Source organism: Suncus etruscus, chromosome 10 (assembly GCF_024139225.1).
Source record: "Suncus etruscus isolate mSunEtr1 chromosome 10, mSunEtr1.pri.cur, whole genome shotgun sequence".
Classification (NCBI taxonomy): Eukaryota; Metazoa; Chordata; class Mammalia; order Eulipotyphla; family Soricidae; genus Suncus; species Suncus etruscus.
This window is the reverse complement of record NC_064857.1, coordinates 12,482,219-12,554,307: the sequence shown is the minus strand read 5'-3', so window position 1 is coordinate 12,554,307 and position 72,089 is coordinate 12,482,219. Positions and strand designations below refer to the sequence as shown.

At 36.3% G+C, this 72,089-nt stretch overlaps 2 protein-coding genes and 1 non-coding gene across 3 annotated transcripts in view; all 3 read left to right on the top strand.

The window, feature by feature from the left end:
• Positions 1-6,487, top strand: part of CA3 (carbonic anhydrase 3) — a 9,334-nt gene extending 2,847 nt beyond the window's left edge. Inside the window, exons 3-7 of the mRNA XM_049782150.1 lie at positions 787-905; positions 2,038-2,130; positions 3,220-3,282; positions 4,030-4,185; positions 5,915-6,487. Coding sequence (XP_049638107.1) covers positions 787-905; positions 2,038-2,130; positions 3,220-3,282; positions 4,030-4,185; positions 5,915-6,034 — 551 coding nt within the window. The 3' untranslated portion in view covers positions 6,035-6,487. The remainder of the gene's footprint in view (positions 1-786; positions 906-2,037; positions 2,131-3,219; positions 3,283-4,029; positions 4,186-5,914) is intronic.
• Positions 6,488-23,715: 17,228 nt separating this feature from the next.
• CA2 (carbonic anhydrase 2) lies at positions 23,716-43,573 on the top strand. The gene is made up of 7 exons (XM_049782149.1): positions 23,716-24,375; positions 25,672-25,869; positions 37,324-37,442; positions 37,923-38,015; positions 38,960-39,022; positions 41,037-41,192; positions 42,775-43,573. The coding sequence occupies exons 1-7, from the start codon at positions 24,342-24,344 to the stop codon at positions 42,892-42,894; spliced, it is 783 nt and encodes a 260-aa protein (XP_049638106.1). The 5' UTR covers positions 23,716-24,341; the 3' UTR covers positions 42,895-43,573.
• LOC126021564 (U6 spliceosomal RNA) lies at positions 34,195-34,301 on the top strand. The gene has a single exon (XR_007500069.1). It is a non-coding gene; the product is annotated as a U6 spliceosomal RNA (small nuclear RNA).
• Positions 43,574-72,089: the final 28,516 nt, after the last annotated feature.

Below are 72,089 nucleotides of genomic sequence, written 5' to 3'. Positions count from 1 at the left end.
AGTGTGTTTGGAATCAAGATATGGAGAATGAATGCATATTTTCTCAACTATTGCCTGTTGACATATTAATTTTGAAATGAAAAATTTTATGGTGTTTTGGGGGACCCACACCTGAATGTGCTTATACCCAGTGGTGCCCAGAGCTTATATATGGCTCTGGCTCCAGGATTACCCCTGGTGAAGCTCAAGGGACCAAATGCAGTGAATGGATCAAACCTAGATTAGCTGTGTCGAAGGCCTTACCATACCTGATAGGAACCATCTTCTCCTACTCCTTATTGAAAATTGAGATGCCATTATTTCATTTAATATTCGCAGCAGCTTGGGAAGATTGATATTAACACCTTCTTCAGAGAAGTATAAAAATGAATTCAGAGAATTTTAAAAATTTTCCTGAGAATATACACTAGCATTAGGACAGGAGAGGAATGGAGGAGCAAGAATTGGAACTTGAATCTGTCCATTTTTCAAAGATGAACGCACTTCCCATTGGGTCACCACAATGAGCAATCTTTGGTTGTCTACATATATGGTTTAATTTCATTTTCATAAATGTTAAAATGTTATTTAAAATAATGAAACAAACAAACCAAGGCAGAGATGAGACATTTACTTCCTTATAGTTCTATTCTTTATATTGTGAGAAAGACGACTTTAGTCTTTTAGTTGCCTAGCACTCTGCCCACTTTCTGCATATAAGTCCTGGCTTCTCAGAGCATATATTTATAGCAGGGTTCTGTACAAAAAATTGAGAGTTCCCTTTTGACCTTATTTTCCGAATCATAGTGCTGAGAGGTGGTCCTCTCACTGGACCCTATCGTCTTCGCCAGTTTCATCTTCATTGGGGATCTTCGGATGATCATGGTTCTGAGCACACTGTGGATGGAGTCAAATATGCAGCAGAGGTAGGAAGTACTGTCATGATTCTCTCTGGGTCACACACAGTGAAAATTAAAAGCTGAAAAGTAATAATACAGGGCTGGAGAAATAGCACAACAGTAGGGTGTTTGCCTTGCACGTGGCCAACCCAGGGTAGACGATGGTTCCAATCCCAGCATCCCATACGGTCCCTGAGCCTGCCAAGGGCGATTTCTGAGCACAGAGTCAAGGAATAACCCAAGAGCACCACTGGGTGTGACAAAAAAATAAAATAAAGAAAAGTAATAATACAGTGTCCACTGCTATTGCCTCAAGCCTGTTATTGGAAAAAGAGCTGAAGTAGCTTCAGTAAAGGAGGGATTTGTTAAACGAGACAGTTAAGAGAATATAAAATTGGTGTGTTAGCATTATGCATAAGGACTTCATATAAATTAAAAAAAATTAGAAGACAACTGAATAGAAAAACGTCAGGCCTTAGATAGAATGAAAAGATAACAATAGCTAACATTTAATAAGTGCTTACAAATGTTAACACACTTCAACTTTTCCATCAGCAACTTTGTAAGATAAGTTACACAGAATGAAAATGAGATATAGAAAATTAAGACAACAGAGCTGGAGTAATAATACAGGGGTAGGGCATTTGCTTTGTATATGGCTGGTCTGGTTTCGATCTGGCATCCCATATAGTAGGTACCCTGAGCTCTATCGATAGTAATTCCTGAATGTAGAGCCAGAGTAAGCTCTGAGTACTGCTTAGTGTGTGCTCCACTCAAGAGAGAGAGAGAGAGAAAGAGAGAGAGAGAGAAAAGAAAATTAAGATAATAAAGTGACATCTAACTGACATGTGCTAGACCTGATGTTCTATTTTAAGATTTTTTTTAAAGTTTTATTTACATAAACTTTAGTTTTTATTGATTGTTTATTCAAAGTCTCAACTATTCAGAATAACTTTAATTTTACTTGAGCCATTAGAACTTCAAAGTCATATTTAAAATGTTGTCAGTCTTTATGAGAGTATTCAATAAACTTTGTCCTATTATTGGGTTCATTGTGAATAATACGCTTTATTACTCATTCTAGGAATTTACCCTGCAATCTGTATTTGATCTTATAACTTTATATTTAAATTTATTATGATTTTGTTTTTGACTTCAGCTTCATTTGGTTCACTGGAATCCAAAGTATAACACTTTTGGAGAAGCTCTAAAGCAACCTGATGGAATAGCTGTGGTTGGCATTTTTCTGAAGGTGAGGCAAAGATTAACCATATCGTTACCTTTAAAAGAAAAAAGGGGAAAAAAGGAAAAAGATTTAAAGAGGAAAAAATTAAGAAAAGAAAGAAGAATGGCTCCTTATCACAAAGGATAGTGTGAATTTTACTTCATTGTTTGAATTATAGAGAAGAATTTCAGTAGTGATGCAAATAATCAAAGTATTTCTACAAAGAAGAGCTCAAAATGTTTTGCTTTCACTTAAACATGTGCCTTTATCACATTCTGATCACTAGTGCTTCTAAATTTTCACAAGACCTGTATGTATTTTCATGTATTTGCACGTGTGTGTGTGTGTGTGTGTGTGTGTGTGTGTGTGTGTTGCAATGGAGATCTGTGTCGCAGTGGTAGTGAGGGCCACAGTAGCATTGTTCAAGATCTTTCCCTCTACTTCATTTCAATTGCATTGAAAACCAGAATAGCCAAAGCTGGGAACCACTTGGCTGAACATCTTCTCGGCTTAGGGCAGCCACCACTCATATGATCCAAGGCTAAGATAGCACATGGAATGTGTGTGTTGTTGAGCCAACCATGGTTTAAAGAGGACTTTGTGTGATTACACATGATTTTAGTGGTAACATAATCTCTCTTTAAGCCAGAGGTGGAATTCTAACATCTTTGTTTTGAATGACCTAATTTGTTTTATATTCTGCATTGTCTGTGTCATGTTTAGCATTTAAATACAACACAAGAAGTTGTGTAGAATCTATGTAGAAAGACAATTAGCTTCAATTTAACTACATCAAGACCATCCAACGCTCATTTTATTAAAATAGTAGAATAACTTGACAGAGAAGGCTAAAGACAAAGTACTAGACCAACATATATAATTTTGTGGCTTTCTACTCCAAAGTTTGGTAGTCCAAGTTTAGCTGAGGAAATATATACTCTAAAATTCTTGCAGGGGAAGAGGATAAAATTATGTTTTTGCTTAGGACAAGATGTTATGGTACATGTATAAATACTAGTTGTGATGGATGAATCAAAATCAGTTTTTGAGACATTCCTAAATTATTGAGTAGAGATAAATATAATTACTGGTTTTTTGTTTTCTATTTTCTTACAGATAGGACGTGAGAAAGGCGAGTTCCAGCTGGTTCTTGATGCACTAGACAAAATTAAAACAAAGGTAAACAAGTAAACCCACTTTCTCTTCTTGGGAATAAATTAGGGTATGCCAAATTTCCTTGTTATATTTGAGGTTTATTTCAGTTAAAATTTGTTACTAAGTTTGATGACTATGTTCAGCATACATTTAAATTAAATGCCACTATATTTGTATTGTCAGATTTCTAGTTTTTAGAGTAATCTCACATACATGGTATATTCAGCCTATCTAGTAATTCCTTTCTTATCATATGTACACACTTATTAAGTAAACAATTGTTTAGATTCCAATGTTTTCCTTTCTCTACTGGGAAGCACCTATATATTTTAAATCTTAACAGTTGAGCTTTCTGGTTAACAAAATCATTTTAATAATCTTTGAGCCATTCTAAAATGCCAGCATGTTTTAACCACCAGAAAAAATAGTCAATATTAAAAAAAATGAAACCTTTACAAAAATTATTGTGAACCAAAGCATTAAGTTCCTAAGAGATATTTCTGTTGTGGTTTACTATTTACTTTTCCTTTCCTTTGAGAAATAAAAGACTAAGTTCTCCTAACAACTGGTAAGGAAATCAATGATGCCAGTGAAAGCCATAATATACACACCAACTTGATCCTTTGTTTCCGAACATCAAATTCTTTGCTAGAAAGTTCTATTTTTTCTATATCATTTAAAATCCGTTGTCACAAAATGGAAGCCCCATGTCCTGGGTCAAGTGGAGAGACACATGCGCTAGTTCACTGTCCCTCGAATGCTCTCTCTCAGGGCAAGGAGGCTCCTTTCACCAACTTTGATCCATCCTGCCTGTTTCCCGCTTGCCGTGACTACTGGTCTTATCATGGCTCCTTCACCACACCTCCCTGTGAAGAATGTATTGTGTGGATCTTGCTCAAAGAGCCCATGACTGTGAGCTCTGATCAGGTAGGTTGCTGGGGGAAACTTGTGAACATACCAACTTACATTGCTGGCTCGCATCTACCTTTCTACTTAGATGTTAAGCTGAAATCTATTTATGTATGTAGTCACATATTTATATACAGTTGCTAAAGGATGCATATTGAACATCTATCTAGAAGCCTCATATTTCACTCATCTTAATTATAGTCAGTCTGTTAAATTTCTAAAATGTGACAACCAAGGAGAACCAGCATCAAACAAATATTTTTTTCCAGAAGTGTTTCTGATGTTCAATCATGATCGAGTCCATACTCTAGAAGCATGAACATGAGTGAGATTTTGTGCATTGAGAGGAAATTCAAACTCTTTAGCTAGATAGAGTCCTGGTCAAATGCTAGTGAAACTGCTAATAAAAAATTAGCATCAATATATAGTGTGTGCATTTGTCCAATTTTCCAGCTAAGTAAACCCAGATTCAGCCAGGTAAATGGTAAAATTTCAACCTTTGTATGTCTTCTGACTCCTCTCTTTAAGCCTCCCTTCATACAGTTCACATAAAAACATTACAACATTTATTAGAGAGATGTTTAAGGAAAGAACGTTCTAAAAAGACAAGTCAGGAATATGGAAAAGAATAGGTTAAGGGCAAACACAGGGACTAGCAAGCTAGTTCATGACTATCTAATAGTGAAATCAGTTTAACCTGCCTACCCAATCAATATGCCTTCTGTAACTAACAGGACAATTTTCCTGTTTCTGGCCATGTGGCCTCAATTGTACATAAGCAGTTTCATAAAAAGTTCCATTTTAATGGTTGATTCTGGAAATAAATAAAGGTTATTCTTAATTGAAATTATTTTAATATGAGTATTTTGAAAAATGTAGTTTTTTAAAAAGAGCAAAACATTTTAATTAGTTATTTTTTTCTTTTGGAACACATTTAAATGTACTCAAACCTTTTTCTTGGTTATGGCTCTGTATTTTGGAATCACTCCTGGTAGTTTTGGGGGAACCCCATGTAGTACCAGGGATCTAAGCAAGCATCTTACCTGCTACTCTATCTCTGGCACAGGCACAATAAAAGGAGTATATATATATATTGATTTTTGGGCCACACCCAGTAACGCTCAGGGGTCACTCCTGGCTATGTGCTCATAAGTTGCTCCTGGCTTGGGGGACCATATGGGACACCGGGGATCGAACCGCGGTCCATCCAAGGCTAGCGCAGGCAAGGCAGGCACCTTACCTGTAGCGCCACCACCCGGCCCAGAGTATAAATATTTTGAAATAAATATTTTGAAAAGGGAATGGATTTTTAAAGTAGTAAAATTAAAATAATCTTTGCTATAAAAATATAATGCTTTTGAGAATAATATTTTAAAATGATCAGTCAGTTTTTTCATATCATTTCTTAACATTTAAAATATAGTATGACATTAATCTTTATTTTAAAAGAAAGAATGAAGACAGGAATGGCCAATGTGGCTTTCCATTTGCAGAGATCCCTTAATATTGTCCTCTGCTCCTACATGGGGTGAGTATTTTATACGGATCCCTCAAAAAGGGCACTTTTCCTAGAGGACATTGTGATCCTGTGGAAAAAGAAGAAAGGGGCTTTAACAAATAGAAGGTGCCTAAAGTCAGGCTGAAAATTGGTCACAGATGTTGTGGTCTGCCTTGCTTCTTGCTCTCAGATTTCTAGGTCTTGGTAGCCTAGTGGTCACCTAGCTAACAATACTTTTATTCCCTGCAGATGGCCAAACTGAGGAGTATCTTCTCCAGTGCCGAGAATGAACCCCCGGTGCCTCTGGTGGGGAACTGGCGCCCCCCTCAGCCCATCAAAGGCAGAGTGGTGAGAGCATCCTTCAAGTGAGACCCAGGCTCTCCTCCCTCTTCAGGAAAGGAAATTTGTCCTGGGAGAGTCAGCTTCCTTGCTCCTTTCTGTGCTCCTGACTCTAAGCAATTCTCAGCTTTCTACACTGAGCAAAAAAAGGGGAGAGATGCAATAACCAAGAAGCCAGATTTTCTTTTAGCCAAGGCTAGTATCAAAATATTTGGATTTTTCAATCTCATCTTTCCCCTAAAAGTAGGATTTTTTTTTCTAGTAAGGATTCAAAGAAGAAATAAGCAGAAAAGTCAAGATACTGGAGAAATGGCCTGTGGGTACCATTTATTCTGTCATCTAAAATTTCACAGAGCTTGCATTTTTCTATTTTCATAGTCCAAGCTCTTCATCTCAAGGAAATAATACATAACTCTATATCTAGTGTAGAGATATATGAAGATCAAAACTGCAAACAAGTATACAAAAAGATATTCAAATAAATATAAACATTAGAAATTGAAGTGCCAAAGTATTTTAACTCTTAAAACTAGAAAGATGACAGTTTTAGTCACTAGAAAAATTACCTGATTTTTATTTTTTAATTAGTAATGCAAGGAAACACAATGAGACCAGGATCTTTTTTTTAAATCACCCTGTATTTGAACTTCTTTATAGGATGATTAACTTTATCCTAATATTTTCTTTACCTGAATGAATGTCATTTATTTTACATTTTTACTACTTTTTATCATTGCATGCTATTAAAATAAAAACTGCTTCTTATATCATTTGGATTTGAGGGTGACATTAATGATCCCTACAACACGCAGAAGTAAATTGCACTTCAAGTCAAAGCTGTTCAATAAAACTAATAAAGATATGAATGCAAAAAGTTGAGTGTGTTTTTTAATAAAAAGGTATGTAAATGACAGAAATACTGTTAAACTATGAAAGCAAAGTAGGATTATTTTTACAGCTTCAAAGTGATATTGGATATAAATTAGAGTTTGGTGTACTTTATATTCATCAATAAGAGAGGAATATATGAGAGATTTCTGTGGAATTGTTAGACAAAAAGAAATGTGTGTGGGTCAGAGCAATAGCACAGTGGTGAGGCATCTACCTTGCAAGTGGCCGACTAGGTTCCATCCCTGGCCACCCATATGGTCCCCTGAGCCTGCCAGGAGTGATTTCTGAGCCAAGAATAACACCAGGTATGGCCCAAAAATCACCCTCCTCCCCCAAAAAAGGAGAGAAAAAAAGAAATGTGTGGACATATATTTGAAATTATGTTTCTAGAAATTTCAGTTTAGTTTAGGAGTTGGATGTTGGTCATAGTTCTATGGGAATTCCTTAGGGTATAAAATCAAGTCAAATAATAGCTTTCTTTTTAAAAACTGATTAAATTTTCATTATTTTAATGTATTTGAATCACCATGAAATACAGTTACAAACTTGTTCATGAATACGTTTCAGTCATACTCACCAGTGAACATTTCCTGTCACTAATGCCCCCAGTTTACTTCTTGCCCTCTGACATTTACCCCCCCTCTTTCCTCGCTCTCTCGCTCACCCCCATTCCCCCGCCTTTATACATTGGGTTTCAATATGGTTACTGAAGGGGTATCCTGCTTATCAGTACTTGATCTCCTTTCAGCCCCCTAGTTCTTGTCCACAGTAATCAGTTGTTCGTAGAGGCTTTCCATTGGTTCTCATATTGCCTTCTACTTAGATGTCTCTCTATTGGTTCCTTGGTGTACATGTTAAAAAGATATTTCCCCATTGACTCCTCATCTGGCTTTTTATAGCCACCTCGGAGGTGGGCTTTGTTTTTCCCAATAAACGTTGCTTTGGAGGTCTGAAGGAGAGCTGCCATCTTGGCTCATGTTTCCACTTAGTGGAGCGTTTGGCTTGTAGGTGAACAGCTTGCAGTGTAAGTCTTTGGTCTGCTATTCCTTCCCAACTTGTGTGGTCTATTTCCTGCTTCGGAATTGCTGCTGGACCTGTGTCTCTTATCCTATCCGAACTTGGGGAATAGAGATCCTGCTCCCTCTCTGGGAATTGTGAAACACACAACCTACCATTTCACAACCATTCTCAAATATTATTGTCATAGTGGTCTCTTCTTTGTCCTAATTTTTATTTTTTTCCAGACTTGTCTTTTTTATTTGTTTCTGAACTACACCTGGAAATGACCAGGCCTTACCCCTGGCTCTACTAAGGGATTACTCTTAGCAGTGATTGCAAGTAGTGCCAGGGATCAAGCTAGGGTTGGCCATGTACCAAGGAAGCACTTTATCTCCTATACAATCTCACTGGTGCCATACGTCTGTACTTCTTACCATTATATAGTGAGATTATACAATCTAACACTGCAAATGTCCTTATTGAGATCTTCCAAATACTTAGTACTTATGAGACTTTTATCACATCAATGACAAGGGTTTGACTTAATTTTTTTTTATCAAAGGGCAGTCTTACATACATTATGCTACAGAATAAAAATGGTATTTGATTAGGAAAATCGGAAGTCAAGTCATGTGAGGGAGTCCTGAGTCCTGAGAGGCTCAAGTTATTTAATAGATTACCACTTGGGTGAAGTAAAACCAGGTTGGTCAGTGCGAACTGGAGGTGTTAATTAAATCCCTTGAAATTAGGAGGTGTGGAACTTTCATCATTAGTGGTAATACACAAGCTGATTCTCTCAGGGTGTTTCATATGCTTCGTGCATTAAACATGTATCTGATATACACTACAAATAGGGAAAGACTAGACGAACATGAGGTGATCTTTTATAAGGGGAAATATCCAATCAGAAGAACCACTCTTCTAAATCATGAGTTCCATAAGGGCCCAGATATAAATCTTGGACACTTTTCTTATCATCCAGTATTGTGTCTGACACTTAAGTATTTAGTAATCAATATTTGTCATATGATCAATGTGAGGGCCATGAAGGACTCTATATTCAAGCACGATACTCATCTTTTAAAGAATGCATTATACAATTAAGAATAAGATTGGTTTTCTCATATTTAGTTTTTTTTTTTTTTGTTTTTTTTTTTTTTGTTTTGTTTTGTTTTTGGGTCACACCCAGCAGTGCTCAGGGGTTATTCCTGGCTCCAGGCTCAGAAATTGCTCCTGGCAGGCACAGGGGACCATATGGGGCGCCGGGATTCGAACCGATGACCTCCTGCATGAAAGGCAAACGCCTTACCTCCATGCTATCTCTCCGGCCCCTCATATTTAGTTTTTATCTCCTTGTAAAATGATTTCTTTACTTCAAATAATAGCTTTCCTGTAGATTATATTTGTTTCCACTATAGGTTACAGCCCAAACTCACAATTATATTTAATAATAGACGATACGTATTCTAGCTTCTTCTTGTACTCTGATTGCTGAGTTACTATAATAGTCCATTCGAATATCAAAATAAAACTTTCTCATATTAGAAGGGCCATTTTTTTTATGTACAGATTTTCAAACCCATGCATTTTAATCAAATAAATTGGTGTGGCTAAGAGTCAATATAGTCAAAAAGTTGAAATAATCATCAACTTTTGTTCTTTAGGGTATACTTATAGCAGATATTTTAAAATATTAACAGAGAATAAATTTGAATAAGTTTCATAATATTCAGATAATGTATTCTTAAAAGTCTCTGAATAGGACTTCAGCAAAAAATTAGATTTTGACAATAGGAATATATTATAATACTTTATATTCTAACAAGGAAACAGAAAAAATTGTTAAAAGCAAGGAACTAGTTTGGACTGATGGCCTAAAATTCTTTCGGAACAATCACTAACTATTTTGTAGATTGAGTAACATTGCAGATAAATTATAGTGTCTACCTGTAATCATTAATATAATTATATATGGTTGAAATTGGTTGAAAATAAATAAGCTTGAATACATGTGTGCAATGATTATGTAATATTGGGTTCAGAAAAATAGTACAAGAGGTAACACATTTGCCTTTCACACAGCAGCTAACCCTGGTTTAATCACCAGCATGCTATATGTTCCCTAAACACTAACAGTGATTTCTGAGCACAGAGCTAGGAGTAAGCTCTGAGCACTGGAAGTGGCCCAAAGTGAGCCCTCTCCAATTTAGAATTGTCAAAAATAAAATGAATCTTGAAGAAATACGTGTGGTTCAAAACTGCACCCGAAACAACCCATAAATTAAATTAATGCTAGTTTCTCCTCTAGTATTTTATTTTGATGAGAAATCCTAAACATGAGCTTTATTTCTCTCTATATAATACACTTTAAAAGAAGAATAAATGACATGAAGGTTTTACAAAATAATATGTAGAGTATGCAAATTTAAATGAATTTTTACAAACTGTGCCTACACAGAATTTAAACAAGCAGGGGCCTTGCTTTGCATGAGGCCAACCTGGTGTTCAGTCTCCAGCACCCCATATGGTCCCCATATGATCCCTGGCATGAGTGATTACTGAGTTCAGAACCAGGAGTAAACTCTGAGCAGCCCCAGGTGTAAACTCAAAACAAACCAAAAAGCAAACAAGAAGGGAAAAGTATATTTGCATGTAATTTCCACTTTAGTCGCTAGATGGCAGCAAATAACTCTTAAAAACACTTTCAGTTGCTTTTAGAGCAGTGAATTGTCTCATTTATTTATTTACTTTTATTTATTTATTTATTTTTGCAGTCTCAGGGCTCATTCCAGACAAGTGCTCTACCATTGAACTGTGGCCCTGAAGTTTATTTTTAAATTCTAAATACTTTTTTATATGCTTAATATTAACCACTAATATCTATTTACAAAATAAAAGAGGTTGAGAGGGTGTTACATTTTTTCATCATTGTTGTCTTTTAAGCCTCATAGGATGGTGACCAGAGCTATGCTTATCTCTATAATGGCCTATTCTTCTTCCTAATGGTGAGCAGAAGATTTTGCAGAGCTGCTGATCAGCTCAGACCTCCTACACACAAAGCTTGTATTCAGGCCCTTGAGCTATCTCTCCAAACTTTTTGCATACATTTTTTAAAATTTCAGGGGCCAGAGTGATAGCGCAGCTGTAAGGCATTTGTCTTGCACGTGACTTACCCAGGACGGACCTGGGTTTGATCCCCAGCATCCCATATGGTCCCCCAAGACAGAAGAGATTTCTGAGAGCAGAGCCAGGATGAACCCTTGAGTGTCATCGATGTGGCCCCAAAATAAACAGAAGAATTTTAATTGTCAAAAGTGAGGTCTAATAGATGAAAGGAAGGTAGTTTGGACTCAAAACTGAAACGAGAAGTAAACACTTAATAGTGTTTCAGCAAATAGGAGCCCTGAGCTCCAGTTACATCATAAATGCTAGGATAGGTAAACTCTCATAGATTAATTATTTTGCCTTTGTATCTTCACCTACGAACAGGAATAACAGTGCCTGTCTGAAGGTTGCATATTAATAATACTAAACTTACAATTATTTCTCTAGTTTGTCAAGGAATGACTGTTATCTGCTGCAAGTTCAGTTTAATTCCACCAAGAAAAATTTAAATGGCTTATTCAAAACATAAAATCAGTTTTTTTGATTTAGCAATAACGTAAATAATTAATGTCTTATCAATTCAGATAATACTATTGCACTTATTCGAATATGTTCAATTTTATTTGGCTTCCCATTGGAGGAAATAGTGTTTGTAAATGAAGAATAATTTTTGCTGGTACTAGGCAGCAAGAAAAATAAGATAGGGTCCTTTAGAAAACAGCACACAGGGGCTGGAGAGATAGCACAGCGGTAAGGAGTTTGCCTTAGACGCAGAAGTGCAGTGGTTCGAATCCCGGCATCCCATATGGTCTCCCGAGCCTGCCAGGAGCAATTTCTGAGCATAGAGCCAGGAGTAACTCCTGAGTGCTGCTGGATGTGACCCCAAAAAAGAATAGAAAAGAAAAGAAAACAGCACAAAGATAGAAAGGGTAAATTGGGGCCAGAGTGACAGTGGATAGGGTGTTTGCCTTGGATGCAGCCTACCAGGGTTGAATCCTCAACATCCCATACAGCTCCTGAGCTAGGAATAATTTCTACGTACGGAGCCAGGAGTAAGCCCTGAGTACAAACGGATGTGGCCCCAAAACAAAACAAAACAAAAGCAAACAAAAAAATGTTGAATTGAGAGAAACCAGAGAACTTTTCTCATAGGTGGTTCTGTTTCAGAACTGCACCTAGCCTGAGGAAATACTATTAAAAATATGGAAAATAGGGACTAGAGCGATAGTACAGTGATAATACATGCCTTGGATGCTGTTGACCCAGGTGGGTTCCTCCAAAACAGACAGAAGGAATATCTGAGTGCAGAGCCAAGGAGCAAATCATGAACATCTCTGGATATGCACCCCCACAAAGAAAAGGGAGCAAAGAAGTTGAGGGACTCACAGGGCTTATTCTGTTTCACTTACTTTCAAAGGGTGGCAGGATAGAGTCACTGAAATTTTGCACAAAGAAGCAACATATTATCACCCTAAATGCTAAAGGTCTCTCTTGCCATAAAATTAATTTGAGGCTTGTCTGGGCATGCCATAAAGTCAAAATCCTAAAAGAGATGCTAAGGACACCTGTTTAAAAAGCTTATCCCTTTGTAGACAATTTCACTCCAATTGTCCAAATAGGACTCAAACAGTCGAAGCATAAAATCTGGGTCTTAGAGAATTAATGAACTACTTTAGCTTTGGAGGTGTTTAACAGCAGTCACCTAACAACTTGACTAGGTAGATAATCACAGGTAATCAGCAGGAGAAAAAGCATGTGGAATAGTGCAGTCACTGGGGACCAAGTACATGGCAGCGGCATAAAACCCAATGATTTAAAAGCTAATTTTAGCCAGGTGAGAATTGATGCTGCAGTAAACAGGGAATCTAATTCTCCTTTGTGCTTCAAGTATTCTCAGGTTAAGGAGTCTACAACGGGGCAAATAGTTTGGTCATGACATAGACATATTCTCTGTTCCAACATGCTCATAAATTTCTATCATTCATTTTTAAATAAAAAAACTTTATTGATTGATTGGTTTGGGGGCCACACCCGGCAGCACTCAGAGGCTACTCATTGCTCTGCACTCAGAAATTGCTCCTGGCAAGCTGGGGGGACCATATAGGATGCCAGGAATCAAACCTGGTCCCTCCCAGGTTGGACGCATGCAAGGCAAATGCCCTACCACTGTGATATCTCTCCGGCCCAATTTCTATCATTCTTATTCAATTCATTGGCAGTTTGAATGGTTCCAAACACTTTTATTCAAGAGAAATCACTTCCCCAAAGGCACCAACCACATTCTCAAGAAAGTATTTTACGAGTGGAAGTGTTTGAAAATACTATGAATTGTCATTATATAACATAATTACTATATTGTAATATATCAAATATTATATACAAAATATATAATATTTAATATAATATAATATAATATAAAATATACTATATGTATTAATTATTATAATTACCATCTATGCTTAGAGAATTGCACTTTTGCTTTGGTGTGTGCCTAGAAGATTCCAAGCAGTCCTCACGACTCATGGATAGATCAGGGTTCCTCAGAGAGGGTCTGAGGAACTGAAAAGGATCAAAAGTTTATGCTATCAAGCAGGACAGGAATAAGGCAGGGCCCAGGTTTGAGGAGAACTGAGAATGAAGCAGGAAAAGGTACAATTAGAAATAAAAGGAGGTTGCTGTCTAGTGTAGACAGAAAGATTGAGTCATACTGGAAACCTATATCAGAAATAACAAATATAGTTTTAAGTTCTGCTCATATGCATGTGTGTGTGTTTCAGAGTGTGAGAGAGAGACATAGAGACAGAATGAGAGAGAAAGAAAAGAGAAATAAGTAGCATGGAAAAGTAGGTTTTAAGAGGATAAGGACTTTATCTCATTTTTTATAGTACCCATGCAGCCCTTCTCAAATATAATATGCTATCTTGAGCAAACCTGGTGAATGCAAATAATATTTAAAAAATTACTTTTTGATGTGATGATGCCAGGGGATTGAACTTGGGGCCTTATCTATGCAAAACATGTGTTCTGGCACTGAATTATATCCCTAGTCTTCAGAAAGTATTTTTCTTAGTGGCGGGGAAAAGTATTTGGAATGAAAAACACAATAATGAATGAATAAAGGGGTAGATGGATAGGTGGATGGATGGATGGGTGGATGGTCAAAGAAGATAATAACATACTGAAGTACTAAATCTCAGTTTGAATAATGAGTTGGTGAGAGTTTTGTCCCTATCAAAAGAGTTTCTTGGGTTCTTGGAAGAATGAATGAAAAAGTGTTTATTGCTGTCACCCTGGCTTTTTTTGTAAAAAGAAAAAAACTTTACATATAATTAAACCTTGCCATTTGGAAGTTTTTATATTCACAATACTTAGTAAAGGGAGATATATTTGAAGGGACCTAAAAGGAGACTGCCTCAATATTATCTCTTCTACCACTCTGCTTCAGATATGCAAATTGTTGCTGCTACTTGGCAATGGGCCTGTGAGACTGGACTCCGGTGATATCAAGCCACAAGATTCATGCTAGGGCCTGAATATTTGTAAGTTTGTGTTTATTTTCTTATTAGTCACTGACTTTAGTTCTCTATTTCATTTAAGTTGCTTCCAAGTTGCTTTCTGCATAGCAATCTATGTGTCAAAAGTGGTGAATTCTTCCTAACCCAAATGTTTGTGTTGTGGCGAAGAAGGATACTTTTGAAAATCGAATTTGGAGCTGACACTTTGAATTTCTTAGTAAATATACACTTCAAGTAACTTTTCTATCTTCCACAAACAAGACAGAAATATATATTGTGAAGCATTTTATAGTTATTGCCCGGAATTCATTTTATAATACAATTAATTTTGTTTTTTTGTTTATTTTTTTGAAAATACTTTTTCTCTCACAGTCAATTTGTCAGTAATAAAAGCCAGAATCTATAATTGTGATTGTAGCATCAGGAATAGTTCTTTGCAACTTTGATCATTTTAAAGAAAAATGTTAATTCATTATAAGTATTTTTTAATTTAGAGGAATATTTTAAATATATTTCATCAGGAGAGGTCTAATTTCTTCCCTTTAATTTGTTTTCTCTAACAAAGATCCTGTTGTTAAGATTGTGAGGCCTCCTAAGTCTCCTGTCCCTTGTAGCTTAATGGATATAAAACATTGATTAGGCCTCAAGAGGAGTGAAGACTTTCAGAGGAATTATGAAATTACCATTAAGCATGAGAAGAAAAGTTTTCAACTTGCTATGATGGTATGATGTCCATTTGGCAAAAGTGATATATTTAAGGTTAAAATATTTTATGTATCCTTATTTCAAGTATAATTAAATATTTTTCCAGAAATGACCAAATACAGACTTTTAAATAGAAGTATGTGTTTCTGTTTCAAGTATGAAAGACATAGGTCAAGAATCTCCCTAAAATTACAAAGAAAGAAACATTTAAGTGAAGGGTGATTTCTGTAAGACTGAAGGGAAACTGCCTTAGAAATGACTATGACTCCTGGAGGGAAGGGCTTATCAGACATGACTCTGGTGCCTAACACACTGAGCATGAGAAATATGTTAAAGAGTGATATCAGCACCATTTGAAAGCAGGAACAGATAGCAGGGCCAAGAGTACATACAGGCCTCATGCAAAACATGGCTCTGGGTCCTCTGCACCTTAAAGCCAGCAATAAAATCCAGGCTCATTTTGAGTGAGGCAGACAACCAGGCACATTATTAGAGAATAGACTACCAGTCCAGATTTTCTGAAAGTGGACTGTATAGGCAATGCTAAACTTTTGATTATTCTTAAATATAAGAAAGGCAAATATATGTGGATGAGGAACCTGGGACAATGGTAGAAGGAAGTAAATTTTTGGGTGGAGGGTGGAGTGCTGGAACAGTCCACATATAAAATTCTACTAATGGAGGTTTGGAAAATACAGTGCCCCAAATTAAAATAAAATTTAAAGAAAATTAACTACAAATAGAGATCTCACATTTTCTACATTTTATGGAACAGATCAATGGATATACCTGCAAAGTATATGCAGAACAATGGGGAGACAGGTGGTTAGTTGAACGAAAATTTAAGATCAGGGTTTTAGAATCTTTCTTTTTTTTTTTTTTTTTTGGTTTTTGGGCCACACCCGGAGGTGCTCAGGGGTTACTCCTGGCTGTCTGCTCAGAAATAGCTCCTGGCAGGCACGGGGGACCATATGGGACACCGGGATTCGAACCAACCACCTTTGGTCCTGGATCAGCTGCTTGCAAGGCAAACGCCGCTGTGCTATCTCTCCGGGCCCTAGAATCTTTCTATTTTATGTTTGTTTTGAGGTCACACTGGGTTCAGGTCTGACTTCTAGTTCTGTGTTCAGAGATTACTCCTTGTGGTGCTCAAGGGACCAAATGCCATTGATCAAATTGCAAGTCTGTTGTATGCAAGACAAGTGGCCTATCATTGGTACTATTGCTCTGTCCCCTCTAAGTCCTTCTAGAGATCACTTTATTCTATGTTACAGTTCCTCACTCACCCACTGGGAAATAGTTGAAAGTCCAAGGACAAGAGGAGCATTTTATCATAAATGCTAGAAAAATAGATCAAAAAGTCCTGAGGTAAATCACAATTTAATCAATCGTGTACTAAAATGCTAAACTTTCAAGATATCTTCTATCATGCGAAATAGAATTACTTTTTCCTTCAATGAGTTTTGATACATAAAAATGTGCAAAATGTAGAATTAAAAAATTCATCTATCTTTTGTTTCCTATATTCTATTCATATATGTATATGTTAGGCTTAGGGTATGATGTGTTTCTCAGCTGTATGCAATTAAATTAGTGTTCAGAAATCAAAATTTAGTTGATCTTACCCTCAAGCATAATGATTATGATAATTAATTATATTTAATCCTTAAAAAGAACGTCGAAGAGTAAAAATCATTGCTACATAGAGTCATTTGAGACACCTAAATCATAAGCAAAATCAAATAATCATGACAGTGAAATAATAATAATAATAATACACATATATTCAAATTTAAAATTTTAGGAGGAAAAATTTTTTATAATATGGTGGATCTAGAAAGCCTTCCTCACCAATTTACCAATAAAGCAAGAAAAGTTTAGGGGATTGCTTACCTTGCTCAAGATATTTCAGCAAGTCTTAGAAATCACATTGAACTTCAACATTATCTTTATATATGGATTTTGGGTCATATTCAGGGATTAATTCAGGCTCTGTACTTGGGGTACTCTGTACCCTTAGAAGCTAAGGGACCATATGGGATGCCTGGGATTGAACCTGGATCAGCCACATGGTAGGCCACAGTCTTACCTGCTATACTATCTATTGGGCCCTTAGCACTATCTTCTTTCCTTCTTTCCAAGCTAATCTCCATCACATTCTAGGCCTTCTGCTACATGTAACAAGAGCCCTAACAATGCCAGCCATAATGCTACTTCATAGGAGTTAAGTCACTCTTAGTGCATTTGAACTTTCTCAGCAATCCTATTATATCTTGGGTGAGAAAACTGGGACTGAGGTAAGGATTATGAAATAAATCATCCAAGATTATGTAAGCGCTAGGAGCTGAATTCTAACTCAAGAACCCTAGACTCAGGACTTCTGCCACAGTAACTACATCCAAATAGGCCTATGGGGTTATGGACCTTACAGGACAGTGGAAAATCAGAGCCAGAATTAAATGATGTTTTATGTTTCTGACATTTTCTTCTTTACAACCCTCTGTGTTTTCCCTGTACAGTTTCACTATCCAAGATCCACAAGGTTCTACAGGCCAAAACCTCATTCAGCCTGACTTCATTATATTGACCTCTCACCATCAATTTTGATGCTATGCTCAAAAGATTTCTGATATATAATTATGCTTCATGAGGGCTTTTACATTTTCTACTTTCTCTGCTTGAACTGTCTTTTCCCAGATTATTTTTGGTGGTTCCTCAAATATGACTTCCTTCATACATAACCACTGCATCTATAGAAAGAAATTTCTCTTAGTTTTCTCTGCATAATTAAACTGGGTTTTTGTTATACTAATGATGGCTGTTATACATTCACTTATTCTATTATATATATTTCCATCCAGGTCTCAGCTCCATGAAGTCCTATTGATCTGCTTCTTGGCTGTGATTTCTGTACTGATGCTGTATGTTGACAGGCATATAATAATACTTTATAGATTTGTAGAACTAAAGAATGACTACTGCTTTTATAGACACTGTTTCTCAAAGTAACTATTAGAATGATGGAAGGATGCAATGATAACTTTGGTGCAATTGGAACATGGTGGGGTTGGGACCAATTTCTGTGTGCTGGCTTAAAGAAGGTAGATTTTCAGGGGGAAATTTTTCCCAAATTCTATGGGTGTTAGAATAAATGTGTTTGGGTATCTCAAGCCTATAAAAATGTAAGCACATAATGAGAGCTGAAAAACACTAGTAACAACAACTAACATTGTTAAGATCTAATTATTGACTGTGTGCTAAAATCTTTCATGAAATTGTTTCTCAACTGGGTGTGAAATGTGGTCTTGTGGGTGCATAGAATAATCCATGAAGGCCACAGGTAAAATATCATGTAAGTGGGATGTGTGTTGTTTACAACATGAAAATAAGAAGCTAGTAAGATAAGGAGACCAGAGGAAGAAAACAAGATTGGAAGGGGGCACAATTGGGAAAGATTGAGGCAAGGTTTTATATAATTCAGAAAAGTCTGTTTACAAATTGTATTTTTTTAGACTTCATCTAAACTAATACAGATATGTTTATTATTATTTGTGGTGGTAGTAGTGGTGGTTTTGGGGGCCACACCTGGTGAATACTTGGATTACTCTTGGCTCTGCACTCAGATATTACTCCTGGCAGGCTCTGGACAAATGAGCTATCTGGGATCAAATCCGGGTCAGTTGTGTGAAATGCCCTACCTACTTGCTATTGCTCTGCCTCCAATAAACTTTGGGGTTTTATTTTTTGGCATACCTGGATGGCCTCAGAATTTACTCCTGGTTCTTTTCTCAGGGGTTACTCCTGTAAGATTATATATGGTACCAGGGATTGAAACTGAGTTGTCCACATACAAGAAATCCCCTACTGTCTGTACTATCACTTCAGACCTAACAAGTATTATTTTATTATTATTCTTTTTGTTTTTTGTTTTTTTGTTTTTGTTTTTGGGCCACACCCAGTAACGCTCAGGAGTTACTCCTGGCTATGTGCTCAGAAGTTGCTCCTGGCTTGGGGGACCATATGGGACACCGGGGGATCGAACCGCGGTCCGTCCAAGGCTAGCGCAGGCAAGGCAGGCACCTTACCTTTAGCGCCACCGCCCGGCCCCGTATTATTTTATTATTATCCTAACTTTGTTTATAAGAAAAAAAATATCTTTGAAAGGCCAAAAAAAAAAAAATCTACCCAAGGTCTTAGAGCTAGAAAATAAATATTTCTTGATTCAAAAAACAGTAAAATTTTAACATATTATTTGTTTATTGACTGCCTTTTGTAAAGAGATATTATCATACCTCCATTTATTTGGATGAGTGAGTTCATAACTTTCAAAAGCATAATTTTATTAGCATATATGTCCTGGGGCTTTATTTAAACAATGGTAAAGGCTACCTAGGATATAGATATGAATGATATTCCATTGTCTGAAGCCTCTACTGAGCAAGAAAATAAATATGCAAGATTAGATGTCACTATGCCTGCACCCCATCTCTTTCCCCTACAAACTTCAGTTGCTAGTGGCTAATTCCTCCTTGTTGGTTCCCTGAACTCTTCCAAGATATTTAAGTTTTTATTCATTACATTATATTCTAACTCCTTGGCTATAAAGAAATATTATATTATTATTTGGCCCATTAATTATTTTATATAAGACAGGAAACATATATTCTTTTTTTTTTTTTTTTTTTTTTTGGTTTTTGGGCCACACCTGGCTGTGCTCAGGGGTTACTCCTGGCTGTCTGCTCAGAAATAGCTCCTAGCAGGCACGGGGGACCATATGGGACACCGGGATTTGAACCAACCACCTTTGGTCCTGGATCGGCTGCTTGCAAGGCAAATGCCGCTGTGCTATCTCTCCGGGCCCGGAACATATATTCTTATTAATGGAATTTTGAGGTGAGAATCATTATTCGTACTTCACAAATGAGCAGTCAACAGCTTATTGGGTGTACACATTATAACCAACTCCATGCTTATAGGGTTATAATAAAGTATTACAAACACCAGACTGGAGGGATTTGTTTTCAAAACCAATAGGGACACTAAAAATAAGAAACTCTTAGCCTCTGTAGATATTTAACATTAAAACTGCAATAAGCATGAGCTATAAAGTAGTTCTTGTCTTATTCAAGTTTTAAACATTTAATAAGCTTATGTACCTCATTTTGTAAAAATATATCCATGATAACATTAATTTGGGGGGAGAAAATTCAAATACTTTGTATTTCCGTTTCATATTTTTACCAAGATTAATCGATATTTGTAATATGAGATTATTATAATTAGATATTATAGTAATTAAAATAATAGTAATTAGAACATAGACTTCAATACTTTGATTTATCATCTTTTCATTGAATAAGTTTGTTATTTCCTTTCTGTGCAAATAAAAGTACCTTTCTTTAGCTACTGTAGTTCCTTTATATGATTATTTATATGAAGCAGACCTTCCATTTAGTAAAATTTGAAACAATCACATCGTAATCACTATTTTATTTTTAAAAACACAATGTTAGAATATTCTCTTGCCCCTAACTGAATCACGTTGCCTACAGAGAATGGACTTAGTTCAACTGAGTCCTTTCTGTAGCACCTATGTATATGCACCTCATAGTTGAAAGTTGAAAGTTCAGCTGCATCTCTAGGGCCTTACCTTATGCAATACCTCAGTTTTGCAATATTAAAAATAAGAAATTGGGTTATGTATTAATGAAGCCTTCTCATCAAAATAAAAAAAGAATGCACTTAGTAAAATAGGGTTAGTTTCTGACTGATCTACATAAAGACGTAAAGCCATTTGTATCATTTATTGAACAAACAACAACACGGAATACCTGACTTTCTGTGGCATGTCTAAAGAGTGTCTGCCAGCAGCAAGAACCTGTCCCTCCCCCAGGCACCTTTGTGAGGACAGCCATCTTCACTGAGATCCAACGTATTTTCTAAATGAAAGAAGGGGCAAAATTTGCCAAGCAAGAAATCATTTGTTATGCTGATGTTTGGCGGTATTTGAAGTCTTACTAGACACAACAATCAAAACATCCTCCTATTTCACACTCATATTAAAGTCACAGTTTAACTTGAAGGAGTTGAGAGGCAAAGATTCCAGGATTCCAGAAGATCTAACAGTTTACTTTTATTTTTTAACAGACTATTTAGAGCCCACTTTACATTCATGTGCTTTGAACTCAACTCTTAGCACTTATCAACTTTCTATCCCTCGGGCACTGAGTATGATCTCATAGCAACAAGGCCCTCTCCTTTTGGGTTAAGTAAATATTTAAAAATTATGCAAAGAATCAAAATTATTTCATAGACTCCCTAAAACTGTGCAGCTACAGAAGCACAAATAAAAGATTCTTAATGATGAACTTTGCTTAATGAAGGGCCCCAAATTTTTTTCCATGTTGTTCTTTTACTTAAGAATATATTTTGACAGCAATCTAGAGATCCACAGTTTTCTAGATTCTTGGATTAACAAAGAGTCAATCATATTCTTTCATGCGTGATTAGTTGAAAATAGCTTATAATGATTTTGAGGTTAAATTTTATAATAATGTCATTCTTTTATTTATGTATATAAGAAATTTAAGGCCAGGTTTTATTATAATGTGCTTCTCCAACTTGAATACTAATACTAGGATCCTAAAAGATCACAGAAACTACAGGACAGAAAGTTTTCATTCCCTTTTAGTGGCAAACACCTGTGAGGAAATGAATTATTTTTCCACCTCAAAACGACTTCAATTACTTGTTTATTAGACTTAGTAAGAACAGTGTCTCTGTACTTCCTGCACATCATGTGCACATGCTTACACACACACACACACACACACACACACACTTCTCCTTTTCTTGACTTCGTTGTTGCATTGATCAGGGGTCATACATGCTTGATTGAAGTGTTTTCATGCTTTTGATTGTGATGCTCTGTGGAGGTTCCACGTGACTGTTGTGGCACATAGAGTCAGAATAGTTAGTGCTACAGAGATAGTGCTAGCATGTGGGACTGATCACCTTCCCCAACCAATGTTAGAAGATTGGCCATTGAGCTATAGCCTGGGCATCCATTTTGTCTTTCAAATGGCACCAAAAGAAAAAAAAAATGAACTCTCTTCCCAAATTGGAATATATATATATATATTCATATATATGTATATATATTGGAATTTGGGCCACACCCAGTGATGCTCAGAAGTTACTCCTGGCTATGTACTCAGAAATCGCTCCTGGCTTGGGGGACCATATAGGATGCCTGGGATCGAACTGAGGTTCGTCCTGGATTGGCCTTGTGCAAGGCAAAGCACTTGCCTACCACTGTGCTATCACTCTCTCCCCTGCAGTATATATTATTATTATTATTATTATTATTGGTTTTTGGGTCCACCTGGCAGCACTCAGGGGTTACTCCTGGCTCTATGCTCAGAAATCGCTCCTGGCAGGTGCAGGGCACCATATGGAATGCCAGGATTTGAACCACCGAACTTCTGCATGCAAGGCAAATACCTTATCTTCATACAATCTCTTTGGCCCCTGCAGTATATATTATTATGATATGAATCATCATCATGCCATTCAGAGCACAAATGTATGTGTTCAATATTTATTAAATGTTGGCTTATAAAACTATACATATAGGGTACTAAACCCTCGGCTATTGTATTAATGACTTTATTGGTATACAATAATTTTTACACATATAACTTCTAATGAACTCTTCCCCTACTTTTTCCATTTTATTAAATTCTCTATTTATTATTTCTTAATAACTTTGCTTTCTGTCATTCTGAAACAAATGTATTATGTGATCAGTTATGTCAACTATGTGATACATTTTCTTTAAATAAATTAAAAAGTAGTAAAATTATACATATAGCAAGAAGGGGACTCAAAGTCAAAACGCTGAGCACTAATAATGAAAGTCATGTTACTGCCAGGGCATCAGTACTGTCGTCTGGAATTGTTCTGAATTATTTCTCAGGCAACACTAAGTGCCAGGTTTCCTCCTTGAGCCGGGCAAAGCACAACCCACTTTGCAAGAGATTTCAAGAGATTTCTTTTTTCTTGTTTCTGCAAGATCACTGTGAGAAAGTGAGTCCTTACAAGTGTTGGATGTTTTCAATGCAAAAAGACTCTGAAAGTCTTTTCCTCAAAGTTTATTTCTTTTTCCAAAGAGCAAAGGTAGGAGATGAGTTTTCCATGACATGACACCTTGCTCTGGAAGTTTTTTCCTCAATGTTTATTTACTTTTTTTCCCAAAGAGCAAAGGTAGGAGATGAGTTTCTCATGACATGTCACCCTTCCAGCCAGCTAGCACGAGAAGAAATGCAAATCTCCAGGGGCCCAGAGCTCATCACGGTGCGCCTCGAGCAGAAAACGGGTCGCCTCTTCTGTAGCATCATTCCGACAATGTTCAGCAGAGGGCGCGTGGCTCCCAGCTCGTCCCCAGCTCCTCCAGGACCGTACCCCGACTTAGCCCAAGGTCACAGCTTCCAAGAGAGCTTGGCAGCCCGGGGCTGGGATCCCCAGGAGGCAAGCCAGCAAGCCAGAAGCAAGCAATCAAGCCTTCGGGACTGCAGACCGAAAATGATGGGGTGGCAATCGGAGGCACGGAGGCCTGGGATGCTAGCAGCTTGGGGACCCAGGAGGACAGGCAAGAGGGGCCCGGGGCCACAGCAGCTGGTACCTCTGCCCAGGAGGGGGATGGGGTGCAAATAGACTCCTCACTGCCTTGCACCAACCCAGGGACCTAGGAGCCGCTGCTGTCACCGTGCGCTAAATCTCCAAGTCTCCCAAGTTGGGGGATCCCCCCAGGACCTGGCTCTGGATCTGGACCAACCTAGGGGGGACCGGGCAGCAAGGGAAGAGCTGCCCAGCCCAGCGGAAAGCGCACCCAAGGGCGTTCTCCCCGCCCCCGGGCCCGCCCCAAGAGCCGCTATCACCTCCACCCGGCCGCCACCTCCTCCCGCCGGCTCCTGGGTCCACCCCGGGGTCCCCTCCCTCGAGCACCAGAGCACCAAGTTGGCCGGAACCTATAAAAGCCGGGGAATTTGCACCCCGCGCACACCCCACTGTACCAGCTGCACACCCTCCTGTCTTGAGCTCCAGGACCCTGCGGTGCGATCATGTCACATCACTGGGGATACGGCAAGGACAACGGTGAGTGAGTGGGTGAGGGAGGGAGGGAGGGAGTGCTTGGGGGTCCTGAGAGCCCTTCCCACCTCTTACCTGGTGTTTATTTACCCCAGCGGCACCAGGAACCTAAGGCTCAGGTGCGCCCCTGGTGCCTGCCCTGCTCTTCCAGTGACTCCAAGCTTGGGGATGCCCTCTGCACCCCAGCCAAAGGCGGCCACTGTCTAGGAATCCCCGCACCCCGTAGTTTGGAGACCAGAGTGTTGGCCAGGCACCATCCTATTCCGACTTATCCATATCCTATCTGTATCAATGAGTACTTGAAGGAATGCTACCCAAATTGGAAGCAAGCAGATGGTTTCTAAGATCTTTTTTTATTTTGGGGGGTGGGAGTAGGGAAAGATCTCTATTCCCGCACTAGGGAACTCAACTGTTTATTTTTCAACCCCAGGACCTGAGCACGGGCATAATTAAGAATTTACCCACCCCATGGCTGAGATCCAAGCAGAGGCTAGCTTTGGGAAATTTGAATTTACGCGTGGCATAGAAATTAGGAGCCACCAATGCCAACCCCATCCCACCCCAAATATTTGGTGTGCAGGGTCCACCTGTGGCTAAGGCTTTCTGTTTTCGCTGTGTTTCACTGGGTCTTGCATTGGGAGTTTCTTCTCCCTTCCTGTCGCTTTCTGCTTCTAAGATGGGGTTTGGGGGTCTTCAATTTTCGCATTTTCCCCCTTCCTCTCACTTTCTGCATCTACGATTGAAGTTGTAGGTCCTCAAAAAGTGGACTTTATTATAGTCACGGACTGGATTTGTTTAGTGTCAGCAGGCACATGGAGAGGGAAGCAGTGATGACTTGGTGTATCAGTCTTTGCTGGGGTTGGGAGTATTGGGGAAGGATCAGTCTTTGGGGATCCTGGCTAAGGAAGGGTGGCCCAGAGTTTGAGCTCAGATCCTGACCCCACTGTCTTGCTAGACATTGGACCATTGGACTGAGTTAGCACAACCCTAACTAAGCCCAAGATTAGTCCCTGCTCAGTTCCAATAGCATACTTCCAAGAGTGAAAAATAGCTAATAATTTATATGACGCTATCTGTGCCTTCATAACACATTGATTCTAATATTTAATAATCAACTTAATAGCCTCGGAATACAAGGAAACTTAGACACCACTGATGACATGTTTTCTCAGAGTCGATTGATACTTGAAGGGATGCCATCCAAATTGCAAGCAAGCAGGTGGTTCTAAGATATTTTTTTGGTGGGGGGGGGTGATCTCTTCTCCCACATTAGGGAACTCAACTATTTCTTTTCAACCCTAGGACCTGATCACTGGCATAAGGATTTCCCCATTGCAAAAGGAGAGCGCCAATCCCCGGTGGATATCAACACCAAGACAGCTATTCATGACCCTTCCCTGAAGCCCCTGACCGTGAGCTATGAACAAGCCACATCCCGGAGAATCGTGAACAATGGTCACTCTTTCAATGTGGAGTTTGATGACTCCCAGGACAAAGCAGGTAGGTGTAGAAAAAGTTCCATGTATCTGTTTTACCCCCAACTTGATGGGAGCAATCAGAAAAGTGTCAGGAAGTCCCATCTTACTACACTGTGTCACAGTCCTCTAAGGTGTCATGCTGGTAATCTTCATTAAATTCCAGAAGTAGGCTAATTACTTTGAAGTGCCCCTAGGCTCGTTGGAGGCCTAAAGGATTGCTGTGTTCTATATATGGCACCGCATGCCTGTGGATGTCAGAGCAGTTAAGGTTCCCTCAGCCTCCGGGGCCCACTCTCACCCTCAAAATCATTCACGTGGAGTTTACAAACAATTGGAAATTTAAGATTCTCTCTAAAAAACTTTGCTTTCAAAAATTGTTGGCTACATTAGTAAAACGTGTGTTTGAGTATGAATTTAGCAGTCACAGAATGAAAATTTGATTATCAGAAATTATAAAAATCAGGCACCCGAGCTACAGGTAGGGCACTTGTCTTGTACGCTGCCAACCCAGGTTCCATCTCTGAAACCCTGTATGGTCCCCCAAAACTGCTGGGATTAGTTCTTGAGAACAGAACCAAGGGTAAGCCCTGAGCATCATTGAGTATTTGGCCCAAAGCCAAAAAAGATTAAAATTCTTCAATCTATAAAAGAATTATCTAGTAGATTTCTATTATCTAGATAGGAATATTTTATTATCATTATTGTGATAAAGAGGGTGAGCTTATCATGCTGTAAATCCAGAAAATCATGCGTAAAAAAGACATATTTGAACGATTACAGACAAAACTAATCATCTAAATTATTTGTAATAGACCTATTTTCCAAATGTCCATTCAATGTTTCTTTCTTCTTTTTAATTTACACAATAGCAACCTTCTTTGTCCACTGGTTGATTGAATTGCCAGTGCCCTATTTTTCCAAATGCTTCCTCTGAAGGTCAATGAAGAAATGGGGCTATAAACAAATTATATGGCATGGTGTGGGAGTAGGGCAGAATGAGGAAAGAGAAAACATTCTAGAATGTTGTTAAAAATCTATCAACGTGATGACAATTAATTAGGACAGTTGATTATTCTTTATTCATTAGCCATCCATTGTACGCAGTATAGTTTTGCAAAAATTCTTCCTCCTCATGCTTCTCTACTTAAACAATATTTGACCCTTGCTTTTCTAAAATAGTAATTAGGAAGGTAGTTCTTTGGAAGATAAGAATAGAGATTACTTGAAATAACTTTTTAGTCTATCTTTGATCTGTGTAAAACTTGCTTCAGAAAATACACCACAATTTAGCATAGCATCATATGTGGTACTGCTATACGTGGCATCAGGGAGATAATCAAAGACTCCTTCATGTGAAGGGTATGTTCCAATTACCATTAGGTTTCATTAGACTTCAATTATTAGATTAAGCAGATGATGTCTATTGAAGATACTCATTCAATAATAATTTTGTACCACTGTCTTCCCAAGTATGCACTCCACACTAAAGAATCTATCAATACACAAAGAACTAAATAGGAAGACAATATTCTATCTCAGGTAAAGAATATTATATTTTCAGGTTATCAAATGACAAGGCCAAAGTGTTGGCAGTATTATTCTGACAACAAGAAAATTAAATACCCTTGTAGAGCTAGTATAGTGTAAGATTGTCAGTGGCTTTCAAAAAGTGAGATGGAATGAATATTTGTTTCTGCTCTACACATAAAACAATTGATTTCTGTGGATGACAAGTTCACCAACTTTATGGATACTACAGAAGAATTGGAGGTGTTTTTTAACTGAGTAAATGAATGTCTAATAAATGTAACCAAAATTGTATAACCTTTCTTCTTTATTGATTTGATTGTGAAATAAGTTTTTCCAGTATATATTACTAGAAAGTTGGTATCAACTATGGAATCTGATGACTGATCATAGATAAATCTGAGTTTAAGTTCCACCATCTAGCTCAGTGGCTTAGGAGATCATTGTAACGCAATCTTGTTGAGCTTTAGTTTTGTTTTGCTATAAAATTAGAGTGACTGTACTGTAAAAAGAGGATTATCTGAGACAGTATACATAGAATACCTAACTCAGTGGCTAGCATTATAATGCTTTAGCTTCCATTATGATTATTGCATCTGCATGCTGCGTTTATTTGGCAATTGCTAATAAAACGTTGAAGCACAAATAAGGTTTTAAAAGAAAAGCCCTCATTAGTTTCAAAGATTATTTTTACTGATAATATTTTCATGCTCCTAAATTTTCCTTTGTCCTTTAAAATTCTCTGTTTATTTCACATAGGACTATGATAGGGTTACATGTTTTAGCATGAATAAATAGGGCTTTGTTGAATTTCTGCATAAATAGCAACTGATTAGAACTAGGTAAACCTTCTTTGCTGCTTCTGGTGAATAACATATACATTACTTAAGCTACTTCCCATCTATACTTTGTGTAAACAGATAAAGTAGTTTAGGACACCTATCTGTTTTAGATATAGGTTATTATTCACCTGGTTCTTACCCCAAAAAATAAGATCCTTTCCAACATCAAATAAGTACAAGAGAAATAAGATATTGTGAGGGCAGGAAAGAGTTTTGGTTCCTTTCCAGTATTCCCAGTCTGTTTGCTGGAGATGCCTATGGTAGAAAGAAAGGAGTTACAGACACTGACAATCACTTTGAAAAGGGCAACAAAGAAGTATCTGAAAGAATAAATGAATCACAGTGGAGGCTTAGGAATTAGGCTGAGCCAGTCAGGAAGGACTCCCAGGGTAAATAAGGTTTTCAATAAGGCTTGAAGGAATTTGGTTTATGGAAGGAAACATCCTGAACCTAAGAGCCCAGCGGGTGCTCCAGACAGGCAGGAGGTGCTGTAAAAACATGGGGAGGAAAGAATTTTAGAAAAGGCTTCTTATCAAGAACTCCTTGGTCATTTTATCCATACTTCTTTAAATATTTTCAGGTATTAAACAAGGAAGCATTTTTTCCCTAGAATGCAGATTATGTTAAAATCCAGGGAAGGAAAGCACTTCAAGCAATAAACAAAACTTTAAAGCCTTGTTATATGGCATGCTGAAAAGTATCATTTACTTTAAAAATGTTTTAATTTGGCTGGGGTATATCTAACAGTGCTCAGGGCATATTCTTGAGTCTTTGCTTAAGAGGGGCCAGAGAGATAGCATAGAGGTAAGGCATTTGCCTTGCATGCAGAAGTTGGTGGTTCAAACCCCAGCATCCCATATGGTACCCTGAGCCTGCCAGGAGCGATTACTGAGCATAGAGCCAGGAGTAACCCCTGAGTGCTGCTGGGTGTGACCAAAAAACAAAAACAAAAACAAAAACAAAAAAAAATAAAGAAAAGTGTTCACTCCTAGCATGGTGCTGGGATTGAACTCTGGTTAGCAAGGTGCAAAGCAGGCCTCTTAGCTGCTGTTCTATTTAGTCCCTACACTTAAAAAAAATAGATTCTAGACTTTTAAATTAGAATAAATGGCAAAGATATGGTAGGCCTAGTGAAACATGAAATAAAAAGCAAACAAAATGCATGATACTTTAAAATCATTTGCTTTCATTTTTTTTCTAGTTTGTTGCAGTGAAACTAAATGAGTCACTTATGAATAGAAATTGAGGGTCCTGAGAGACTTGTGAATTCTACATTGGGTAGGATAGAGAGCTTGCCTTGTATGCAGTTGATCCATGTTTGATTTCTGGGCACCAGAAAGGTCCCCGAATCAGTAGTGATTTTTGAGCACTGATCTAGAAGTAAGCCCAGAGTGTGTCCAGGTACAGCATAAAAATCAAAACCAAAACCAAAAAAAATATTAAAAGAAGAACAAATCCAAAGTAGAAGTTGAATAAGAATCTTTACAAGCCATAGTTAACAATTTGTGAGTACATACCGTGTTCAAAATATATTTCCTTTGCATGTGTGTTTATGAGTAATTGGTCATTCAATTTTCAAAACTAATTTATCATCTTTTTGTTTGGAATTATTTTTATGATTTTTATCTTTTTAACTATTATCACTACTTTTTACAATCAAATGCCTCAATTCATTTGTTTCCCCTCAGTAAGAATTTAATATTCTAGAACTTTTAGCAAAACAAACTTTCAAACATATCCTAAATGTTATCTTTAATGCAAACTTGAATAGTTGGGTATCAGAAACTCAATTGGCTGAGATAATTGCTATGTTTAAGCTTGAGGGATTCCTTTTATATGTGGAGTTAATAGGCTTTACTAGAAATAGGCTCAAAACACTCATCAATCTTCTAAATTTCTTAAAAAATGACTCCCTAAAATTAATAACAATTTGATAATCCTGTTAGGTTTTCAATGATTAAAATGACTCTAGCTACTTGAGACCTTTTATTATTAACTTTATCTGGGAGAAAAGAATAATAGTCAAATGATTAACTCTTGCTAACTTATTAACTTTACCAGCGAGCTTAGTGCTTTCCGACTTTATTGCAAAATTCGAATAAATATTAAGATTACTGAACCAGCAAATACACTATAATTAGAAATTGGAGATTTTTGCCTATTATTTAGAGAAACAGAGAATAAAAACTGAAACTATTTAAATTCACTTAAAGTAGAACATTTTTGCAAACATAAGTAGATCATCCTTGATTTTTCAGGGGCTTGCTTCAAAGTTTAAAATTTTTCTTTCCAATGTCATAAGTTAAAAGAAAACATACTAATAATAAATTTAAGGACTTGCCATACAGGTGTGAGCAGAACCTTTCCTATCCACAAAACTGACCCCAGCATTCAAAACAACACTGAATTGAATTATAGTTTTATTTTTTAACTTACACATAATTCCATTTATCTGGAAATAAAAAAAAGTCCATTCTCTCAAAATTCAATTGTGTTTACTTTGGTGAAAATGACTGCAATACTGTCATTAAAATCTCTTAAAGAAAAGGAATGTAAATGTCTTTTCCTGTCTTTTCCTCAGCTTTATCTACGTTGTGTATTTTCTTTTTTTAACGTTAATATGTAGGTAGCCCTACAATGATTGCGTATTGCCCAAAATAGTAAAACAGTGCTGCATTATTTAATAATTTTCAGATTATTCACAGGGGAGATTGGTTAGCTGTTGGAAATGCTGTTTCTTTTTTCTTTTTTAAATTTAAACACCATGATTACAAGGTGTTCAGAATACAGTTTTATTTCCCACAGGTATAGTTCTTCATGATTGAGTTACAGTCATACAATGGAAAACAACCTTCACTGGCATACATTTCCCACCATCAATGTCCTCAGTTTCTCTCTCATCCTCCCCAAAGCTCCTCCCCTTTCTATCTCTGGGACATTCATTTTTGCTTCTTTCTCTATGTTTCTCTTCCCTCTCTTTTTTATCTACTTTGATTTGCAGTACAGTGCACGTATCCCACCACCAATGTCCCTGTATTTTCTAGTAGATTTAGTAATTTACTTCATTTCCAAGATAGACCTTAAATTTTAGATGCAAGATAAGCTATTGTCAGACTATTGATATTCATTAAGGCCTTTGGTTTGTTACTTGGAAATATTTTACATTAAGAATTATCAAAAACTCAAAACGATATAAAAAAGATATCTCACAACGTGCGACTCCCGAAGGGGGACCCCCGACCTGCGGGAGTGGTTGGTTAAGGGTTGCTAGTTATTTGCAGGTTTTTTGAGCAGATTTGGTTTTATGCTGTAATAGAACTGTGAGAGGTTAATAGAAACAGGCTTAAGACAACTGATGCTGTTTAAAAGCAATTTTATTGGGATATACACTGTTTATATAGAAAATGCATAAAGGGAGGCATGCTTAGCTTGTTAATTAGGTTTGAGGCAAGGGTTATATTTAAATAAGGCATAGGGCTAGCAATACATGTTAAAAATTTTATCGCTTTATTTTAACTATATTTTTTATGTATTAATAGCATAAAATGGGGAGGGGAAAAACTAGAAGTAACTAGGTTAAGCATTTTACCATAAAATGTTTTAACTTGCATGTAAGCTGAGGGCCCACCAAGGTGTTAAAATTTAACAGGATGTGTTTTTAAAGCTGATTGGTTTTGGCTATAGTTGCTAGGGTTCTATAGATGGTATTTTGCTTTTTTAAGCTATTTGGTTGAAAACTTTTAAGTTTTTTTTTAATTTTTTGTGGTGGCTGTTTTTTTTTGAGCTTTGGCTTATGTTAAACCGCATACAGGCAAGAGAGAAAAAAGTCTCAGAAACTTTAATTTTGCTCTAAATCCATACAGCTTTTCACAACAACGCAGAGATTAGTACACATTATAAAGAATAAAATAACCAGGGCTAGTGTGGATACAGGGAGAAAGGGACTCTTATTCACTGCTGGTGGGAATGCAGACTGGTTCAGCCTTTTTGATGATATTCTTAAACAAAACCTAGACATTAAGTTTCCATATGATCCAGCAATACCACTGCTAGGACTATATCTTCAAACTCAAAAACACCACACAGAAAAACCCTGTGTTCGCCAATGAACTCCTGTTTTCTGTTCTATGTTCATTGCAGCACCATTTACAATAGGCAGAATCTGGATACAACCCAAGTGTCCAAGAACATGTGAATGGATAAAGAAACTGGTACATCTACATAGAGTACTATGCAGTTATTAAGAAAAATAAAACCATGAAATTTGCTTAGATATGGATGGATATGGAGAGTATGATACTGAGTGAAATAAGTTAGGGGAAGGGATAGATATAGAATAATCTCACTCATTTGTGAAATATAAGAAAAAGAAATGGTGGTAGGGTAATGATATCCAGAAATGAAGGTTATGAAGACTAGTCCATGGTAGAAAACTTGCCACAAGCTATGCAGCAATGCAGTTAGGGTAGAGAAGGGAGCACTATAACAAGGATAATTGGAACTGATCACTCAGTGTGTATTTTTTTTTGGGGGGGGGGGATGCCTTGGGTCACACCCGGCAGAGCTCAGGGGTTTCTTCTGGCTCTATGCTCAGAAATTGCTCCTGGCAGGCTAGGGGGACTATATGGGATGCCGGAATTTGAACCACCGTCCTTCTACATGTAAGGCAAATGCCCTACCTCTATGCTATCTCTCCGGCCCCCGGAACTGATCACTCTGGACCTGAACTGGGTGCTGAAAGGAGATAAAGTAAAAGACATGGTACCCTTCATTAACAATAGTGCAAGCCACAGTGCCTAAAAAGGAAAATAAAGGGGAGAGAAAGAGAGAGCAAGAGAGAGTGACAGAAGGTGAGATGGAAGGAAAGAGAGGGAGAGGGAGAAAGGACAGAAAGAGAGGGAGAGAGAAGCTCTTCAGAAGCCAGCAGTAGGGGAGGTAGGAGGGAGGAAAATTGAGAATTTGGTGGTGGTGTATGTGCACAGGGGAAGGGTGGTATACAATTTTAAGACCGGTATCCAATCGTAAAGAACTTTGTTACCATGGTTTTTAAATAAAAGGGAAAATAAAAGAAGTATCTAAGTCTCAAAAAAAAAAAAAAAAAGTAAGAGTAAAAAATTTTTAATGATGGGTAAGGAGAATAATTGTAAAACATTTAGTTTTCAATTAACAGAGATCTTCTTTGCTTTAAAATGACATGAGTGAGCCTCTTGATTTTTGTAAGTAACAAAATTTACATAATATCAAATACCCATTTAAATATAGATTACAATATTATATTTGGTTGTTATATTACGGTTTATACACATTCAAACATACAGTACTGATAGTAATAGTACTGATAGATTGGTGGTTTTTGATATTTAGAGTTAAATTAATTTCTGAACTGGATGCTGAAAGGAGATAAAGTGATATACATGATATGTTGCAGAGAGAGAGAGAGAGAAGAGAGAGAGAGAGAATAAAATGTTCTGCCACGGGGGCCGGGCGGTGGCGCTCGAGGTAAGGTGCCTGCCTTACCTGCGCTAGCCTAGGAGACGGACCGCGGTTCGATCCCCCGGCGTCCCATATGGTCCCCCAAGCCAGGAGCGACTTCTGAGCGCATAGCCAGGAGTAACCCCTGAGCGTCACCGGGTGTGGCCCAAAAACCAAAAAAAAAAAAAAAAAAAAAAAAAAATGTTCTGCCACGGAGGTTGGAGAGAAACTCGAAGATATTAGTGGCAGGAAATGGGTAGTGGTCAAGGATGTTGTACATTGTATGATTGAGGGGCATAGCTCAGGGGTAGAACATTTAACTGCATTGTATGATTGAAACTCAATCATAAACAACTTTGGAACTGTGTATCTCACAGTGATCTAATTAAAAAAGCTATTTATTTAATAAAAAACAATCAGAGACCTTTTCAAAATAGTTGATCAAGACTTAACAGCACAAAGGACAAAAATCAAGTTCTGAAAATCTTTGAAGAAAAGTCATTTGAGTGCTTGCTTTGGCAGCATATACACTAAAATTGAAATGATACAGAGAAGATTAGCATAGCCCCTGCACAAGGACAACATGCAAATTCGTGAAGCATTCCATATTTTTAAACTATAAAAAAGAAAAGTTATTTAAGTAGAAAATCCATCTATGTATTATGTATGTATGTATATCCATCTCTTATGAGATAAATTTCTGTGGTACAATAAATCATTGGCTCTTCAGACTCCCCCATCATGGCTGAATTTGATAAAAGAAAAAAAGCATGAAATTTTCAATTTATGTTATCTTATAAAATTATTTTTCCACAAAAAATACTGTTTTGAAAGTTTCTGTATTGTTTGGATTAAACTGGCCTAGTATAAAAAATGCAATCAAATGAAAGTAGTTATATTGGAATACAGTATAAGATTCCCCTACCCAATGAAAGATCATCTCTCATTTCTCATATAAGGAGATGCACACTATATTTATTAGAATTCTAGGAATTATTTTTTTTAATTGAGGAACATCTATCAGAAATGGTCAGTCAACTGAGCATGATGGTTCAGTGTATAGGGGCTCAAGGGTGGCACCAGTAGTTCTGGGGACACTATGAAGAAACAGAGGTCAAAGGCAAGGCTTGTGCATGTAAGGCATTTATCTCATCTATTTTCTTGGCTCTATAAAAATATTTTTAGAGCTTTTATTGACTAAATTCCAAGCTCAGATTTTTTGCTCAGAACTTCCAACTAATTGAACAAGACCAGAAGCTTTAATTTTGATAGTAAAATGAGCTGTAAGACTTTCTTGACTGTTCCTAATTGTGACTTACTTCTATTCTATAGAGTGACATCATCTTAAAAGAAGTTAAAACAGATATATGGGAGTAAAATATTAGACTTAATGTGTTTACTCATTAAACATAGTTTATTTTAGTATTAGTATTTCATTTAGTATATTTTTAGCATTAATATTAAGTCTTGTTTATTAAACGATGGAGGTTTATTAAACAATGGATCAATGGAACAGTGAAGAAAGGTTATGGGTAGTTGGTACTGGTGAGATACATCAAATCTATAAACGTTAATGCTAATAAAAATCCACTTTATCTATACTGTAATTTATATTAAAATATGTATACTATTGCCTGATTCTAACATGCTTTGTAACCATTACATTTATACAATTCTTAAGAACCCCAGAAAAGAGAAAAACAATAAGAACAAAAAGCCTTATGATATTTAAAATATAAAGTCCTACTCTATTTTTTTTTACAAGGGAAAAGAGATACATGTAAAAAAAAAGTCGGTATGCTTTATTTAATTTTATCATTTGGTAGAATGAATGCTTCTTTTTATGATCAATTAGCTACAAGTCATTATCAAGAAATTAATTCAGAATAAGTTTATTTTATAAGCAGTTCACTTTGGGAAAGGAATGTTCAGGCTATATTTGGTGGTGCTTTAGGGCTTACTCTGAGTTTTAGGATCAGGGATTACTCCTTGCAGTGCTTGAGGGACCATATAGGGGGCCAGGGATTGAACTGGGAATGGCTATGTGGAAGACAGGCACCCTACATTCTGTGATATATCTCTCGGGTCTAAGAATTTCATGTAAAGTTTGTATAATTGTGAAAAAAAGAAAGGATTCTTTTATTAAAAAATATTTAAAAAAAGATGGCCCCATTATTTCTTACAGAATCATCAAATTAAATAAAGGCAATTAATAAGCTGTTTTTAAAGAAGAGAATTTTTTTGGGCCACACCCATTTGATGCTCAGGGGTTATTCCTGGCTACGCCCTCAGAAATTGCCCCTGGCTTGGGGGGACCATATGGGATGCCGGGGGATCGAACTGTGGTCCTTTCCTTGGCTAGCGCTTGCAAGGCAGACATCTTACCTCTAGCACCACCTCACCGGCCCCTAAAGAAGAGAATTTAACATAATAGATTTAAGCTCATTTTTAAATAGGTATATAATATAAAACATCATTTGTAATTTGTGCTTTCCTTCCTCTTTCCTCTGGGCTGGCCTCTTAAAGAGCAGAGATGGCAGCCAGAGATCATACTAAGAGCATTAGAATAGTCATAGAACCAACTAGCTATCTTCTAGCCAGTTTTATTTTGTTGAATAAACATGGCTATCAAAGATCACTGAGGTGAAGCCAAATTATTAAACTAAAGAACAGACTAGATCTCTTTGTTTTACATATACAAAGTATGTTTGAGCTCTTCATTTTGTAGAATTATAAACCAAAGTTAATAACAAGCTGACAATAAAATGATATAGCAACTGACTATAAAATAGAAATAATAAATTAATTTTAATATCTTTTAAATATAATGGTGAAGCAACATATATATAAACATTTTTATGTGTATGTGGTAAATATATTTTAGAGGGAATGGGGAAGCAATGACTTTTATATTCTTTTAAGACACATTGGCTAATTATTGACAGAACAAGAAAAATATTGTATGTACTAATTTTACTATAACAAAGTTACATAATGCAAGAAAGTAGAATTATGGGGTGTTTTTTAATTTTTTGTTAGTTATTCATGGCATCTGTTTATACATCTTTATCTCAAGAGAATTATTTATCAAACAACTAATGCTCAGTTTTTATGATGAAGATGGAGAATATTATCCCTGTCCACCACATATATGGCACATCAGAACAGTTCTATCAAGAGAGTGAATAAAGCCAAGGTTGTACACAGTCACTGCACCATGGTAAAAGTGTTTCTCATGCTTGCAAGTGTGTAACTGACCAGCATGACAAGCAGCTGCCCAAGAACTTCCTACTTGATTCACAGAGGAAATAATAGTTTCACATAGTTTCTTCTCTTGGAACCTAAAACCAAGATGCCAAAAGAAACCCAGAAGAGTAGAACTGGTCAGAAAGCAGAGGGGAACGGAGTCAACCTCAGCCAACCCAAGTGAAGAAGGAGCTCCCTGAAATGATTTGTGGAACACAGCAGATTAAACATGAGTCTGCATTTTATTTTTCAAAGTGAAATATTGCGTGGTATAAAGTTAAGATTAATGATTGCAGTCTTTAATAGCACGGTGATGTAATATGCACATATATAATAATATATGTGGTATATGTTAGTATATTTACATGTATGCAAATTTAAAATTTTAGTGCTGAAAGGAGGACCTCTCTCTGAAAATTATCGGCTGATCCAATTTCATTTTCACTGGGGTTCCGCTGATGGGCAAGGCTCTGAACATACTACGGATAAAAAGAAATACCCTGCAGAGGTAAGTTAGAGCTATTCCTTCTCTCCAGTCAGAAATAAAAACTGATAGCATAAACTTTGATATATAGCATAAAATGATATTTAGTATAAATTTTGAAATTTAATTCTAAATCTGTCTCAAACTAAGTCAACTCCTTTTTACAAAGAAATCTTGACATTTTCTTATAACTTATGATATTTTAAGTAATGCTTCAAAACAAAATTTCTATTATGTCCAAGGATGCCTGCCTCTTGCAAAAAAGTTAAAATAATTTAAATTGGAAGACCTTATTTTAATATTAACTCAAAGTAAAAAAAAGTTCCCTAAAAATAGGTAACATTTGGTCTGAGAGTTTTTATTATGTTAATATAATAGGTAATTAGAATATGAATGAAAAACATATTTATCAATATTTTCACTTTCTTTAGATCAATGAAAAACATCTTAGGCATTTATTAAGTAAATCATTCATTGTCTCTATTTTGTCTCCTACGACTTTAGCTTCACCTAGTCCATTGGAATACTAAGTATGGAGAATTTGGAAAAGCTGTACAACAACCCGATGGATTAGCTGTTTTGGGTGTTTTTTTGAAGGTTAGTTAACGGACCTTTCCTTCTTCCACCCATTATCAAGAAAGGTTAAACAGACAAAAACTTATGACGTTTAGGTGTTCCTATAAGGAAGATCAGGAAATACCGTTGCTTCCAAAGTATTTTCAGGCTTATTTTTTTGCTCCTTACCTGCTAGTTGTGGCAGAAATAAAGGACAAAAGGACAATGTGAGAAGTACTATTTAGACGTGAATCTGAAACACTCGTATATGAATTGTATATAAAATGAGAAAGAGCTTTATAACAGATGTAGTTACAAAATTCAGGCTTAATTTAGACTTAATGATAAAGTATGCTAAATTAAGATTAGTTTTGGGAGACATAAAGGACAATGACTTGATATTGTAGTATTTTAGGCGAGAGGAACACGAAGATTGTGAAAGAGGAAAGGTCTGAGTGCAAGATTCCCAGATTCTGACAACATATGTCTGTCAGCATATGAGCTAAAAGATTATATGAAACCATCCAAGGGAAGCAAGAAGAGATGATAAGGTTTCTAGCATGCAGCCCCCCAATCTGCAAAATGCAATGCACTTGAGGCAGTGAGAAAGATTCTAAGTACATGACTAAAGAGGATTTAAGTCAAGGGAAACTGGGGTAAATGTGCCAGAAGTCAAAGGAGATCATTTTAACAAGAAGAGAAAACAGCAGTGTAAAAATCTGGAAGAATATTTATGTAAACCTTTGAACAGCAGTCTTCGTTTTAGAAATTGGAAATCCCTGGCAATATCTGAATGAAATTCTAGGCGTAAATGCACAGGAGTTTGTCAGCAAAATTAGGGGAGTCTATGGGGCCAATCAAAGATTGATGGGTGACTCAGAGCAAGTTGTAGGTTTTCATTTCCTATATGGTGAAATTTTCTGCCCTTTCCTAAATTGGTATAACAGCAACTGGATTAGATCATCCTGTGTCTTGTATGTTTTTAGATTGGCGGTGCTAATCCGGGTCTTCAGAAAGTCCTTGATACCTTGGATTCCATTAAAACTAAGGTAAAGTGGAATTTTCTGCTTCTTCAATAAAGTTTGTTTCTTCTATTCCCTTTGGTCGCAGGAAACAATTTTGAACAAATCAAGTAATATCCATTTGATGTCTGAACAGTTTTGTTTTTAAATTTTCTTTATCCCCAAATTGATCCTCACACTAATATTATTATTAGTTTTTTTTATTTTTATTGAGACCAATGTGAATTACAAGTCTATCAAAGTTATATTTATGGTACAGTGACACTGATATTATTTTATGACTTGGGTTTACTTAATCTTGTTTCCAATCATTTGGACATGCGTATATCATTTGGACATGACCAAAGACTCATGATTTCAAAGAAGTTAGGAAATCATCTGGTAAAATGAGTCACTCATTCACACAGCACATATTTGTTCTTTTTTTTTTTATGAGCTACCCACTTTTTATTCTAGATGATGCAACAAGTTTCTGCTTTATAAATGAATGGAGGTCATTGAGAATTTCTTCAAATACTATATTTCCCAAGGTCAGCCCTTACTTTGCAGAACTCTCACCAAATTGAAGTGGCATCTAGTGTTTTGGATGCTCACTATTACTTCTTGCTTGACCTATTGAATCATACAGAAGAATGATTCCTTTTCTTTCTGACTCTACTATTTTTCTAAAAATTCCCTTTAGTTTTCTTTTAACTATTCTCATGTGACAGTTTACTCTCTATGCCACAGTATTGTTCTTCTTATCAGGACTAGTTTGTATCCATTGCTGTACAGCTATAGTGTCCAGAAATAAATGCAGCAAATTGGATAGTTAACCATAATCTCCTCCATAAGGTTATTGATTATTTTTGTTACTGCAACCTAAAACTTCAGCATTTCAGTAGTAGCAATTTCACTTTGAAAATTGGGTAAGATCACTTAATGACTTACTTAAAGAAAAATTAATGGATTATTTTAGAGAACAAGAAGAGAGATGTCTTGTCAAGAAAACGATAGTCAAGTCCTCTTGGTACTATCTTCTCATTTATATTTCCAAATCAAAAGTTTGATTTGGTTTGTTTGTTTTTCAGTTATTTTTTAAATTTGGTTTCTGGGTCACACCCAGCAGTGCTCAGGGGTTACTTCTGGCTCTGCACTCAGAAATCACTCCTGATAGGTTTGGAGGACCATATGTGATGCCAGGATTCAAACCACCATCAGTACTGGATCTGCTTGCAAGCAAACACCCTACTGCTGTCTATCTCTCCAGTCCACTGGTTTGTTTGCTTTTGAACTTTCAGGCCATACTTGGCAATGCTCAGGGTTTACTCCTGGCTCTGTACTTAGGGATTATTCCTGATCGTGCTGAGGGGAATCATAAATGGTCCTGAGAACATAACTGGGCCTGGCCGTGTACAAGGCAAGCACCTTAACCCCAAAACTATATCTCTGAACCCTCAAAATTAAGGGGCTTCTGTAAGTTTTTGGTGTTTTGTTTTGTTTTGTTTTGGAGTCACATCCAGAGGTATTCAGTGATTATTCCTGACTCTGCGCTCAAAAATTACTCCTGGCAGGTTTGGGAAAACCTATAGGATAATGGGGAATAGATCCTGGGTGGGATGTGAGCAAGGCAAACACCCTACTGCTATGCTGTCACTCCAATTCCTCTTTTGTTAATTTTTGTTTTATTTTCTGATGTATATGAAACTTCTCTTAAATTATTTTTCCTCACAATCAGAAGGAAATATACTATTCCTCTTTATGTTTCCTGCTGTTCTACCTTCCTCCTTTTTAGAATACTTGAGTTTTAAAATAATTTTTGTTTTTGTTGTTGTTGTTGTTTTTCGTTTGTTTGTTTTTGGTGGGGAGGCACACCCAGTAGTGCTTAGGGCTGACTCCTAGCTCTGCACTCAAGGATTACTTCTGACAGGCTCAGAGGAATTTATGGGATGCCAATGATAGAATCCAGGTCTGCTGCATGTAACGCTAGCACCCTACCTGCCGTACTGTAGCTTACACCTTACACGTGACATTTTAAATGAATAAACTTGCTTAATTCCAGGGTAAGAGTGCTGACTTCTCCAACTTTGACCCCCGTGGCCTCCTTCCAGCAAGCTTTGACTTCTGGACCTATCCAGGCTCACTAACTACTCCTCCTCTACTGGAATGTGTGACCTGGATTGTGCTCAAGGAACCTATTAGTGTTAGCAGTGAGCAGGTCAGTTTTCTTACAAAAGGTTTGTTCAAGGAGGTGGTGGAATAACTTATCTAGGCAAAGAGCTCGGTCTTTGAGTTATAGCATCAAGGATTTAGTCATTGTGTTGCTGCTTCTGGTTGGTGGAATAACTGAATGCAACAGTGCCTCACAAATACATAATATTTATTAAAAATTCCTTATTATGCATAATCTTAGGCAGTTTGTTTACTTCGTAAAATGGAATAATCATGAGGATTAAATGAGAAAGTTATTGGTGCTTTTTTAGGTAAGCTATGAAGAAGCTGAGGTTTAGAGCAATGAGATTTTATATTGAAGGTTTCAGAGATAATCCCCAAATTAATTCTCATTCATATGAGAGTTTACTGTGGTTTGATTTATATCAGAATTTATTTCTGAATCTGGACAAAGAGAGCAATCAGCATTTTGGAGAAAAATTATGTATGAATTCACTCCAAGTTGCTTTCACTTCATAGTCCAAAGGCTCTTATATTTCATATACTTAGTTCAAATATTTAATGCAATTTTGTAGCCAGAGAAGCAAATATAAAGAATTTGTTTTCAGCTGTCTCTCTGTAGCTGCATGATTGAATGTGTGAAATGAGTGTTTCTCAATAAGACTCATAGAATGAGTTTAGAATAATTGGAGAAGAAAGTCAATAGCCACTATCTAGAACATTTCACTTGAATATTTATAACGTGAATAAAACCAATAAAAACTCCTATTAAAAACCTAAAGTATTTTAATATTGAAGTTGAAATCATTCGACTTGTAAAGAAACATTGCATTAGACTTTGCATGTTGGCTTTAAACGGTGCACAGTTGAAACTTATGTGATATTATATTGCAATATTACTTCATCTAGCAAAAAAAAATTAAGAAAGCTGGAATATGCAAGTTTTCTATACAGCTAAAAGGAAGTTCTTTGTACTCAGCTACTGCATGGCACTCTTCAGATCTGAGAGGAAGTATCATTTTATTTTGTTCTTCTTTAGAATATTAGCTTATGTAGATTAGGACATTTGTAGAGAAAATGTCATTATTTTCTAAAGAAATTTCTTTTTAAGGGAATCTATAACTGACACTAGAAGTTATCTTTAATATAGACAAGTAGATTGAAAAAGAAGAGTTTGTACCTGACTTAATAACTGATCTTTGAGCCATATTCAATAGAGCTGATTCCTGATATAGTAGTAGTAGCATAGAGAAGCATTATAATGACTAAAATTCATACTGGCAAATAAAGTATGTGAATAATATTTACTTTGAATCTAGAGTTACTTTCTAGCATTTCAGATATATTTTATGTACTTCTGATGCTTGGTTATAAAATGATAGGGAACAAAGCAAGCTCGCTGAAAATTTCCTTCTTAATATCACCAATGATTTTTGTATTTTATATAACAAAACGTTTTGCTATGCAAGTGTGCATATATAAACTATATAAAATTGTGTTGTCCTTGGGACTCAGATTGCATTTTGATCAGACTGTAACATTAAGAATATATTTCAATATATAGTAGAAGCATATGAGTACCCTTAGAAAACTTTTTAACTGTTAAATCTCTTCATCTCATTTCTTAGATGTCGAAATTTCGCAACCTCAATTTCAACAAGGAGGGTGAACCCGAGCAGCTCATGGTGGACAACTGGCGCCCAGTTCAGCCTCTGAAAAACAGGCAAATTAAAGCTTCCTTCAAATAAGAGGATCTTAGAGCCAGCACTTAATATTATTTTTCATTTCCCTTTAGCTAAGCACAAATCTACCTGGGTGAACTTTGGACCCCGACTGCTTTGCATCTGTTTTTCTATACGTTTCATCTCTCACCTAACTTACTAATAAAATGTGAACAGCTAGATCAATTATCTTGCTTGGCAGAATTGCTGTGACTGGTGCTTTGTTCATGGCATAGTCATGGCATAGTCATGGCTTATTCTTATAAAGAATAAGCAAAAGAATTTTGGCATTGGTCACAGCCCTTGTAGTAACTGTTCACTAAAATGCTTTTTAAAAAAAAAATAGGAAAGAATGATTGGGTGCAATTCTAGGTCATGATATAAATCAAGCCATAGAAGGTAATTCAGGTAAAATAGCTATGAAGCCATGTAATGTTAATCTGATTCAAGAAATGTCCATGAGCCTAAGATGTTATATAAAAGAATAACATTTAAAATTCTTATATATTTGTAGCAATGTTATCTTAAATATAAATTATGTTGTATTTTAGTGACTTTTGAATTACAGAGATGTATATTAAGTATTATCTGTAAAAATTGTTTTAATTATAGTTGTGATACAGAGTATATTTCCATTCAAATAATATATCATAACTTAATAAATATTGTATTTTAGATATATTCTCTAATAAAATTAAGAATTATACTTCGTGTTATTTTTAGAGGGATGATGATGGGGTTGGGGCCCCTCAGCTCTAACTCTTGGCTGTGTGCTAAGAAGTCACTGGAACAGGATCAGAAGCATGCAAAACAAAATCCTTAAGTCCTTCCTGCATTATATCTCCAGCCCTTGTATTATTTTTTTAATTTTTCAATTTTTTTTTATTTTTGTGTCACACCTGGTGACACTCAGAGGTTACTCCTGGTTATGAGCTCAGAAATTACTCCTGACTCGGGGGAACAAATGGGAGGCCAGGAATCTGTCCAAGATCTGTCCTGGATCAACCACATGCAAGGTAAATGCCCTATCAATGAGCCATTGCTCTGGGCCCCACTTGTGATATTTTTATGGGCTGCAGGTAAAAGAGAGAAACTAATGTCTACCTTTCTAATATATGTTGTTATAAATAGCAAATGGTCATCATTTTTTTAAACTTTATTTATTGATTGATTGATTGATTGGTTTTTGGGCCACACCCAGCGGCGCTAAGGGGTTAATCCTGGTTCTGCACTCAGAAATCACCCCTGGCAGTCTGGGGAACCATATAGGATTCAGGGAGTTGAGAGGGGTTGGCTACATGCAAGGCTAATGCTCTACTGCTGTGCTATCTCTCCGGCCCCAAATAGTTATAATTTGATTATTCACAATTGAAGGAGTCTTCATAAAGGAAAAAACACTGATGTCCAATTGCTAAACTTCCAAGCACTGTTCAGACTACTTTCTGAATATACACTTATTTAATGGTCACATGAATCCTATGAGAATTAATCCTGCAGGGAAGAAAAACAACTGATTATTTTAAAAGCAGGACCATGGAGAAGCTAGCAGTCCTGACTCAATATATGCTCTCTGGAAATAAAATTAATATGCATTATATTAAAAGGGAAGCTTAAATTGTATCCAGAAGTAAGAGTTATTTGAATCTTAGAAAGATAAATCCAACTGATTGCAAATAGGAAGAGGGGCAAATAAATGAAATATAAATCCTCATTTACATGAATTTACCTCTGTTTCTAGACCAGGTAGTATCTGGCTCATAAATTATTCTGGCAAGTTAAGTTGGACATAGCACTAACATCCTTTGCTCTGGTCTTAGATCTGAAGGAAATTGGGAAACCAGAGATTGAATACTGGACCTTCTGCTTTTCATATGCACTCCACATTTTTTATGTAGGGAAAACATGGCTCTTTACTTAACTATGGTCTTCCAACTTTTTTTAACCCCAACCATCCACTCCAATCCTCTGTACAGTGGATGAAAAAGTCAAGCCTCTCCCTAAATAACACTTCAATCTGTTATGTTTTAAGAAGCTTTTTGATTTTGTTTTTAGATTTCATCTCTCTCTGGCCCTGATGGTACTTGGATTTGCACCATATCTCTGAGACCCAGGTGGCTTACTTTTGTGTACTGATTGGCAATGACATAAGACTCTCTAAATCTGGCCTCAATTCTGCCCGAATGGCAGCTGCTTTTCTATGAAAGTTGTCAGTCACATGCAAAACAAACAAACTCAGATTCCTTTCTTAAACCATACACAAAAAGTGAAATCAAAATGAATTGAAGACGTTGAGATCAGGCCCTAATCCATAAATTACTCTAGGAAAACAGAGGTAGGCTGCTTCATTGTGATGTTAAAACTAGAGACATCAGGCGTGGAGTGATAACACAGCATTAGGGCGGCGTTTGCCTTATCCGGGAAAGCAGATTCAATCCCTGGCATCCCATATGGTTTCCTGAGCCTGCCAGGAATGATTTCTGAGTGCAGAGCCAGGAGTAATTCCTGAGTGCTGCAGGGTGTGGTCCCCCAAAACAAACAAACAAACAAACAAACTAGAGATATCAATGATTTGGTTTTGTTCACAAAAATAAACAAATGGGGGGGGGGGCAGAGCGGTGGCGTGAGCTGTAAGGCTTCTGCTTTGTGCTCACTAACTAGCCTAGGACGGACTGCATCCCGTATGGTATCCCAGGCTGGGAGCGATTTCTGAGCGTAGAGCCTGGAGCAATTCCCGAGCACCACCAGGTGTGGCCCCAAAACCAATATATATATATATATATATATATATATATATATATATATATATATATATATATATATATATATATATAATATATAATATAAACGAATGGGTCTATGTTACACTAAGAAATTTCTGCATCACAAAGGAAACATTGAGCAGAATAAAAAGTTTCCCCACAGACTAGGAAAGAATATTTGTCTACCTCTCATAAAGGATTGATGGCCAAGCTATATAACGCATTAATAGAATGCTTAAGGAAAAAAATCCAAAAATGGTGGTGGCAGGAAGAGAAGCCTGCTCAAAGAAAACATGCAGATGGCCAAAGGGTATAGAAAAATATTCTGAAGGTTTGGACATTGGTAAGTTCCACAAGTAGATCACTAAATTCCTTTTATATATGTAACACCGAATGGTCTTCCTCTGGGGCCTGAGGGTAGATAGATATAAAACAAGTTAATTAGAGTTTGCATATAGCATACGTGATGGATTTAAATTCTGAAGAACTGCCATTTAAGTAGAAAAAAACTGGAAAGAGCACAAGGAATAAACCCTCCAGACTGCAATTAATGGAGCTGCACCTTTGAGTCAAGAATGCAGACCCCTCGCATATGCACCTTCATACTGGAATGGACTTCTGGGCTCTCATCTAAATCAGTGTTTCCAGGCTTATAACGTATTTCTCCATCTATCTTTGGTGTGTTTTTTTCTAACCATTTCTAGTTTATTAAGTTAATTAACTGAACTAATTTAATTAGTTTATTTAATTACTTTCTTGTTTAGCACCATACCAAATGATGCTCAGGGCTTTCTTCTGGCTGGCAGGTCTCAGGGAAACAAACGTGATGTTGTGGTTCAAGGAAAGCACCTACATCCTGTACTCTCTCTATGAACTATCTTTGTCTTTTGAAGAAGACCTGTCCCTGATATTTATTTTAGGGAAGATAGTGTTCCTGGTTTACCTCTTAACAATTCCGATTTGTACAACAGAAGGAAGTCTGCTCTCTAGAGCCAGTTGTTCTAATAATCACAAGGCTAATTTTTCTCTGCCTCCTCTCCTTCACTCCCTCTGAGTTTCTACTTCCCATTGGAATTCAAGTCTGTATGCTTTGTTGTCTGAAGTCTGTTTTCAGGAACTGGCAATAGAATAAGAAATTTAGTTCTGCATACTATGTAGGGGACTGGTAAACGTGGAATTTCAAAACAACACTTGATTGCACAAGCACAGAGGTTTGTAGTTGTGTTCATTATTAATAAACTAAGTTTTATGACTTTATTAGTCACCTGGTCCATTCAGGAGCCAATAATGAATTAAGTTTTAGTGTTACATTTCTTCCTCTACAACTCCTAATGAATGTCTCCTCAACAAGTAGAGAAAAAGGGTGAGTGCGACTATGCAGTATAGGCTGCAGAGAGAGTGAAGCTTTACATCACATAGAGCAAAAATAGCCTAAATCTCCATTCACTAATTATTTTCTATTCTCGCAAGGATTCTATTTCTCTGTGAACTCCAGACCCTTGTAACTGTAGTCTTTCCTAAGTCTCGTGTATTCCATGACTTTTTTTTGTTGTTGTTGTTTGTTAATTTTTGGGCCACACCCAGCAGTGCTCTGGGTTACTCCTGGCTGTCTGCTCAGAAATAGCTCCTGGCAGGCACTGGGGACAATATGGGACACCTGGATTCGAACCAACCACCTTAGGTCCTGGATCAGCTGCTTGCAAGGCAAATACCGCTGTGCTATCTCTCCGGGCCCATTCCATGACATTTTAACACAAAGCAATTTAGTTACACTTCTCCCAACTCCTTGTCTTTAAACTACAGATATTTACTCAATCATATGCATGTACATATAAAGCAAGCATGAATATGTGTGCACAAATGTTTTGATCTTCAAGTTCATTTAAGCATGCTAACAGCCAGTTTAAAAGTCATTAAAATAGAGCCTATCAGAGGATTATTGTGAGATAATCCATAAACTATGTTAATACGTTAAGAAAACTCTCCAAAATATTCATGACCTCAGACCACGTTGCTGCTTTCAAATAACACTTAACTGCTTCCTGTAACATTCTTTTATTATTTTCCTAAGAATAAAGATACTACTTGGGCTTCATTCATTGAGGTTGACTCCAGAATATTTTCCATACTCTGATTACTCAGTGAAGTATTTTTAAGTCTAAGAGCCAATAAGTTTTGATGGGTGGAAAAGAAGCATCTTTTTTATTTGCATCAAGATCTACCTCACAAGTTCAACTTTGATATAGATTCCTTCTATGTTTTTTCTGCAAATTTACATAGAACTATATTGTTAGTGTATATTTAAAGTGCATTAGTTTCTTTATAAATACAAAATTATTTCAAGGACAATGGCTGGAGTACAGAATGAATAGTACAGAAGGTCAAGTGTTTGCTTTGCTAGAAATATGCCTCTATCCTTTATTTCTTTAGGAAGCAACGTGTTTCTTGCCTAATCACGTACTTGAGAGCATCCAATATAGGGCATATTTTATATCTGTTGGCGGGTCTTTTACAATGAGTGCAAAGCTTTTGCTTCCTTTATCAATAAAATCTACCACTACCAAGTATATACAATTTTTATAATCCTTTAATAAAACAAAACTCCAACAGCTTCATTAGCTGACAGAGTATTTTTTTTTAACAAACTAAATTATGCATGAACTTGATTTTGTTTCTTCTTGAAGAATCTATGACATCAAACTACTGAATTTCAGACTTCTTTTTTTAAGTATCTAATATCCTACATCATAGGTCTGAGATGCTTCTTTTACTTATTTATTTATTTATTTATTTATTTATTTATTTATTTATTTATTTATTTATTTATTTTTCTTTTGGGGCCATACCCAGCAGTACTCAAGGATTATTCCTGGCTCAATTCAGGAATTATTCCTACTTAGCTTAGGGGATGCTGGAATCATTTTCGAGTAGGCCACATGAAAGGCAAACACTGCTTGCTGTACTATCACTCCAGCCTTGATATGCTTCTTTTAAAATTAATTCAAAATCAATATTTAATATTATCGTCCTTTAGCTCAAGGACAAGAAGCAGAATTTATACTTGTTTAAAAGTTCCTAAGTAGAGAATTAGTCCAATTGTAGATATACATAAAACATATTGCTTTTTTCTTTTTTGCCCTATTTCTTCCTCATTTTTTACTGTTAGGTTTTTAATTTTTTATTATTTTATAAAATATTTATTTAAGTACAATGATTATAAACATGTTTGTAGTTGGGTTTTAGATAGAAACTAATGTGCTAATCTTGATCACCCTACTAAGTACTCTTTGTTTTTCTGCAACTCTCTATGTAGACATGTAGCTGTTCTGGGAGTAGTGTTGACCTTTTATTGGACTAAGAAAAGAACTTAATTCAAATTTGGACCAAGAGAGATATGGAATAAAGATTTCAGCCCCAAACAGTAACAGTGTTGCTGGCCTGTGGAAAAATAAAAAGAAGAGAACAATATTAGGTGCTTCCCACCCCATCCCTGGATTCCTTTACACTACAGACTACAAAGAGGATTTGTTAAGAGAGGAGACAAAACTGTTCGCAGAACCTACAAGTTCTGGGTTTGCTCAAAGCCCAAAGTGCAAGAGAAAAGGCTAATAGGGTCTCTGCCAAACTTCCTGTTTCTGTCTGCTTATGTGAAATTCTTTTAATCCTTTTTCTTATGGCAGCCACAGTAGCTCTCTCCTTCTTGTAAAATAAAGTACTAATTCACATAAGCAAGATCACTTGCATTATGTGAATATCTATTGATTTTATAACCCCACCCCACTATTAGGTGCTGGAATTAGAGCTAAATATTTTAGAATACCAAGAGTACATAGGATCAATCTTTTAAGAAATGCATGTTCTTTATCCTAATTCTAAACAAGAACATTTTTTTAAATAAATAACTGGAACTTTATTTTCTTTTTACTGCTGCATTCCTAAAAGTTTTCTAAGTGAATTATGAATGTTTTGGGCCAGAGGTAGAGTTATTTCTTCCTTCATATGTCAATGCCATATGGATGACACAGGACAGGAAATAGTATTTAGTAGTATTTTAATACTCCATTCACAATGCCATTGCTTTTCTTTGAATTAAATTCAGGTGAGAAATAAATGTTTATGTTATACTTGTGTGACAAAATTTCTACTAGCAAAAATAGTTAATCTTTAATATCTGAGATTTAAATTTGGCGAGTTCATTTATTGCCTTTCTAATATGTTATATTATAAAATAAACTTCCCTGTCCTTCTGTTTTAGTACATCTTGAATAATGTAGGTGACCTTAAATGATCTTTTGTGATAGCCAAAGATAATAATGTACTTTAAAGTACTTAGCATATACTTGTCACATGATTCATCAACTACTGTTAGTTTTTCTCTTTTCTTCCCCCTCACCTTTGCCTTTGCAATTTTTGTTACAATCAAATCTCATCCAATCTTTCAAAGTCTACTTTAAATGCTATCTCAAGAACTATATCCTTTTCCTCCACTGTCCTAATTGGAAATATACTTTATTATTCCTAAATCAGTAAATTTTATGTGACAGTCATTTCCTTTTTCATGTTCATGGCCTAATCTTAAAGACAAACCAATTAAATCTTTTTCCAGTGTATAGATCAATATAAGATTGTAAATGAAGCATGAAGAGCTCATTCTTATCCTTTTCTACAAATGATGGCTAGATCATTTAATATTACAAATTACAGTTACTCTTGGAAGATCTTAGCAGTGAAATCATTTGTGTTATATTTTACCATTAGTTTATTCCTCCCAAGGCTTAGGTATTCCTGACCTCTTATCAAATAATTGACTCTAATCAATATCATTATTACTCTGGCTGTAGTAACATCTCATTAATAGTGAAAATTAGGGGCCAGAGAGATAGCATGGAGGCAGGGTGTTTGCCTTGCATGCAGAAGGACGGTGGTTATAATCCTGACATCTCATATGGTCCCCCGAGCCTGCTAGGAACGATTTCTGAGCGTAGAGCCAGGAGTAACCCCTGAGTGCTGCCGCGTGTGACCCAAAATCCAAAAAAAAAAAAAAAATAAAAGTGAAAATTAAACAGTCTTAGACAATGCTTTTTCCATATAAAATAAAACAGTGTATTGGGTAAAGAATTTGTCTCGTTCTCTATCAGAACACCTGAGGTTCAAAGCAAGACCTGTTCTTCGAATAGTTTTACCCTGTGAGCTACATTTACTAGTCCAGCTACAACCCATACCTTCTTTCCACAATGTATTTCCTCAAAGCCTTTTCCATCCTTCTGTCTACTTCCTCATTTCTTTCTGCTGGGCTCTGCTCCCATCAGCATTTGTGTCTATTGAACCTTGAAATGGCGTGATTTCAGACTACAAAAACCTGGTACAAGTGTAACAAGCTTTCCCCTTTCTAACCTGACCTTACTTGGCATCTTATTGGATATTAGTGATCGCCATTCTTTCAAAACAAAGCTAAACAAAATACAAAACCCACTTTAGTTGGCTCCAGTGATGTTAATTTTCATCACTGAAAATTTTACTTGCTTTTATCCTAATTTGCTATCTCCTCTTTCTCTACAAGATCCTTTATGGATGGAATATATCATAAATTTATTTGTTTCTGTTCCCCTTTATCGTTTTTGTCTTGCCAAATGATCTCATGGAGAATTTCAGCTTGAAAATGTTCCCTGTTCCTGAAGACTCTCAGAGTTTTGTTTGTTTGTTTGTTTTTTGAATCACATCCGGCAGTGCTCAGGGTTTCCTCCTGGTTCTACTCCCAGGAATTGCCCCTGGCAGGCTGAGGGGACCATATGGGATGCCGAGATTCGAACCACCATCCTTCATGCAAGGCAAATGCCTTACCTCCATGCTATCTCTCCAGGCCCAGACACCCAGAGTTTTAACTCAACTCCTAATCTCTCTTTTCTGAGACACAGACTTTCCTTTTCAGGCACACCAAAACCCCCTTCAACTTTTTCTAATAGAAAAGACCAACAGAGTACTCTACTCTTGTCTTTCCATAGATCAACAAATGGCATCACCTTCCATGCAGTTGCTCAAGTCAGAAATTTCAACATTTCATCTGATTCCTCTTGTTCTCTATGCAATGCAGCTCTAAATCATCATTGAATCTTCCCTGACCTGGTGTGGAACCACAGCTGGCATTTCTCTCTGCTTTCCTGTGCTTATTTTGTTGCTTATCGTCCCCATACATACCAGTGTTACTGATCTAAAGCCTAAATTAAGTAACATTCCACTTCTGGGAATCCTCCAAGGGATTTTCATGGAAAAGACAGTACCATATGCTTTATCCCTGCCCTTAGGGTCATTCACCTCTGGCCTCTAACTTCTTCCTTGCCCTTGATTACCTAGTTCCACTGCATTCCTGTAAACTTCCCATTTTGTGCCTGGGAATTTTCCACTTGCAATTCCTTATCCTTTTCTCTGAGACTTACAAAGGACACTTCATCTCATATTGAGGTTAAAATTATATCAATTGATATGATATCATTTTATATAAAAATGTACCTTACTATCCCAATGCCCTTTGTGCATGTTCTCTCTATAGTTTTCATCTTTACTTTTGGCAAAACATCAACTACTATTTGAAATCATAGTTGTTAATATGCCTTGGTATATACTCTTGTGTATACTTTTGACCTCTAGAATGTACAAGTAGTATATTTGCACAGGAATAGTGCCTAAACACAAAGCAGAGATTTTTTCCTTTAAAACAGCAGAGAGGACATTTGAAGCAAGGGTAGAATTTTGGACTGTGTTAAATATAATAAATTGTTATTGTAGCAGTCATAATAGGAGTGATATTTATATTTAGAAAAGAAGAATACATTGCAGTGAAGCATAGTGAGATTAAGTAACATAGGAGGCCCGGAGAGATAGCACAGCGGTGTTTGCCTTGCAAGCAGCTGATCCAGGACCAAAGGTGGTTGGTTCGAATCCCGGTGTCCCATATGGTCCCCCGTGCCTGCCAGGAGCTATTTCTGAGCAGACAGCCAGGAGTAACCCCTGAGCACCGCCGGGTGTGGCCCCCCCAAAAAACAAAAAAAAAAAAAAACAAAAAAAAAACAAAAAAAAGTAACATAGGAGATTAAATAATATGATATCTGTAATTTACCATAAAGTAATTAAAAAACAGGGACTGGAGAGATAGCACAGAGGTAGACTTTGCCTTGCATGCTGCTGACCTGGGAGAAATTCAATTCCAGACATTCTATATGGTCCTCCAGTCTGCTAAGGATGACTTCTGAGTACAGAGCCAGAAGTACCCCTGAGCACTGCTGGGTGTGGCCCAACAATCAATAAATCAACCAATCAATAAATAAATTAAATTAAAAAAAGAGAATAAAAGAGTAGCAATGTAATAGAATGACAAATTGAAATGGCCAGAAATTGAGATTATTACAGAATAATTACTATTTGGGAGCATGCCACAGAAAACTAGAAATGAGATGGTTGACTTTAGGTTGTGCTATATTTATGTATGGATAAAGAATGCAAACATAAAGATGTCCAGTTAGAGTTAACAGAATAAATTTATATGAATTGAAGATGGTGAAGCTGAAGATACTCACCAGTCAGGAGATAAATAGCTTGTATAGAGCAGACAATTATGAATAAACAATCTATATGACTTTAAAATTATTTTATACTGTCCAAATATGTATGAAAATTATTTCACTCTTTCTTCTTTCTTTCCTCCCTTCCTCCCTTTCTTTCTTCCTCCCTTTCCTTCTTTCTTTCTTTCTTTCTTTCTTTCTTTCTTTCTTTCTTTCTTTCTTTCTTTCTTTCTTTCTTTCTTTCTTTCTTTCTTTCTTTCTTTCTTTCTTTCTTTCTTTCTTTCTTTCTTTCTTTCTTTCTTTCTTCTTTCTTCTTTCTTGTTGGCATTTGTCAACTCTAGTATGATGTTCTCTTTGGTTTTCATGTGTGTCTGAGCTACTGTTTTTAATTTGTTTTAGTGTTTGAACAAAATATTTCTTTTGAAGTTATTTCCTTAGATTTATTTCTTATCTCAATTTCTCTTGACATTTTATAAAATCATGCTTTGGCAGCAAGCTTCACTTTATTATTTACCTATAGCAATCTTATTTCCTAACACTTCTTAACCAAAAAGGGTTATAGATTTCTGTCATCTTTCCTCTACCTGATACTGGAGCAAGACTGTTTTGTAAAAGCAGGTGACAGGAAACATGTATGATACTTGATTTCTCAGATAAGTGTTGTATAATAGTTTATCCTGTTGTAATTTGCTCAGATACACTCAGCAATTCAGTATGCAAGATGTTATAATCCTTCAAAAGTATTCTCAGATATGAGACACACAATTGAAGCAAAGAATAAATTATTATTCTGTGCTTGCCATTCCTGTCAATCAGAACAAACAGGGTATGTTTATACATCTTAGCTGCTTCCAAGAGGATTAGAAAATTCTTGTTTTAGAAACCAAATGATCTCTTAACTAAAGAAGAAACAATTCCACATGATCTCTAAGGCCTTGCATGATTAACTCCTATTTTCCCCGTGTGGAATATGTTAATTTGTACTCTAGGCCACTTTATCTTCTTCCTTCTTTTTTTTTTTTTGTTTGTTTGTTTTGGGGCCACACATGGTGATGCTCAGGGGTTACTCCTGGCTATATGCTCAGAAATCACTCCTGACTCGGGGGATCATATGGGATCGAACCACGGTTCGTCCTAGGCTAGTGCACACAAGGCAGACTTCTTACAGCTTGCGCCACCACTCCGGTCCCTATCTTCTTCTTTCTTTTTTTTTTTTTTTTTTTGTGGTTTTTGGGTTACACCTGGCAGTGCTCAGGGGAAACTCCTGGCTCCATGCTCAGAAATTGCTCCTGGCAGGCACGGGGGACCATATGGGACGCCGGGATTCGAACTGATGACCTTCTGCATGAAAGGCAAACGCCTTACCTCCATGCTATCTCTCCAGCCCCATCTTCTTTCTTATGTGACATTCTTTAGTACCTCCTAGCAGAAACCTTGGCTAGAAATTCTTTCTCTTCCCTATGCTCTCCCTGATCTTATCTATCCTTTGCCCAGCTCTCTAGCTCTTTCAGAGTTCAACAGAATCAGTTTGTTCCAGGAAAGCCTGAGCTTATTTAGTAGGTCAATTCTACTATAATCTAATTCTCAGCTCTTTTCTAACTCTTATCAGAAATATTATTTTATATTTAACTAATCTTTGACAAACTTTCCCAATTATACTTTAAATTTCATGAAGGCATTGATCATTAATCAGTAGCTATTGGACTTCATTACATCGCCCTATCATGGGATCCTTAGTATTTGAATAGGTCATATTCACCATTGTCATTTTCTTTTTTTAAAACTTTATATTTTTTATTGATTCATTGATTGATTGATTGATTTCTAGGCCACACCAGCGACACTCAGGAGTTACTACTGGCTTTGCACTCAGAAACAGCCCCTGGCAGACTGGGGGACCATATGAGATGCCACCGTGCTATCTCTCCAGCCCCATCCATTATCATTTTCTATCCCAATCTGTACTTTATAATTCCTTGCTTATTTAAGACACAATCACCCCAATCACATACTTGTGAGTCATCCTGAGTTCCTCCTACTCCTTTCTCTGTAGCTATCTTAATAATTAAACTAATTTATTCTTCTTCCTAAATAGTCTTACTAAATATTTTCTCTTTTTTATAACATTTGATAGAAATATTCTTTACTTGGTCATTATTTAATCTCACATAAGATATAGTAGTAGTTTCAGTGCAATTGGTACTCTAACTGAACTCACTGCTCTCTGTGGCCAGCTTTATATCATGTACTGGTCTTCCTTGCCCTCATCTCTGTTGTCTCTAGATATTATTACTTCACTGTCTTTTATATGTCTTATATCCCACAAAATAGTGAGACTACCCTATGTCTATCCCTTTCCCTGACTCATTTCGCTCAACATAATAATCTCCATGTCCATCCATATGTAGGTAAATTTCATGACTTTATTTTTTCCTAACAACTGCATAGTATTCCATTGTGTAGATGTACCACCGTTTCTTTAGCCACTCATTTGTTTCAGATACCTGGTTGTATCCAAATTCTGGCTATTATAAATAGTGCTGTGATGAATATCACAGTGCAGAGGACATTTCTGTATTGTGTTTTTGTGTTTCTAGGGTATATCCTTAGGAGTGGTATTGGTGGGTTATAAAGAAGCTTAATTTCTAGTCTTTTGCAGAATATCTTGTTTTCCAGAGAGGCTAAACTAGATAAAATTCCCACAAGCAGTGAATGTCCCTTTCTCCCCACATGTATGCCAACACTAATTGTTCTTGTTCATTGTGATGTGTGCCAGTCTCTGGTGTGAGATGATACCTCATTAAACTTTAATTTGCATCTTCCTGATAATTAGTGATGTGGAACATTTATTCATGTGCTTTTGATGGTTATTGTGTGAATAATTTCTCCCTGTCTATGGTTGGCCTTTATATCCTACTCACTGTTTCCTTTAAAGAGCAGAATCTTGTCAGTTTAATGTAGTACTGTCTGTTAATCTTTCTTTCTATTTGCTTGGGCAATGGACTTTCCTCCTCAAAGATGACTTTAGTCTCAATGCCATGGAGTATTTTGCTTACAATTTTTTTTATATACCTTATAGTTTGGGGTCTGATGTCAAGGTTTTTAATTTATACATGGTGTTGAAGAGAGGTCTGAGGTTATGTTTTGTTTTTTTTTTTTTTGCATGTGACTGATCAATTTTCACAATACCACTTGTTGAAGAGGCTTTTCTTGCTCTTTGTAGTTCTTGCTCCTTTATCAAAGATTAATTGATTGCATATATAGGGGTTATTATCTGAATACCTAAGTCTATTCCATCAAGGGTCTGTCTTTACTCCAATAATATGCTGTTTTAATAACTATTGCTTTGTAGTACAATTTAAAGTTGGGGAAAGTGATGCCTCTCATCTTTTTCCTAAGAATTTCTATAGTTATGTGTGGATGTTTATTGTTCCAAATGAATTTCAGAAGTTCTTGGTCTACTTCTTTGAATAATGTTATGAAAATTCCTTGAGGGCTTGCTTTAAATCTGTACAATACTTTGAGGAGTATTACCAATTTAATGATGTTAATCTTCCCAATCCATGAACAGGGCATGTGCCTCCATTTCCTTGTGTCTTGTTTTATTTCTTGAAACAGTTTTTGTTGTTTTCTTTATATAGGTCTTTCACCTCTTTAGTTAAGTTGACTCCAAGGTATTTGTGTTTCTGTGACACTATTGTGAATGAGATTTTTTTTAATGTCTATTTTTTTCTGTCACTATTTGTATATAAGAAGGCCATGGATTTTTGTGTGTTAATATTGTAGCCTGCCACTTTTCTATTCTAATCTATTATTTCTAAAAGCTTTTTGCTGGAGTCATTGAAATTTTCTAAATATTTTATATTGTATTCATGTCATTTGAAACAGTGAGAGATTGCCTTCTTCCTTTTCTACTTGGATGCCCTTGATATATTTTTCTTGCCTGATTGCTATTGCAAGTACTTCCAGTACTATTTTGACTAGGAGTGGCATGAGGGGGTAGCCTTTTCTTAGTCAGATTCTAGAGGAAAGGCTTTCAGTTTTTCAATGTTGAGTATAATATTGCCATGGGCTTCTGGCTTCTTCTGCTGGGTGGGGACAACTCACCCTGATGCTTTTCAGTGCCTCTTTCTGGATCATACTCTATGTAACTTTTTAATAGCTATCTATATAATAGTTGTTGTTGAGTCTATATTATTCTCAGAAACTATTGTTTTTACGTGCATATTTGCAGGAAGTGAACTTGGATTGTAGTAAAAGCAACTGAAATATTCATATTTTATAAAAAAAGAAAAAACCTAAGTATGCAAATGATAAAAAGTTAAGTCAAAAACAATCCAATGAAGATGCAAAATAAAAATTAGGCCTTACATGTCACACCTCAGTGTCAAGAAAGTAAAGCATATTTTCTTAAAGGGGGAGAAAAGGTGATGAGAGAGAGAGAGAGGAAGAGAGAGAGAGAGATGAGAAATAGAGAAAGTGAAGAAAATTGTTTGCCTCATAGGCAGGCAGGGTGAAGGGCTGGAGAGAAACTGGGGACATAGGTGGTGGGAAATGTGCACTGGTGATGGGTGTGTACATTGCATGTATAACTCAATCATAAATAGTGTTGTATCTTTGAATAAACCAACTGATTATGAACAATCAGATATCTATGGTGTTTAGATAAAGTAATTAATTAAAAAAAGAAAAATTAGGACTTATGGCTCTTTTATTTATTTATTATTTATTTATTTATTTATTTATTTATTTATTTATTTTTGCTTTGGTTGGGATCATCTCCAGCAGTGCTCAGGTGCTATTCTTAGCTCAGGAGTAACCCCTGGCAGTGCCACCAGGAACAAAAATATGCAGAAGTTTTTGGAATAGGGTTCACTTCATTAAAGGCAAGTGTTTTCTTTATCTACTATAATTATAGTTATAGTGCTATAATATAACTCTGTCCTTGGATTTATAAATCCTAATTCCCCAAAGACACTTTTTCAGTAAAGCAAAATATCATTTGTGAAAGAAATTTAAGAAGAGTAGTGTTTGTTTGTTTATCTAGAATAACTTATGAACGTACATTTTTACATGAAAAGTGAAATAGCTCAATTGCCTGAAATTGTTTTTATTCGATAGCTTGATATATCAGTATAGAAGGACTCGATACTTTTTTTTTAGAACATCAGTTGAAAATGCTATATGGTTTTAGGCTAAACAACTTTTCAAAAGTCTTTTAGGCTAAACAACTTTTGAAAAGCTAAATATTATTATTCCAAATGTCTTCTACTTGTTGGTAAATGGTAGTGACACAGATTCAGTACCTGACATCAATTTAAACTGAGATTTTTTTTTTTAAAAACAGTGGATAAAGATGCAAAGAATGGAATCCATTGTCTTTCTAGGCAGAATGAGATCTGACCAGGCAGCCAAGACATTTGATACCTGTAATCAGCCTTGGGGTACTTTACAATGTGTGATTATTTGGATTTCTGAATTTCTTTGGTTGTGATATATCTTTTCATTGCTTAATTATTTATTTTATATAAGAAGCAGGTATTGCCTAGCAACTTTGTTCTAGAAACTGTGCTCAGCATGAGAAAAAAGATGAAAGATCCATAATTTCTGTTCTTAAGCATATTTAAAGTCAATTACAGTCCTCTACAGTGATGAATAACTAGTATTGTGGAGCAGAACATGCATTTCTAAAAACTCTAGTCTAAGTTTAAAACATGAAGGGAATATTTGCATTTGGATTCTAGGAAAGCCTAGGAAATTACTAGTTAAGTAAAGAGGGGAGGACATGGGGACATTTAGACAAGAATAAAATGTATAAAGGCACATAAGAATGTTGAGGAAAACAAGTAGAGAAGTAGATATGGTTAGAGTACAGCATATATGAGGGAAAATGGGAATAGACGAAAAGCTATGGGGGTAGAAAACTACAATAAATGACTACTAATAAAAGATATTGATTATTACATGTTCAAACTTTATTTATAAAATTAATTCAAGTTTTCTACAGCTTGTTCCCTTAGCACTGCACTTCCAAACGTTTGGTAGATATTCAACTTTCTAAGAGCAGTGGTCCTGAAATTTTAACTTAGAGTTCTATCTCTAGAGTCAAGTGCAACAGCTGGCACGTGGTAGATGTCCAATTTTTGTTTTTTATTTTTATTTTTTGGTTTTGTTTAGTTCTGTTCTGTTTTGTTTTTGTTTGTTCATTTTGTGTGTGTGTGTGTTTTTATGTACTTTGGCTATTACTGCCCTATTGTTTTTTGGTTTTGTTTTTTATTTGTTTTTGTTTGTTTTGCTTTGTTTTGTAAATTAGTAAAATATAAAGCAAGATCTTAAAACAATGATCTATTTGCATACCCTAGATATCCATATTAGAATATATAAGTAAAGATTAAGATTAGGTGGTGATCTTCAAGAATCTTCAAGTATTTGGATTAAAATAACTTACTTTTTGTTTCAAACAAAACAAAGCACACAAAAGAAAAAGATGCGTAAGGTTGAGAATATTGGCCTGAATCATGTTTAAAACTCTTTTGTTAAAAAATGGTAGATTAGGATTCTCTTTAGATATTGCAAAATTAAACAAATAAAAAAACTTAAATGCTAGTCAAGTATCATGTTTACTCACTCAGTCTGTGGAATTGGATGTACTGAAAAGAAGTGCTATTTGTTCAAAAGGTCTTGCACATTCAGGCTCAGCAAGCAGTTGCTGAATGATATTGTGAGTTGTGCTGTTTTGGAGGCATTTTCCATTCTCTGTGTTTGAACGTAAATGAGTGACTTAATTTTCATGAGTCTTAGTTGTCATCCCTAAAAAATAATAAGGCTTTTTCATGGCATTGTCAAAATGATAAAATTAGGGCCAGGGAAATAATTTGGGGAGCTGGGGTGCCTTACATACACAGAGCCCAGAGTTTAATTCAGGTACCCTTTGACTCTCCAGCCCTGTCAGGTTGGGATTGGTGGTCTAAAAGCCAGTGGACTGAGCAGGAGCATATAGCTAAATTGAATTTTCTTAGCCAGGCTAACTTAGAATTATTGGGTATAGGGGCCTGTGAGATAGCACAGCAGTAGAGTGTTTGCCTTGCATAAGGCAACCCTGGAGAGGCCTGGTTCGATTCTGGCCATCCCATATGGTTCCCCAGCCTGCCCGAGGCGATTTCTGAGTGCAGAACCAGGAGTAGCCCCTGCGCATCACTGGGTGTGGCTCAGAAACCAATCAATGAATCAATAAATAAAGTTTTTTTTTAAAAAAACAATCATTGGGTATAGCCTGTGCAGAGACTGAGATCTCTAGATACAGAGGTCTGATTTTATCACCCAAGAAGGAGCAGAAGCCTTCCAAACACCACGAAAGCACCAAGGAGAGAGTAAATGAACATGAACGGAGTCTATAGTTAATCCCATGACAATATACTCCAAGGGTAGAGAAACCCCGTATCTCTTAGGCCAAGTGAATTCCTTTTTGAATGGCCCCAATATTTACTGTGCCATTGCAGGAGGGCAAAAAAAGGCAAAAAGCACAAAACATTTTTTTTATTTATATATATTATTTTTTTAAATACTCATTTATTTTTATTTTTTTTTATTTTTATTTACCTATCTACTTCTTGTCGATTTCCTTGTTTTGGTGTGGTTATTGAAGTTGTTGTCCCCATTTATATTTATGTTTTTTCCTTCTTTTCTTTTCTTTCTTTATGTGCCCTGCCATGATTTTTATCTCAAGACCATGGCTATTTTTGTGGTGCTTATGTTGTTATTGTTGGAGTGCTCACTGGATATTTGACACTTCTTTTTGTACTGTGGGGTGTTTCACCTTCTTTTTCTCCTTAGTCTCTCAAACCGATGATGAGAGCCTCTAGAAGGATTCCGCCCATTTTCGGCGTATTAGACTTTTACCCCAGTTTATTATGAACTATCTAGTCCTGCCTCCCAGTTAGAGGGGAAAATAAGGGAGGCACCAAGACCAAGACTACTAAGTAGTAAGCTAGGTACAGAGGGGACCACATTTTCTAACAGCCCCGGGGGTGAGGGAGGAGGATATGGGAGGTAGGACGAAAAAGGAGGTGTAGGGAGGACAAATCAGCCATGGGAATCCCCCTGATTTTATGTAAATATGTACCTAAAATATTATTGTCAACAATATGTAAGCCACTATGTTCAAAATAAAAATTATATTAAAAATATGCTAATACTGAGCCAGAAAAATAGTACAGGTGTTAAAGCCTTTGCCTTGCATGCCACTAACCTGGTGTGATCTCTAACATCACAGCCCCTGAACGCTGCAGGAATGATTCCTGAGCACAGAGTAAAGAACAGCCCCTAAGTACTACAACTGGGTCTGGCTCTAACCCCACTTACCTAGTATACAATATCAATAGAGCATAACAGTGTCATAGTACTATATAAATTCAGAATAAGCGTAAAAATTAAAACTCACTTTAGTGTCATTTGATTTATAAAAAATATAAAATTTTTGATATCATGTGTGTGGGGAGAATGGGTGGGTATTATATGTTGTGTGTTATCAGGAATCAAACCATAGCAAAAAACACACAAAACACGCACTACATCATTGAGTAACACCCCTGACTAAGTATGATATGCTGATTGTCAAAGCTTAGATTACTAAAACTTTATTTCTGAGCTAATTAAAGTTGTAATTTCAAAAAAAAAAAAAAAGAATCATTGGGTATAGCCAGCAGATTAATTACTTTTTGGATCTGAATCAAAATCATAGAAATTACCCTATTATTTATAAACTAAGGCTGGAGAACCTTTACAAAATTATACATGTTTTAAAGCTGGAAGTTTTTCCATACATTTATGGAAAATATATATATATTTCAGAAATATATAATGTTTTTGAACAAAAGAAAGATAATAAAAGGAAAAACTGGTTGGGAAGATTTAAAGGTAGCACTTTAAACATTTTAGACACTTAAAAAAATCGTTTTTGTTTGAGGGTCACATCAAGTTGTGCTCAGGGCTTACTCCTGACTCTTCATTCAGGGATCATTCATAGTGGGGTTCTGGGGACATAGAGGGACCATAGTAAGAACCCAGTTGGGTGCTTACAAGACAAACCCTTAACTGCTGTACTAGCTCTCCAACCCAGAAATGTTGACAACCCTGCACTTAGAATGTATAAATGCTAAACTGCACTGTTTTTTATCTTAAATTTATTTTTTATATTGTTTCTTAAAAGATTTTAGTCAGTGTATGAATGCAAATAGTTTGAAGTTTCAATAGAACACCAAAACAACACATATAAATGATTAGAAGTTAACAAGAATAAAACATCTCATAACTCAAAAAAATGAGAAGTGAACAGACATTTCCTCAAAGAAATACAGATGTCCAGAGGCACATAAAAATGCTCCACAGCACTAATCATCAGAGATGAAAATCTAAACAGCATTGTGTTTTATCTCACAACACAGAGGCTGACATGCATAAAAAAGAACAAGAACAACTAGTGCTGGCATAGATGTGGGAGAAAGGGACTTTCTTTCACCACTGGTGAAAATAGCCTCTAGTTTAATTGTCACAGCAGTCTTGGTCCAGAGACTTCAGGAAATTCTTGGGTTCCCAGGAAATTGGGTGCAGGATTCAGTGAATGACAGGGCCACATTCAGTTGTGGACATGAACCTGAAATGTGTGTTTATTTAATACTACAGTGATGCATTTAAACATAAATTTTATGTGTGAGAGACCACCTGCATCTGCTTTCCTTCAAGATGACAAAAATTGTACTTATTAGCAAAAAGCTTATCAGAACATACTGTTTAATCTATAAATTTCTCCACAACAGACAATTCACAGGCTTTTATTATGGATTACAAACCTTCTGAATGATAAGATCCAATTAAAAGACAGAGGGGAGTTAAGCCAGAGGCTTCTCTGGGATCAAAATTGCAAATTTTAACTTCTCGATGTTTTTTACTCTCAGGCCCTATTCTGGGTGTCAATTCTGTTATAATTTGAAAGATTAGCAAGTTTGCCAGGCGTTCCTATGAAGGATTCCTTTCATCTGAGTTAGCAGACTGCTTTAAAATACAGAAGATCTTTTCGGGCCAGAGTGATAACAGAGTGGTAGGGCATTTGCTTAGCATGCGGCTGACCCAGGATGAACCTGGGTTTGATCCTCAGTGTCCCATATGATCCCCCAAGCCAGGAATGATTTCTGAGGGCATAGCCAGGAGTAATCCCTGAATGCCACCAGGTGTAGCCCAAAAACCAAACCAACCAACCAACCAACCAACCAACCAAACAAACAAACAAACAAACAAACAAACAGAACACTTTTTAAAAGACTAACTCCACTTTGAGAATTACAAAGTTATTTTTATGTTTCTCTTTTTTTTTTTTTTTGGTTTTTGGGCCACACCCGGCGTTGCTCAGGGGTTACTCCTGGCTGTCTGCTCAGAAATAGCTCCTGGCAGGCACGGGGGACCATATGGGACACCGGGATTCGAACCAACCACCTTTGGTTCTGCATCGGCTGCTTGCAAGGCAAACGCAGCTGTGCTATCTCTCCGGGCCCTTTATGTTTCTCTTGATGTTGATTTCCCCAAGTAAAATGAAGGCAATATTTGTGTGTACTAATTTTGTTATCTGGAGGTAAATGTTCAAATATGTACATACTTAGCATAGCAGCAGGGAGATTCTCAATAGGCCAAATAAATGTAACTATTGTTTGCAACTATTGCTAAGCTTGAAAATACCACCCTCACTTTTCAAGGAAGCAACCTCTTTTTGAGACCTTTTCTCAGCCATCACCACTGAAGGGGCCCAGCAGGCCTCTGATTTTAACTTTCCTTAAACTGGGGTGGTAGTGTTTGGCCCCTCTGGAAAACAAGATGGATATTCCTCAAAAAACCTGGAAATTGAGAAGTAATACTCTTAGGGATATACCCTAGAAACACAAAAACACAATATAAAAATACTTCAGTACTTTTATGTTCATCTCAACACTATTTATAATAACCAGAATCTGGAAGCAACCCAGGTGCCTGACAACAGACGGGGGGCTAAAGAAACTGTGGTGCTTTTATGCAATGGAATACTATGCAGCCATAAGGGAAAAAAATAAAGTCATGAAATTTGCTTATATTTGGATGGACATGGAGATTATTATGCTGGGTAAAGTGAGTCAGAGGAAGAGAAATAATAAAGCATAATCCCACTTATCTGTGGGATGTAAGAAAAATAAAAGAGTGTGGAGATAATATCTAGAGACAATAGAAATGAGGATTGGGGGGACGGAGAGATAGCATGGAGGTAGTGCATTTGCCTTGCATGCAGAGGATGATGGTTCAAATCCTGGCATCTTATATGGTCCCCTGAGCCTGCCAGGAGCTGTTTCTGAGTGTAGAGCCAGGAGTAAGCCCTGAGCGCTGCTGGGTGTGACCCCCCAAAAAGCAAAAACAAACAAATAAAAATGAAGATTAGGAGGACTAGTTTATGGTCAGAAGCTTGCCACAAAGAGCGGAGAGTACAGTTAGATAAGGGTCTACTATGAAAGTAATAGTTGGAACAATTACCCTGGGCAAGAATTGGGTGCTAAAAAGGGATAAAGTGACATGCATGGCTCTTCTTCAGTAAAATAGTGCAAACCACCATGTCAAACAAGAAAAGAGAAAATGTAAAAAAAGAGAGAGTGAAGTAAAATGCTTCAGAGGCAGGTAGAAAGGGTGAGGCTGAGGAGAGAGGAAAACTGGGGACATTGGTGGCAGGACATGTGCACTGGTGAAGTTATTGTACATTTTATGACTGTAACTCAATCATGAACAACTTGCTCAGTGGAAAAATTTGTATTATGAACAACCTTGTAACCACAGTATTTAAATAAAAATTAAAAAAAACTTTATAGTTTTATGATTTTAAAAACTGTTATTAAAGCTATTAATGACGGGGCCGGGTAGGTGGCACTGGAGGTAAGGAAGCGCTAGCCAAGGAAGGACCGCGGTTCGATCCCCCGGCGTCCCATATGGTCCCCCCAAGCCAGGGGCGATTTCTGAGCACATAGCCAGGAGTAACCCCTGAGCGTCAAACGGGTGTGGCCCAAAAACCAAAAAAAAAAAAAAAAAAAAAAGCTATTAATGGCACATAATGTAAAAAATAAAATCTTAAATATAAAAATAGACAATATAAATCATCCTCTGCAAAAAGAAAATTAGCCTGTTCCTATCACTTCATAAAGGAAACATACTTGATTTTTTGTGGGGTAAATAGTTTTTACTCATTTATCTATTCTCATTTTTTTGGGATATCTTAAGGAACTTGGATCTCTCTTGGTTACTGAAAATAATATATTAACCCTGCTGGATGGATAAGTGAAAACCTCTTTGACTTACAACAATAATTGAAACTTCTTTGAGGTAGGTTGCTAATGTGGATTTTCTTGAAATGGTAGTACTATTATATTACAGATTTAGAAAATATTTGACAAGTATTGACATACTTTTTAACTTTCGTTCAGCAAGTGGTACTCAAAATGGCTTTTTCATTTCCTTTGTTTGTTTTTTTTCTTTATGGTCCACATTGAGTGATCTTCCTGAGATTCCGAGAGTCACTCTTGCCAGTACTGAGGGTGGAGTGGGGTGTTAGAATCCCATATGCAAAGTATGTGCTCCAACTCCTCAGCCCTCATTTTTATGAAAGAATCATGTATTCTTCATTCTTTTTCTCTCCATTTATATAACATTTGTGTAGATATAAACACTTAATATATGCAAGGTAATGGGGAGTATACTGAGCATGTGATATCTGATACAGTATATCTCCCTGGTCTTTTTTTTTTAATACATATTTTTATTTAAGCACCATGATTACAAGCATGTGTGTAATTGGGTTGGTTTTGGTTGAAAAATGAGGACACCAGTGTCAGTGTCAGTATTTTAGGGCAGTGTAGAAATACATTAAAGAAATAGTGTGAGGTAATTTTCATTTGGAAGGGACTCCCTATTAGTGGTCCTCAAACTATGGCCCGCGGGCCACATATTGTATTTGTATCTGTTTTGTTTCTTCATTGCAAAATAAGATATATGCAGTGTGCATAAGAATTCGTTCATAAGTTTTCTTTTTACTAGAGTCAGACCCTCCAGTGGTCTGAGGAATAGTGAACCGGGCCCCTGTTTAAAAAGTTTGAGGACCCCTGCTAGTCATTTCAGTTCCTTTGACAAACACCAAAAGGTGAATCGGAGCAAGATTCAGATGTAGATATTTCATCACTGCTTTCCTTCTGCAAGGTAGAAGACATCTAAATACTGGTAAAGTAGGAAAAATGGAGTCACAAAACTACACAGGAGAAATTTAAAACCTTAAGATAATGATTGTAAGGATGCAGATGTGTAAAAAAAATGGATTATTCTTCAGGGGACACAATAAGGCAAAAGTTCAAAAAATAGTTTACATTCCTTTTACATGGATTTCCATACCCTGAGATTCTCTCTTCTCATTAGATCATTTGTTCAAAACTCATCAAATATAATAAAGTATCTTTTTATATCCTTTTCACCTATTATTTCATCCTTTTTCTTTTTTGCTAGATTTAGGTTCTTCCACTATGATTCTAAGATAGAAAAACTAAAACTATCTAATGGGTCCAGAGTGGTGGTGCAGAGTGGTAAGGCGTCTGGGACCACTGTTCGATTCCCCCAGTAATTCCATATGGTCCCCCAAGCCAGGAGCGAATTCTCAGTGCATAGCCAAAAGTAATCCTTGAGTGTCACCTGGTGTGGCCCAAAACAAACAAACAAAAAAAAGTAAAAAAAAATATCTAAGCAGTCCTTGTTTCTTATTAAATATTCATAGGCTCAAAAAGATACTATATAAAAGACATCTCTATACCCTGTTTTTACCTTAAAATTATAAATTTGGTAGATGTGGTTAAAAATGATGGAGCTATGGGAGGAGGGGCGGAGCCGTGGTGCAAGCAGTAAGGTGCCTGCCTTATAAGCGCTAGCCTAGGAAGGACCTTGGTTCAATCCCCGGAGTCCCATATGGTCCCCCAAGCCAGGAGCGATTTCTGAGCGCAAAGCCAGGAGTAAGCCCTGAGCATTAAATGGGTGTGGTCCCCAAAACAAACAAAAACCAACAACAAAGCAAAACAAAACAAAATGATTGATGGAGCTATTGAAAAGTATATATTAGGAAAGATAGTAATAATTGGATTCATTATTATATTTATGCATATGAGTTTTTAAATTTTTAAAACAAAATAATCAATAATATGCTGCTAATCATTGAAACTAGTGATGTGTTCACAGCAATGCAGAGTACTCTGTACATTTGAGAAACTATCTGGAGATTTTCCATAATAAATTAGTTTGAATATGCTATAAAAATTTTGTATGTTCATAAGTGGTAATTTATAAAAAGTTTATTTTAATATTTTGTTAAACATATTTAATCTATGAATACACAGGATAAACTTATATAGCTTCTATAGAATTCATAGGTAAGTTTGTATTACATTGTTTTGAGGTCCTTTTGCTTTGTTTGGTTTGGTTTTGTGGAGTTTGTTTGGCCACACTCGGCACTGCTCAGGGATTACTCCTGGCTCTGTGCTAAGAGATCATTCCTGGTTCAGTGGATCATATGGGATACCAGGACTTGAACCCGCATCCATCCTGGGTCAGCTACATGCAAGACAAACTCCCTACCGCTGTGCCACTCCAGCCCATTTCTGAGGTCTTTAAAAATAATTCCCCCATCTATTTCTTTGGAACGCAATTTATAGTAAAGATTCAATCACATGTCATCGAAGGTAATTGTTAAAAATTTGACATTTTTCACCTGAATAATTTACTCAAGACAGATGGACATTAATATAAGGAATTATGCAGTTTTGTACTTATATATTTAAGTCCCAACTTATTCAAAACTATTTGTGTGATAACGGTATATACTAGAATCGTCTTAGCCTAAAAAAAGAGGACATATTTTCCAAAATAGAATAACTGAACCTCAGAACAATTTTGACAAATAAAATACAATTACATTTCACTTTTTGCTAGCAAATTTTCAATGGTAATAATATACTATTGCTTTTTAAGTCAAAAAGATTAATGAAACACTCAAAGTAGAAACAATCTTAATAAAATTTGAAGGGAGAAGATGATATGACTTAATTTTTTCTTTTTCTGTCAGAAAACATTTTAAATTCAATAAGATTACAATTTCAGAGCCAGCAATAGACAATGTAAACAATCATTCCCAAATGAATTCTTCCAGAGAAAAGGTTTCATGTACATTAGAACAGAAAAAATAAAACAAATATTCCTTAATGAACCCCAAATTTAAGTAGTATGGACTTTCTAATTTTCCAAATTTGCTAATAGAAATAAAATTTAATAAAACTGCATTAATAAAACAACACCCAAGCCATTTTAGACGAAAAACCCTCACCCAGGTTATAAATGGATTAGTTTTGAAGACTTGTACAAGTGTTTTGTTTGGAATTCAGAAAATATTATACCTTGGAAATGATATTTCTCATTATTATCTCAACCTCTGAAAATTTTATAAACTTCATTTACATGCAATACATTGCAATTTGTAGTGATAATGCAAGCAGTGTACAATACAGCAGAATTAAAACTCAGTGACTTCCATTTTGCTAAACTGAACTAACTGAACTTAATTCTTTGTACCTTCTTAGACCTTTTGCAAAACTTTCCTTTCACTCTCTTTGCTCCAGTCATATTGATCTTGCTAGATATCCTTGAGGAAATAGTTTTTGACTGTAGATTTTTCTTTCTTATTATCTTCTGATTTGGCAAGAATGTCACCTTCTTGTACTTTTTAGACATCCAGAAAAATATCACTGAATACAATCACTAATAAATTCACTTTTACCATAACACCTTCTCTGACAACTACTTTAAGTTAGCCTGAACAGTGTATATATTGTTATTATGCTTTAATATTTTTCATAGCAGGTTTCATTGCACAAATGAATGAATGAAATAATTCTACATAATTACTTGTCTATCTATAGTGATAGAAACCCAGACTGCTATCAGAATATTCTATCAAAGCTACACTTTAGGATATTAATTTCTTTTTGATCTTTGATGTTTCTGAGCCACTAAGGTTGTTTTCCAACTTTTGAAGAGAGGTAAACAGTACTAGAAGTGTGTTATTAAATACAGGCTTGGAGATGGATGATGGAGAATGTGGATTAAGAATGATTGAGATTGACTTAGAGGGGTAATAAACTTTTAAGTGAAGGTTTCTTTTATTTTACCTCTACCTTTTACTTGCTATCTGCCTTCTAATTTCACTGAACAAGACCATGGAAATGAAAGAAGTCAGCAGTATTAACTGTCCAGCCAGGGGTAAATTTCTTCTCTGCTTTCCTGCCTTCTTGGTTCCCTCCATCTTTCCTCTCTCCTTTTAGGAATCACTCTCTTCTATGGTAACCTTCAATTGGTGTATGTGGCAGTGATGATGAAAGTGAATATGGTACCAATTCTTGAGCCTAGCAGACAATACATAAACATGGATGTTTGCTGATGATAGGATACATTAAATGAATGGGCAGATTCTAATCTGCCAGTGGAATTTCCTGAGGCACATTTTCCTAGCTTATTGAAATATATTTCAAATAACAATATAAAATCTAGCTGTAAATCAAGACAGATTGCTTACTTGACTCATCTCAGAACTAATAGACACAATACTCAGTTACACAGAGGAGTTTAATTAATAGAATATAACATGTGTGTGTGTGTGTGTGTGTGTGTGTGTGTAGTGAATAGATTTTATTAGAGACTCCATTATATTTAATTATTTTTGAGGATGGGTGGATAAGAAAGACTATTTTAAGAGATAAAAATTAAGTTTCAAAAAATAAAATTAAGTTTCAAATAGAAAACACTCTGAATTCTATTGTTTGTTGTTGTTGTTGGGGGGGTTTGTTTTGGGGCCACTTCCAGTGACACTTAGGGTTTTTCTCCTGGCTATGGGCACAGAAATCGCTCCTGGCTTCGGGGACCATATGGGACGCTGGGGAATCAAACCATGGTCTGTCGTAGGCTAGCCCAGACAAGGCAGACGCCTTTCCCCTTGTACCACCGCTCTGGCCCCTGAATTCTATTGTTTTAAAGAAACAATCACACTTGAGTAATGATTACTCCTATGGAAAGAGCAATCATGAATGGATTAATGCTTTACTTTACTTTCTGAAGAAGTGCTGATTTATTTCAATAGATGTTTAGATATGACTTTATGTCATTTATTAAAGAAAGAAGATTAAATTAGAATGATTTAGTGCCATATTGACTTTCTAGATCAGAAATTATTTGTGCTGATGGTCTTTTGGGGATAGATTTATTCTTCTTCCTTTTCTGTATTTTTTCTTTCTGCTCCTTTTCTTCCTCCTCTTCTCTCTCTTCCTCCTCCTTTTCCTTCATTATCATCATCATCATCATCATTATCACCCATGGTGTGGCGCTTAGGGTTTACACCAATGAAACTCGAAGGTTTAGGAGGCATATGTGTAGTTAGATATTGAATGCAGATAGGTCATGTACAAGGCAAGCACCTTACCTACTAACCTGTCTTTCCAGCCCAAATGCATTATTCAACACCTTTATTTCCAGTTTCTAGCACCATGGATGTTGAGAAGTCATTGGCTTAGTAGGATCTTGATTTCTGCCAATGGCAAGAATATATTGCCTAACTTTGTGCCAGGGAGACAACTCTAGTTTGTTTAGCTGCTCCTTTGTCTTTGGATTTTTCACACAGTGACATCTTTAAGAAAGAGCTGCCATACAGAAATGCTTAAAGAAGTGGTAATCTCAGACCCACTGATTTTTCTAAAATAAGAGACATCATGAAGCCAGCTGCAGTCAGGTATTTTTTTTACAAAATTTCTCTGAATAACAGTGAGAGTAAGTTTGCTTGCTTTTCAACAAAATTTAAAGAAAAGATGTTTTCCATGATATTGCAGTATGCCGATATGACATCTGGATTGTTTTGAGAGACTTCGCTTTATCAAGAAATTCTAGCTGAAGACAGACCCAAGATAAAAAGGAACATGACACTAAGCAAAAGTAAAATGCAAAGAAACACTAAAGTCGTGAGCACTGAAAGAAACCAGTTATTTGAGTTAGTCAACTTTCTGTGACTGTTTAAATCAGCTTACTAAGGGTTGTCAATGACTCAACAAAAAACGCTACAAAAGACATGAATTAACTATGATTATACTTGTCTCATTTTCATTTTTCATTCACCTTGTAAGTGTATCTCAGATTTCTTCTTAACATAAAGTTACAATAAATCTAATAATTATAAAATCATTATATTAGGCAGCCAGAGATAAAGACAGAACATTTCAGAAGTAAGTGAGAATATTCAGAGATCAGAAATTCTAATAATAGCTTATTTTCACTGTTATTTACCCATTTCTATGGCATTTATAAAATATAACCAATCTTCTCTGAAATAAATAATGATAATAAAAAAATAACAAAAAATCAATGATATTATTAATTGGTGCGATCTCTACTTATAGAACAGTATCTAACATGGTTATGGTAAAAACACACATAAACAGAATACATGTTTTGCAATAAACAAAAATTTAAAAATCTGTCCTCTTTTTTTTGTTTGTTTGTTTTGGGTCACATTCAGCAGTGCTCAGGGATTACTCCTGACTCTATGTTCAGAAATCGCTCCTGGCAGGCTCGGAGGATCATATGGGATGCCGGGATTTGAACCACCAACCTTCTGCATGCAAAGCAAACGCTTTACCTCCATACTATCTCTCCGGCTCCCTGTCCTCTTCTTTTTATAGGAAATAAAAATTAGATAGTGAAACCAATCCTAAACCTCTAGTCTAGTTGCAATACAGCCCATAATTGCAATCAATTGAAGCTTTAATTGCATCCTACT

Coding starts and splice junctions, on each gene's coding strand:
- CA2 (XM_049782149.1), top strand. CDS start 24,342: ATGTCACATCACTGGGGATACGGCAAGGACAACG. Junction 38,016..38,959: donor TTTTGGGTGTTTTTTTGAAG/GTTAGTTAACGG, acceptor GTATGTTTTTAG/ATTGGCGGTGCTAATCCGGG. Junction 39,023..41,036: donor TGGATTCCATTAAAACTAAG/GTAAAGTGGAAT, acceptor GCTTAATTCCAG/GGTAAGAGTGCTGACTTCTC.